This window comes from Sus scrofa, chromosome 3 (genome assembly GCF_000003025.6).
Source record: "Sus scrofa isolate TJ Tabasco breed Duroc chromosome 3, Sscrofa11.1, whole genome shotgun sequence".
Classification (NCBI taxonomy): Eukaryota; Metazoa; Chordata; class Mammalia; order Artiodactyla; family Suidae; genus Sus; species Sus scrofa.
The window spans coordinates 123,988,452-124,060,540 of record NC_010445.4 but is presented as its reverse complement, the minus strand read 5'-3'; the positions used below and the strand labels follow the sequence as shown (position 1 = coordinate 124,060,540).

General features: G+C 42.5%; 1 long non-coding RNA gene and 1 pseudogene across 1 annotated transcript; one reads left to right on the top strand and one right to left on the bottom strand.

Annotated features, from left to right (window-relative positions):
- On the top strand, positions 20,476-51,083 carry LOC102166974. The gene is made up of 3 exons (XR_302682.3): positions 20,476-20,955; positions 43,882-44,071; positions 44,644-51,083. It is a non-coding gene; the product is annotated as an uncharacterized LOC102166974 (long non-coding RNA).
- Positions 58,926-60,566, bottom strand: LOC100525868 (annotated as a pseudogene).

The following is a 72,089-nucleotide window of genomic DNA, read 5'->3' as shown; positions in this document are numbered from 1 at the left end:
TCCTGAGAGAGCAGGGCTCTGGAGCCAGAGAAATGTTACAGCCTCTGAGTGGCAGGACAAGAATTCCAACCTTGCGTTCCCGGGCTTACTTTTCAGAAACACAGATGAGCTGGCACAGTAAATATTTAATAGGACATGATGTTCGTTTACACCAATCAGGAGCTGCTGGGCTGCACAGAAGGAGGACGTCAATGACCGTCCTCTGGGCCAGTGGGAGTCAAGACGCTTATGCCTTCAGCTTTCTCGTTTCATGGGGTTTGGGGACCTTGGGAAAAGAACACGCAAAATAAACAGTAACAGCCATTACTGTGGCAGCTCTGCCCTGGGTATTCTCTTGTTCTGTTCTGCACAGGCGCACACCTGAAGGGCAGGCTGCCCCACATCTGGCTGCTGTGGGGAAAAGTTTCCCTTTTGCAGTGGAATGGTTTTTTCATATGTTTAAATGTAGAAAAAAGAATCTAAAAAATAACACTTTATGCAACATGAACAATTTCATGAAATTCAAATTTCAGTGACCGTAAGTAAACTACTGTAAGACAGCAAATGCCCACTCGTGTCCCGTTCATTGTCTATGGCTGTGTGGGGGCAAAACTCAGGAGCCGTGAGAGATACTCTGTGGTCCCTGGAACTAAAATATTTACTTTCTGATGCTTTACAGAAAAAGTAGGCAGATCTGGTGAGATTCATTTCTTCTCATTATTCAGTCCCACACATTGAGCATCTACATCAGGCTGGTAACAGGGAGTTGAGAAAGCCTTCAAGAAGTTCAATTCCATTGGCAAAACAAAACAAAAAAAGATAAGTAGGCAGATCGTGAAAGGACCTCATCCAGGTTGGGAGGCGATAAAGGCATGAACGAGTTTGGGGGGGCAGGTCAGGCAACTTGAGGTCAACCTGATGGCCACTGTGGCTCTTGCCTGCCTACCTGCCCACCTGCCCACCTGGCTGTGGGTGAATGCATTCTCTGATCAGCTGGTCCCCAGCACACCATCCTTTAGACATGATGTTTAGCTTGATGATGGAGGCCAAGGAGTTTCAAAGCTACTTGGCATGTGTTAGATCCAACGTGCCAAAGGCACAGCCGGTGAGCACCATCCTCGCTTTCTCCCAGATGTAGCTCCTACCTCTGGGTTTGGACGCACATTTGGGGGATGGCCTCCTGTCCATGGGGTTCTACACTCGCTGGTTCAGAAGTGGCTTTTGAAGATTCCCTAGCATCTGGCCTTGCAACTAGAACAGCTCCTCTTCACCTGCTCCATCTTGGCATTGTGGTCCTGGAGGAGACCAGCCCCGTGAATATCTCCTGTTTCTTCTTCTGGAGCTTCTCGGTCAGCTCTTCCCATGAGGTCTCCACTTAGACCCTGTGCCCCAGCTGAGCAATTTGCCAGCTGCTCCCTGCTCCCTGCGGGAAGGTGCCTGGGACTGAGAAACAGGGAGGAGCCAGTCTGGGGCTATGAGGCACTCGTCCTGGACACAACTTTTAAGCAGGCATCACAAAACCCTCAAAGACCATGATAAAGAAGATTAGAATGTGATGTTTTAAAATATCACAATTAATGTAAAAATCCATAATGAATAGAAGTTAGGATTATTCACAGTGCTATGCGGAGCTATGCTGGAATTTGAGCCAAAAGCAGAGAAGCTGGAAAAGGAAGGGTTGAGAAAAGCTTCAGCTAATAGCTGCTTTCTTTTTAAAAAGGTGAATTCCAGGGAAATCCAAGGACAGAGGTCATTCTAGAAGCCGTGCCCACGTGGAATTTTAGAAATAGCACTTACAGTTTGAGCTAGATGACAAGAGTTTTAGCTTTGGCTCTTCCCGGCCTTGTTGAGTGACTTTACAAGTCACATCTCTTCCCAGGGCCTCAGTTTCCCCATTGTAAAAGACAGAGGATGGATCAAGCGATATCACAGATTTATACTATGGAGCGTTTCTACACTGGATGGCCCTTAGAGTTGAATTACAAACACTGTCATAGGTCTCTACCCCTAGATCCATCCAAGTGTGAGGACAGGTATTGTGCAATCAACTTCTAGAGCAGTGCTGTTGTTTGTGGGTGTTGGGGACTGCCTGGAAGTCATTTCAGTTCTTGGGGCATCAGCTCACCCTTTCCAGAGAGGCAGTTTCTGAAAGCATTTAATCTGCATTAACTGTGAGGTGCTGGTAGAGGGGCTGGCCATTGAACAGCTGCAAGGTTGACAGACGTTTCTCAATGGGGAGCCATCACTCTGCTGGGACTTAAAGACATTGTGTACAAAGTACTTGTAACATCCTGTTACAATTGGAAATCCATGCCCTACGCCCAGCTGGCAAGCCTGGACCATTGAAAGGAGTGAGTTTAAAGATAGACTTCATTATGTGACTTCATTATATGTTGAAACAGGACGCTCTAGCTTCCAACATACTTTCTAAGAGCTTAATCTAAATTTTTTTTTATGACAGATAAGAATAGTCAAAATTATAGGGAATTATAGGAATAGGGAAAATTAGACAGGTTATATCTGTTTTTATTGTATAAGGACATTGCATTTACTATTTGAAAATTATGTTTTCAGATCGGCCTTCCTCTCTTGAATTCAGGTCCCTCAAGGGCCGGAAATGAACATGATTCATTTCTGTATTATCTTTGCTTATCGCAAAAGCTGGATCAAAACATATAGTCCCAAATATATTATTTGAAATGAAATCAAACTCATGTAATCATGGAGAATAAGCAACACTGGAAATCAAGTAGTTTATACAGGATGAATTTTACAAACAAGGAAATAAAAGCCAAGTTTTCATAGCAATTTAGTGGAAGAAATGAAGCCAGAGAATAATGCAATTTTTTTTTTTTCTTTCTAGGGCTGCACCCGTGGCATATGGAGGTTCCCAGGCTAGGGGTCGAATCGGAGCTGTAGCTGCCAGTCTTTGTCACAGTTACAGTAATATGGTATCCGAGCTGATCTGTGACCTACACCACAGCTCATGGCAATGCCGGATCCTTAACCCACTGAGCAAGGCCAGGGATCGAACCTGCAAGCTCATGGTTACTAGTCAGATTCATTTCTGCTGAGCCACAATGGGAACTTTAGAATAATGCACCTTACTTTTAGTTCCAAGTCCTGACCTTTGGAGCAAACAGACAATAGGCCTCACCTGGCCCCAGGTAAGAACTAATCTTAGGCTAGAAGTTCAACTGAAGATACTTCTGAAATGTTTGAAAATAAATTGAAGGATTCAGTATATAGAAGCAAGGAATGTTTTGCTTTTGCAATGAATATGCATGACTCTCTACCAAAAACAAAAACATTTAGACAGACAAAGGAGAGAGCCTCAATACACTGCTCACCATCTGTGTGACCTTACACAAGTGATTAAACCTTCTTGGGTCTACTTCTTCTCCAATAAAACAGCATCATGCCTAGGATTATATAATTCTGAAATTGTATGTTTATAAAATTTAAGTGGCTCAAAGGGTCAGAAAGCTATATGGTTCATGTTGAAGTATTAATCCTTAGGAGGGAGCAAGTAATATGTCCAAACGCTTTACGATTCTCATTCTTAAGGCTTTTTCTACAGCTTTCCTCTGATCCCAATATGAGGGGAGAGTGGGAGGCCACAGGAGCTTGCTGAGGCTTGCTGCTGTCAGCCAGAGGCAAAAGGAACTTTTTCTTTGGAAACAAATCGAAGAGTTTAAATCAAGGAAATTGCCTAAATTATGCAACATACTTTTCCAATCTCTCCATTCTGGTTGAAGTGATTCATAATTTCGGTTTCACCTTATCCTGCCTTGCCTTCTGGGTTGACAGCTTTAACTGTGGAAGAGTAAACAGGAACTTTGCTTTTAGGCCTGGTTCCTAAACTCAGACCTGTCACTTAATTCTGTAACCCTGGGCAAATCACCTAAATTAGCTGAAACTTAATTTTGTTATTCATAAACTGGAGAGACTCCCTACCCTAAGATAGAGGATGAATAATTTGGATTGATTTCTAAACTGACTAAGTGGTGCTGGATACTTGGTGAAGGTTAACCTACTTTCAAAAGCATTCTTCCTTGCTATTTAAAGAGTTTTTTACTTAGGTTATCACTCTGGTTTATTTGAAGATAAATTTTTGTCTCTCTCGTCCTTGCATACTTGCATCTATTCATTCCAACTTCTGTCTTTCTGGACATTTAGTCAATATAATTTGAGGCTAACTTCAAAGGAGTTACTTTGCTAGGTAATGTCCCTGGATCAGATGTAGGCAGGAGATTTGGTTGAGGGCAACTCCCCCACCTCCCTATTGTTGCTGATAATTAGAGATTGATTAGAGACGCCTATGTGGAAAGCAAAATTGTGTAAGCATGTTTTATCTTGTACATAATAGAAACATAGCTGTAAAGACATCAAATACTGGACTTACCAGGCATAAGAGGCAGCAGCAACTATCATGACTCTATTTAAAAGGTAACGGATAAACTTTGAAAGAGCTACAGGACAGAGGAAACTACAAAATACAGCATTACAGCTTTGTAAACAAGCCAACTAGAATATCTTGAAATGAAAAGCACAATAAGCATCATTTAAAAATCAAACACAGATTTGACATTGCAAGAAAAAGTCCTGAACTGAAAGAACTGAAGGGGGGAAAAAAAGACAGCTTGACCTCAAAAGTTGGCTATCGATACAACTGAATAGTTTCAGAAATGGAAAGAAAAATGTATTATTTCCATCATCTTTATCACTATGTCTCCAGTCACCTCCTCTGGCGATAAACTCAGACACAATAAGTACCTCTTCATCACTGGCGACTCGGCCAGGAAGGCAAGGGCAGAAGGCAAACTTTGAAACGTGAGCTGATTAAAAATACATGACTACATGAAAGCCAGTGTCTTATTTGAGCCTTTTGCCCTGTGAGAATGTACAGGAGAAGAAAGACTTTACTTTTCCAGAGTATCAGAAGTCTCATCCCCTCGTTTTATAGATTCATGGCTTCCTCAATCAGGGTCCCAAAGAAATTAAACTCCCGGGTTCTAAGGCATTAAGCTGGAGGTTCAGATCAATTAGTGGACTTGATTATGTGCTCCTTGCCCTCCAGTTTCTGATGCACTAAGCCTGGGGTGGCATTCCAACAGTTTGCATTTTTATTACATTTTCAAGGGATTCTGCTGGGTACCAGGTGACATTTTGAAGATGACCGTGGTAAAGCATGCATTGCATGTGAAGAACTAACTTCTCTCCTATGCATGGGGTGCCACATTCATAAATAATCCTTGGGAGAACTGGGAAGACAGCCTCTCAAATCATCTTCTGTGCTCTGTGGTCAGCGGAGCTATCCTGCTTCTGAGAGATGACGTGATTCTCAAGGACGCTCTCCTGTTCTCCAGACTCAGAAGTCAACTCTCCATTCAACATATCCATCAGATTTGTAATAGGCATCTTAAAACTCCCCCATATCCATAAATGATTTTTTTTAACCCTATCAAGGGTTCCAGTAGATCTCAGATTTATTTTCCCAGTTTTTTCCTTGCAGTTAAACTAGACTCTGTTCCTTCTCTCAAACTCCATACTAAATCAATGAGTCGTCCTGTCAAATACATAGAATCTGACCATTGCTCCTAATTGTTCTCTCTGCTTTGACCCAGGAGTCTCTTCTTATCCCACCGCCCAAAGCCTCCCATGGCTTTCTCTCCATCTCACTTAGAAGGAAGTACCAAGTCGTGACCATGAGTCACAGCAACTCCTCTCCTGGTGGATCCCTTCCAGCCCTGCTGATTTGTTTCTGACCCTTAAAGGGCACAAAGCTGTGTCCCTGCCTTGCGAGTCTGCACTTCCCAGAATTCACGTCCCTGGATCCCTCCCTCTAGTTGTCTCCCCAGCTCTCTCCATCACATCCTTCACATCATGGTTCCAATCACCTTCCCAGACCAGGAAACAGCAAATCTGCCCCTTGCCTATGTATATATATTTTCTTTCTGCTTTATTATTTTTCCCCCTATGCCATCCCTTCTCACACTCTATTTCCATTTGTTTATTGTTTGTTTGTCTCCTGCCACTGGAGTAAAGGTTTCATGGAAGTAAGGTTTCTTTCTTTCTTTTTTTTTTTTTTTTCTTAATAACCTAATCTTCAGCACCTGGAGCTGTTCCTCCACGTGGTAGGTTCTCAGTCGTTTGGGAAGAGATGAATTTTAAAGATGGAAAGACCCAGGTTAGGGGAAGGGAAGGGACTGTCTCTGGGACAGGATGGAGTTGAGTTTGAAAGGGAGACCACCTTTCTCAAATCCCACACCTGCATTCTCTCTATTAAACCTGTAGCAGGTTTGAGGCTCCTCTGCCTTCAAGAAAGAAGTGTGGCCTCTGCCTGAACTGAGAGAACTCAGGCTTAAAATAACTGTGGGTCGCGGCCTTCCCTGAACCTCCTTCCTTCCTGTAAGGATGGAGGTTGTTCCCACAGCCGCTCCCCAGAGGACGTTAGCAGTGTCGTGTGTATGGGAGGGTCCCTGGGAAGACGAAAGTTTGCATTCCTACGGGTGTGAGAGGAGCCCAGTCTCAGGGCCTCTCCCATGTGACCTGAGGAAGTGGCCTGGCTGATATTTCCAGAAGGGACTGGGTCACAGGAGTCACGTCACTGCTTGAATTTGTCTTCTGGGACATTGCTGGCAAGAAGCACCATTTGCATGCTTCACTCCCGGCCCAGGAATTCGCTAATTCCTGCCCAATGCTGTGTCCTGTTCTATCGCTGCCTTATTCACCCTTGGTAATTTGCTCATCCATTCAACAACTTATTTATTTTGTACCTCCTAGGTGCTCTACCCTAGGCCAGGTGGGGGCTCCTGACAAATCATGAGTAATATTTAATGATATCTGCCCCCAAAAGCTTTATACAAGCTGGTAACAATCCCACTGAGAGGTGACATTTGGAATTTTTACTGTAATGCAGAAGAGAATCAGAAGTTGGAGGGGAGACATGAGCTCCCAGAGATTCCAGTGTGATCTCACATCTCTTGCTTTACAGATGAGGAAACTGAAGCTCAGAGATGGTCCCCCTGAAGAGTGAGCTGATATTCAGGTCACAGTACAGCTGTACCCATGCGTGGTCCGAATAGAGCAACTCAAGAAATATTCTTTCTTTGCAGTTCCCAATGCAAAGACTGCCTGGTTTATCCTAATTATCTGCTATGTATTTCATAGCTAGGTACAGAACACTTCATACAGCAAATGAAAGTGGATGTTTATAATTGAATGATGGGTATTAAACAATGCCAGGGTTGGATCCTCAAAAGAGTTTGACAATCAATGCTGGCGGCAGGGTGGTTCTGCCAAATTTCTCTAAGATCTGCCAGCATCTTAGGATACAGACTACTCTAGAAGCCACATTCAGGCAACACACTCTCACTTGCTCTAGAGATGAGAAGGAGGACAAACCAGGCTCAGTACAGAAGGCCCATTTCACCAGCTGACAAACCAACAGATAAATAGCAGTCCATCAATAGATACTCTCGTGTGGCCTCCTCCCAACTCTCTTCGTCATGCTTCTTAAAAAACCTGCACTTTGCTCCCTTTCTTAAAGACAGCAGTGGATTTGGAGTTCCCTGGTGGCCTAATAGGTAAAGGATCCAGCACTGTCCCTGGTGTGGCTCAGGTTCAGTCCCTGATCTGGAAACTTTCCAAAAAAAGACATCAATAAACAAACAAGGAAAACAGAGCATTCAGACACACCAAGCACTTCTATGACCATCTCTCTGTTACAAACGAGGAAAGCACTCATGCCCCTTTTTGTTTCTGTCCTTTCTTCTCTGTTTGTCCAGGCAATAGCCTGGGCCACATACTCCTTTGCCTCCCCACTGACAGGCAGAGTGCTCGTCACAGAGAAGTCCCTTAACACATGGTGAACTGAGTGCTTTAATTATTTACCTTGTGATTTCTTTGAGATTAGGGCTTTAGATGATTCATCTTCAAATCCCAACCACTTATACTGGGGCCTGACATGCATATTTCCCTTCAGCAATAATCACCTAGGAGTCCAGCCTGGCAGGGGAGCCCAGAGAGTATAACGCCCACTCTGAAGAAGGTAGGCAGAGATTGCAGAAGTCACCTTACATTCTTCTCCTCCCTATACCCGTGCCTCTTGCAAGGTGACATCTCCTTTAAAGCACTAGTGCAGTTTTCTACTGTTTGCATCTTCCATTCCCAGGACAATTTTCCTCCAGCCTGCAGGGCACCCAGGTGTTTCTTATCTCAGGATTCTCCTGCAGGCTCCCGTAGAATTCCTGAAATCCTGTGAGATCTGGCTTCCTCTGGAAGAGTGGTTACAGCATCAGCATCTCAGCCTGATGTGTGGTCCTCTCAGCTGCTCTGATGCATAGAGCATCCCAGTCCATCCTTTCCCTACTTCTCCATCTGGACCCACACCTACTCCCCTTCACCCACTGGAAGCCACAAAGTCAACCATGCCAACTGCCTTCCTGGGAACACCCTGCACTCAACAAAATCCAAAATGGACTTGAAATGGCCCTGCCTCTATGACCTGCTCTGGCCAGTAGATGTTGGGACTTATAGTTCTCTTGTCACACAGTCAAGCGTTTATTTACATTACATCTATGGACCAGCTATCCAGGTGGGAAATAGGGGCTGATATCCTAAATTTGATGGATCAAGAGGACCACCTGGGGTATGTTAAGAAGGATTCAGAGGCCACCTGTTAGCTCAGCTGGAAACTGTGTTGTAATCAATCATGACTTCTCCATGACATCTGGGAGGACAGAGGGAAGGGGTGGCAGGGTGATGCCACAAAAAGGCAGTTCTAGGAACTTTGCTCTGAGAATTAGACTTCTCTGAGGGGCACTCAGGGGCATCTCATGTAATCTCCACACGGTACGTAGAACTGTACTCAGTCATGTGACGCTCTGCCTTCACCCTGGGCTGTGCGTCCTGCTGGATCTTCCAAGGATATCAGGGCAAGGGTAACTTTCAGTCAATCAATTGCAGATTTATGATATCCATATGCACACCTCCCCAGCGTGGATCTGCTTAACAGGTTCTGGGGTCAGCCTGGGTCTCCTCTCCTACCACCTTTCATAATCACCCATCTCCTGCATCAGATTCTGAACCTTGTCATTGGTGCCTTGTCCCTAAGTGTAAACATATTCCAGACTTAAAACCAAGGGGTAATTTGTGGAGTTCCCTGGTGGCTCAGTGGGTTAAGGATCGGGCATTGTCACTGCTGTTGCTCTGGTGACCGCTGTGGCATGGGTTCTATCCCTCGCCCAGGAACTTCTGCATGCCAGGAATGTGGCCAAAACAAAGGGATCATTTGTAAATGTATCTCTTCTAAGAGAACACAAAGCAAATAGAATGCCCATAAGAAACACCAGAATAAATCCCAATGGAATATAGGTAACAAACCCACGGGAAGCCTTGCTTTCTCTCTCTCTCTCCCTCTCTCTTCCCTTCCCCCCATCTCTCTTTTACTTTTTGCCAGATTGGGAATTATGTTTCAACAGCAATGCGTATTAACATTTTTACTTGAACTTTAAAAATATTGGTTTGAAGGTGTATATCTTCCAGATGTTGAGTGGCCTAAACACACAGATCCAAGGTTTTCATTAAAGTGTCTATTTCCACAGTATATATTAATGTAACTCTGTATCTGAAAACTATGTAATACACAGAAAAGGATAACACAACTATTTGAACTTATCAAGAACATTTTAGAGGGAGTTCCCGTTGTGGCGCAGTGGTTAACGAATCTGACTAGGAACCATGAGGTTGCAGGTTATCCCTGGCCTTGCTCAGTGGGTTGACGATCCGGCATTGCCATGAGCTGTGGTGTAGGTCTCAGACATGGCTCGGATCCTGCGTTGCTGTGGCTCTGGTGTAGGCTGGCAGCTACAGCTCCGATTCGACCCCTAGCCTGGGAACCTCCATATGCCGCGGGAGCGGCCCAAAGAAATGGCAAAAAAGACAAAAAAAAAAAAAAAGGAATATTTTAGAAATTGCTATCACAATGTTAAAAAGCGTGACAACATATGTAGCAGCCAGCCTCCTAACCCCCCAGTGATCCTGCCTCCTGGTATTCACACCCTGTGTAGCCTCCTCACTGTGATGTGTACGGTGGAGGTGACAGCATGTGACTTTTGAAGCCAGGCCATTCAAGACACTGTGGCTGCTTCATGCCCTCTCAAGCCACTTGATAATATCCACTACTAAGAGTTAACATTTTTCGAGCTCTTTGTGCACCTCGCGGGAGATGGGTAAGCTGCATCCAGGCAGAAGGAAGAGCATCCCAAACGCACCCACCTAAGCTTGACAGGAAGAGGCAAGTCAGGACAGACGTGAGGATGAACCCCCTAGGAAAGCTAAACTCTTGGTGTTTGCAAAGCAGGTGGAGAATCTGGCTGGAAAGGAAAGAAGGGAGGAGCACGTCCGTCTGTTCCAATAACAACCAACGCGGGTAGTGCTCGTGGGGGAAAGCCCCGCGGTGGGGGCCAGGCCCATTCAAACATCCCGGCCCGGAAACTGGTTGGTGAGACAGCAGACCTCCCCCAAGGAGCTGCATCTTGATGGCCAACTCCACGGACCTTAGAATCTAACCTGCCATGTTTGTGCGACAGGTTGCGACCTCACAAATTTGTGGCAGAGAGACCAGTTCTGCAGAGTGTGCTCAGAGGGAACAGCTATGCCTCCTGCGTGTCCTGCGTCCTTCACTCTCTTCACGCAGAAGGAGGAGGCGAGGGGGTCCCTGCATTCAAATAAAGCCCAGCTTTTACAATCTAGACCGAACCCGGGTGATGGATTGCCTAGGTATCCAATACATACAAACAAAACAAACATTGAAGCCAGCTACTCAGAAAAGTCATTAAGTTCCTTTGTGAAACAATCTGGTTCAGGGCAAATCAGCGACTAGGCGATTGCGCTCGATGACATCCTTGCAATTTTATGCCATAGGACGTGTTCAGGTCTTGGTAAAGCCCCGAACGAAACAGGCTTTCAAAGGGGAGCTACCTATTTTCTTGCCATTTTTATGGACATTTCTACAAAATTGGCAGCAACATTAATGTCATCCTTTGCTTTATTCTTACTGGAACTTTTCCAGGTGTATTTTTTTACCATAATAATGTAAGGTAGTATGCTGTGGATGCGGAATTAGGACTCAAGAGACATCACATGTACAGGTTTTTGCCCAACTGCAGGGAACTCTGCACCCAACGTCACGTAAACAGCCAGGGGCAGAGACAGAGTGTAAACCTATTTTAACCTCTAATCAAAGCCCTTCTTTTTTTCCACTGAGTCAGGTATCCTTCTACAGTTTTGTTCTGTTTTTTCCTCTCACAGTGAGGTTTTCTTGCCAAAGGAAGTGAGGGTGAGGTTTCAAGAGAAACGGCAGAACTGAAAAAGGTGTCTCTTCCTGCCCTCGTCCCCAGAGGAGAGGATTAAGGAGAGGGTGGGCACGAAGGGGGCGCAAGGAGGTGTATCCTGCAGGGTTGCTTGAGCTGGAAGGGAGGATTTTGTATGTAGAAGGCTGGGGCCAGAGAGACCTCTGGGGGTCCGTGGGGAGGATCCCAGTAAGACAGCTGCAAAAGCAGATGAGGCCATTGGAGACTCGGAATGTCTGTCTCGCGTTGGATTTTGACTGGACATTTGTTTTAGGTCATCCCTGGTGAAAAAGGACGCCACCTGTGTGTGACAAGGAATGAAAGGATGGAATGCCATGGCGAGGCGACATCTGTGCCTGGCATTTACAGGGGCCGTGGAAGGGTGTCGGGTTCCTGCTACAAATCCAGGCAGGCAGCTCCAGGGAGACATGCCTTTCCCGCCAAGGTCAGGTGCATCTTTCTCCCACAGGTTCAGGGAGGCCCAGGAGTCTGCTCCTCACAGGGCGTCAGTGGAGCTGCAGGTAGAACTGTCTGGACTTGCGGGTAACATAGTCACAGCAGAAATAAACCTCAATCTTGTAGAACATGTGGCAGCCATTTGTAAGAATCAACACCCCTGGCATTAGCGGGATTAAGTGTGATGATTTTTCACTTCCAGAAGGACACCAGTGATTACAAAGCTGGCTTAGTTTTTATTTTTATTTTTTTTAAGTTTTTTTTTTTTTTTTTTTTTTTCCCACCAAGCACCTTCTACCGTTAAGTTTCCTTACACATTCAGACATTTCCAGTAAACAGGGATTAGCCTCAGCTCACCAAGGGTGGCTAGCGGATAGTTTTAATGAACTGTGTCTTAAAGAGAAAGGGCTTAAGGGTAACAAGAAGACGATTTACACAGAGCACATGCCCAGTGCAGCCACAGCCCGGGGCTCTGCTGCGGCTCCCTGCTTCTGCCTCCTGTCCTTGTCCTTTTCCTCTCCGTCGACTTTCCCGTCTTTTTTTTTTTTTTTTTTTTTTTTTTGTCAAAGAAGCAATTTAGATTCACATAGTAAAACATTCACTTCTCAGTTTGGTTACTTCAATGTGTCAAAGAATATAAACATATACAGATAGAGAAGATAAACTTTAGCAATAATATAAAATAAATATTACATCCTGCCTGATTTAGAAGTTTCTATGGTATCTAACATAGATATGAATAGGAGTTCCTCGGTGGCTCAGCAGGTTAAGGTTCTGGCATTATCACTACTATGGCTCAGGTTTGAACCCTGGCCCAGGAATTTCTGCATGCTGTGGGCCCAGCCAGAAAAAAAAAAAAAAAAAAAAAAACTGTCTATAAATTTATATATGAATAACAATACTTGTGATGATTCATGTGTCAGCTTCACTGGGCCATGGGATGCCCAGATATCTGGTTAGACAGTCTCCTGGGTGTGTCTGCAAGGGTGTTTCTGGATAAGATCGGCGTTTAACAGGTGGACTGAGTAAAGTAGAGGGCCCTCCCCGGTATAGGCATCATCCAACTTGTTAGGCGCCTGAGAAAATGACAAGGAGAAGGAGTGGTGCCCTGGCATACTGCTGACTGCTGAGCTGGGACACTAATCCTCCCCCCGGGTGCTCCCCGGGCTCAGCCCTTCAGACTTGGGCCAGAAGCTACACCACTGGCTTTCCCACTCCAAGGCCTCGGAACTGCCTCACCAGCTTTCCTGAAGGCCCAGCTTGCAGACGGCTGACCATGGGGCTTCTTATCCTCTACAACTATTGGATTCAATAATCCATCATGGTAAGTCTTGTTGCATATGGTACAAAATATACATATGTGGTGAACCGAGTAATTGATCAAAAAATCAAAGCCGATCTGCATCCCATCCGTCCCATTTCTCTAGAGAACCCAGGCTGATGCATAGAGCTTCCATTTTTTGATCACTTCCTATGTTCCCCAAATAGGTTCCCCTTATTTAACCGCCACAGGAATCCATGTGAGAAGGACTATTTTGTCTACTTTACAGATGGATAAACCAGGCTGAGAGTCATCAGACGAGTTAAGTTTCAACAACACCAATAATTGTGTTCTCAATGACCACTCTACCCCATATGCCCCAAACTGTGGAATCAAAATCACTGTAAAAGCCTTGTAAAGCAACCTTCGGAGATCACAGTAAAAAGTTTGGTAGTTTTGAGAGCATTGGTGCCCTTTTGGTGATGGAACAAGTGGCAATTCATCTCGTAGATCCCAAGGGAGGGCGGGACAGTCCCCAGATGTCATTACCATCATCGTCTTCTGACCCGGCACGCCTGGAACAAGCACTGATTTAAAGGTTGTGTGCTTGTTAACTCACTTATTCTCTACAGAGTCTTACAAAGTAGATCCTATGAGTACCCCTATTTTACCGTAAGAAACTTGAAACACAGAGAAGCTAAATGTTTCCCAAGGTCAGGCAGCTAGTAAACGGCAGGTTCCAGATTTAAATCCAAGACTCTGGACCAGAGGCCATGGTTATTACTATTTTACTGCCTGAGAGACAGGAGGAGTGTGTTGACTGCAAGACATGGACTTACTGTCTCAAGATCTGAGGGTCGGGCTGGGTAGACAATTTACATGTAACATGTAATTTACATGCAACATGATTAGCATGGTTCCAAGAGTGCTTAGGAGTTTTTTTGCATGGAACCAAAGAAGTCACTCAGAACCTCTGTCCAGATTCCATAAGGCCAAGAATAGGATGGAGAATTCAATATTCTTAGTAACCTTAACACACACCAACAGAGGGAAGGGAGTGACTGCGCAAAAAAGAGATTGGGATTGGCGGTGGGCTCAACTGACCCCAAGTAGAACAAATCTTTTTTTTTTTTTTTGTCTTTTTTTGTCTTTTTTAGGGCTGCACCCATGGTATACAGAGGTTCCCCAGGCTAGGGGTCTAATTGGAGCTATAGCTGCCGGCCCAGGCCAGAGCCACAGCAACACGGGATCCAAGCCACAACTGCGAACTACACCACAACTCATGGCAACACCAGATCCTTAGCCTACTGAGCAAGGCCAGGGACTGAACCCACAACTTCACTGTTCCTAGTCAGATTCGTTTCTCTTGCACCACGACGGGAACTCCAGAACAAGTCTTAATCCATGGAGCCTGTCAATGTTCCCTTAGAGGATAAAATCCTACAGATGTAATGAAAGATTTTTAAATGATGAGATTATTTTAGATTATCTGAGTGGGCCCTAAAAACCATCATAAGTGTCCTTTTAGAGCAAGAGGCAGAGGGAAATCAGACACCAGGTGGGATAGCCAAGGACAGTGAACACAGGGACTGGAGTGATGGGGCTATAAGCCAAGGACTATTGGCAGCCCCACAGGGTGGAAGAAGCAGATAATGGATGGGAGACTTCCAGAGCCTCCAGAGAGATCTTGGCACTGCTGACATTGTGGTTTCAGCCCAACGAGACTGATTTTGAACTTCTGGCTTCCAGAACTATGAGAGAATACATTTCTGTTGTTTTAAGCCATAGTGTGGTAATTTGTTATAACAACCACGGGAAACTAATACAAGGTCTTAAACTGTGGCCTAGAGAGAGAACATCTAAGCCATAGGAGAGTGTTTGCCTCTGGTTAGGCCTTACCCCTACCTACAGCCCACCCTATCCTCTTTTGCACAGTCTGCAAAACCGGTACATTCACAGAGACACTGCGCTTCTCAGCCCTCACACTGCCTGGATCTAATGCAGATGTAGCTTCATCATACTCAGCATCTGCGGGTCTCACATCTTGACTTTATTGCTACTCCTGTATTAATCAAGCTTCTCCAGAGTAGAATTCCTTCTTGCCTGGGAGTGGTCCATCTTTTTTCCGTTATGGACTTCAACTAATTGGATGAGGCCCTCCCACATTAGGGAGGACAATCCGCTTTACTCAAAGTCAACTGATTTAAATATTAAATATTAATCATGTTCAAAAAACCACTCTCACAGAAACATCTAAAATAATGTTTTACCATTTATCTGCCTAGCCAAGTTGATGCATGAAATTAACTATCACAACTTCTTGCCTCCTCTCATTGGACTTGAAGATTTAACTTGGTTTCTTCAACTCAACCCTTAATCCATCTATCAGGTACCATACTTGAACCTATGGTCATCAGCCACAGTACCATCTCTGAAGAAACTGATGATCAAACAGATAATCAAAACATCTGTCTTTATGTAGGTCTCAGTTTATGTGGGCATTGGAGAGAAACAGGGTGAGTAGGGATAAGCACAGAGTCTGTAAATACAGAGGAAAAGGATGATTGGAAGCAATTTCTGGATAAGACAGTGATGGGGGCTATAGCGTAGACCCAAAGCAAGAGATCTAATGTTCTTAAGGGGAAAGACTGAACATATAGAATATGTGCTTATATAAACATTTTATATATACTATATAAAAGCATAACAGAGAAGCAAAATACAATGTATGATCTAACGTTCAGATCTAATGTTCTTAAGGGGAAAGACTAAACATATAGAATATATGTTTATATAGTTTATATATAAACATTTTATATAGTTTATATATAAAACATAACTGAGGGAAGAAAAATACAATGTATGAGAGCCATAAAAAGTGGATGCTGGAAAGACTCCTTAAGATATAATTTGCAGCACCAGGCCCCTGTATATGGTAGCTTGATGATTTGCCCCAAAGGTGAAGGGCCCTTGTGGACCTGTGTGTCAACATAACTGTAAGCTCCATAAACTTGATTTTTGTTTTTGTCTTTTTACTTTTTCTAGGGCTGCTCCCACCGCATATGGAGGTTCCCAGGCTAGGGGTCTAATTGGAGCTATAGCTGACGGCCTACACCACAGCCACAGCAACGTGGGATCTGAGCCACGTCTTCAACCTACACCACACCTCACGGCAATGCCAGATCCTTAACCCACTGAACAAGGCCAGGGATCGAAGCCACAACTTCATGGTTAGTAGATTCGTTAACCACTGAGCCACGACAGGAACTCCCACAAACTTGATTTGTAAGCAGAAATTCAAAGGAAGACAAGGCCGGTTCTGGCCAGGAGTCAAGGCCTCACAACAGAGCTGTTACTTGAGCTGGGCCTTGAGCAGTGGGTGGGTTTCGATGAGGAAGAGCCCTGAGGAGAGAAAGGGACGCTAAGTCAGACAGAAGTACGTGGGTGGGAAGTACGTGGGTGGGAAGCACGTGTTGTCCGACTGCTGTCCACCTGTCTCCACACTGAACGGAGACGATGAGGCTCTGACGAATATTCCCGAGAGTTCATTCCTGAAGGAGACACTGGATCCAACCGAATCCAGCCATCAGCTCAGGAATAAGGAGCATCTTGGGTTTCAGGAAAGTCCCTCTTATGGTAAAAACAGACACAGTCACAGGGAACAGTCCTTCGTGTCCCATTAGAGGAGGTGAGTGAGCATCTACACCATTCTTCACTAATTAGATGTAAGATTCGGGGTTTCACCCCAGGGTGATCGGGCTGGCATCACCTTCCTTACTTCAGCATCATTTCATTTTTCAAAATGAAATTGCCCCAAGTTCATATATTGAAGCCTAAACTCCCACTGTGACTATATTTGGATACAGGGCCTCTATGGAGGTAACTAAGGTTCAATATGGTCGTAAGAGTGAGGCCTTCATCCGATAGGACTGGCATCCTTATGAGAAGACGAAGGGACGCCCGAGTCCTTTCTTTCCCTATGTATGCAGAGGAATGACCTTGCGAGGACACAGCGAGAAGATCACCATATGCAAACCTAGGCAGAGAGCTGTCACCAGAAACCAAATTTCCCTGCAATTTGACCATGAACCTCCAGCATCCAGAAGTGTGAACAAATAAATGTCTGTTTAAGTCACCTGGCCTGCAGTATTCTGTTATGGGCACCTGAGCTGACTAAGGACCAGAGACCTCTGCCCTGGGCTACATCCCTGCCCCAAGGCAGCACAGAGTCAGGACACGGAGGAGGAGGCACCAGCATCCTCGAGAAGCTCTGTGGTCACATCCTCCCCAGGTCAGAACAGTCAGCAAAAGATGCTGAAATGGTGCCAGGCTCTTCCGTGCCAGAGCGATGATGCAGAAAGAGCAGAGGCCAGGAGACTGGCAGGAAACCCTCGGAGGAGAGGGGAACTGAAATTCCCACCATGAAATTCCCATGATGCACAGCAAAATTAGGCAGGCAGGATTCTGGTGCCACCTAAGCCACCGCGGAATTCCCAGGAAAGCTCCTTTACTCCCAGATTTTGCTCCTCAGCTCTCAGCTGCCTCAACGCTTCTTTGATGACTTTTCGATCTGGCACTTTTAGTTCTGCACAGTAGAGATGTTGGTTGTCACTTCCAGAAGTAAGAGGCAGGAGACAGTGTATTTCTAAATATGGGCTTCATGAAAGAAAAGAAACTCCCAAGCGGGAATTCCTAGGAGTGAAGAGATTGGGTGTTACCCTACAAAGTGAACGCAAACAGCTTTTCTGCTTTACAGTGTTTAGCATATTCTCCATTCCCGAATCCAAATCCTTAGAGACATACCTTTGGGCTAGGTTCATGATGCAAATGACTTTTAACCATGAAGGCATGAGCCATAATGGAACAGGCAAAACTACCACAGTCCAATGTCCAGTTCTCATCATTTTTGCCTGTAGAATAGGAACTCCTCATATATGAGCCTCACTTTTCTCCTCTTTCATAGTGCTCGTTCTACTAAGGTTTATGCCCTAAAGCACCGACCCTGGTTCCTGGCATATTTCATATCCTCCATAGGCATGAGTTTCCTCCGTTCCACTCAAGGGTTTTAGTGTCTTGTGCTGTACCCTGTGGCCACTCATTAACGCGAGTTCCCTCATACTTTCATATTTTTGCCATTACGTTTCTGGAGGGAACAGGCAGTTCTGATATTTCTCTCCCTGCCGTTGCGACCAAATATTATTTATTATTTAGATTTATAAGCCAAACCCTTTTGCAATAAAGTCATTTCGGGGCACACACACAAGGTTAAAAGCTTTAGGTCAAATACACAGAACTATAAAAATAAACAGCCAGAGTACACAGTAGAAATATTATTTAAAGAAAAGTGGTGACTTCAACATAGTGGCCCTTTCAGAGAAAGACATTTGAAAAGATACAAAGATGAATGAATCTCCTGGAGCTTTCCAGTTGTTTAATTAAGGAACTGGAAAAAATAACCCACCCCTCAGAATTTGCTTCAGAATTTCAGTTAAGCCAAACAGGGCAGACAGCCAGATCCTAAGCAGTGCAAATGTTCATTCATGTTTCTCAAAACAGAGGCATGAGAAAAAGGTCATACATCCCAGAAAGCCAGGGGCAAACATTCCTCAACACTACCTTGAGCCCGTCTTCTAGAGAGATGGTCAGACATCATCCACAGAGTAACTGACTTGAGAAGCCAACGGAGCCTTTCTGGTCCTTTCAGCTAGAATGGGTCACTCTCTCTGAGTTGCTTCCATTCGCTGTATACAGTACGCTCACAGAATTAAAAGACCTGATTTGACTTTCTGTTTACATGTCTGTGTCCTCCCCCGGCTCTGAGCTTCCTTCTATAGTGTTTCTCCGTGCAGTTCTTGGCTCATGTCACCTGCCATAAATATTTATTACCTCAGTGGACAAATGCAAACTGGATATGGACACTTTTCCACCGGAGATGCTTTCTGCAAAGCTAAAATTATTAGGTAGGATGTTTGTGTTTCAACACCCAGCGAAGCTTGGAAAACGGGAACCAGCTCAGGAGGATTGAAAGAAGCCCAAACTGTGGCTGTGAGCATTTTAACTCAACCAAGTGTCAGTGCTGCACTGGCCAGTCTAAAGGGAAAGTGCAGACCAGTATCTGAGAATGTTCCAGACGCAGCCCTAAGGAGCCTGGTGCCCTGAACCACTACATTAGGCTGGAACCCAAGCCCCACAGTGCTCCAGGTTCAGCTTTCCTCCCTCCACAGCTTCATTCTAAGTTCCAGGCTATTTTCTCAACAAAGGGTGATTCACAGCTCCTGCTGGGTGGAGGGCTGTAGAAGGGCACCACGGGGGGAGGGGGGGGCTCTCTCATTTGCAATCAGGGTGGATAACAGCCTACTTTCTGGGGCCTGGGTTTGACTTTACCCGTTCACTTACTAGCCTGCTAGTGATGGTTTTAGGTGAAGTCCCTCTGCGTCTCGGTTTCTACATGTGTAAAACAGGAAGAATATTACGTCCGTTCTCATAAGCTTGTTGTAAGCATCACACGGGGTAATAATACATGTCAAGTATTTAGATCAATGCTTGGTACAGAATGGATGCTCTCTAAGTATTTGCTCTGATTCTCTTTATCTCTGTATCTGCTTTTCTAAGAGTTTTCTTCTTCCTCCTCCTCTTCCACCCTTTCCTCTTCCTCCTTCTTCCCCTCCCCTTGCCTCTGACCTTCCCCTCCTTCTAATGACAGCATAAAAATAACATTATAATTCTGCTAAAGCTACCCTTCTTTTTTAGGATCTCTTTGGAGTCATTTGCTATGTAACACTGTGGTTTGATATTTGGGTCCCTCAAAATCCACCTGTTGAATCCTAGCCCTCAAAGGTGATGTATTGGAAGGTGGGGCTTTGGGAGCCCGCATGCTCGGGAAGAACACCTTATGAAAGGGGCTTCAGAGAGAGCCCTAGCCTCTTCCGCCGTGCGAAGTCACAGTGAGAAGGTGCCAACTAGGAACCAGGAAGACCACCCTCACCAGAAAGCAACCATGCCGGCGGCACCCTCGTCTTGGACTTCCAGCCTCCAGACTGTGAGCACGAAACCTCTGCTGTTTATAGGCTCCCAAGTCTATAGTAATCTGTCCTTACAAGCCTGAGTGGACTAAGGCACTACTCAATATTTATTTACTTCCTTATTTTTTCGACTCAGTATTTAATATGCAAAACTGCTTAATGATTTCGCTGCTATTATTTCTATTTTGTACATCAGGAAACAATCTCAGTGTAAAAAGGGAATAAAGGCCACAGTGCTGTGAACTGAAGTTTGGCACTGGCCCTCGGCCTCTGCATGGATTAAATCATGAGCCACTGCAGCTGCTGACCCGCAGCGCCCCCTGAGCAGATCTCAGGGGGGAGACCAGGAGGGAGGCACTCTGTGCCCTGAGAAAACTAGAAGAATAGGTCTTCAGATAGTTTCGATAGGGATGGAGTCGGCACAGGTAGTTGTTGACATCCCAATAAAGGATCACAGACAGAGAGGGAAACCCAGGGGACATTGGCAGGTCGCTGTCAGTTAATAACTGCTCAAGAAAGCTCTCGGAACAGGCAGCTTTGCTCCACTAGTGGAGGCAGGAGAATCGCCTCAGGTCCTTGAGACGGGGATGGGGTGAGACCTGCTTTCAGATTCAGACCAAGGGCAGGAATTACTGACTACTAAGGAGGAGCTACTGCTCAAAGAACGAGGAAGAGGCGGTCTTTTCCAACCCCAACTCCCCTTGGAGGATAAAACTGCAGCCCGCTGGATGCTGGGGGCCAAGCCTCCTTGCCTGTCCGCTTGTACCTCTCACAAGCGTCCTATCCTAACAAATCTCTTTCTTGCCTATTACTTTGCCTCACTGAATTCCTTCTGTGATGAGACACAAAGAACCTGAGCCTCAGGAAGTGCAGACACCAGGTGAGTGACTCTAATTTCAAACTGTGGGTTCAAGTCCCAATCTGAGTTCCGGTTAGGTTCAGGCCATTGGTGTTGTCAGTTTCAGTTAGATTATTTTTAGGAGAAGATTTTATGAGCCCAATTCTTGCATCTCCTCATATCTAGAAAAGCACTGAAATCCTTCTTGGTGAGGTGTGTGTGCTCCTCCTGACTAGTAGTCACCTTCCTGAGACCAGCAGCAGGCTTGTAAAACCTGTGCCTGACGGCAGGCAGGCACTTTCCCTTCACCTTTATCATACACACTGATATTCCCCCCTGCCTCTTTGGGGCAGTATTTCACAGTCATCCGAGAAAGCAGCCACCTCCAAGGGTGAGAGGTTAGCCCTGAGGGCTGTGGAAACTCAGGACACTGGCCCTGGTGCAGAGCTGAGGTGCATATCAAAGGAATGATTTCAGTGAGCTCAGACCTCTGGTTTCTGATACCTGGCCTTTGCTGCAAAAACTCCTATATATCTGCACACAGCTGTTTCCCGCCCCCCCCACCCCCCCGTGGTTTCTCAGTGCTACTTGGATGCTTTTTTTTGCCTTTTTTTTTTTTTTTTGTCTTTTTAGGGCCACACCCTCAGAATGTGGAGGTTCCCAGGCTAGTAGACATATGGAGGTTCCCAGGCTAGAATCAGAGCTGTAGGCATTGGCCTATGCCACAGCCACAGCAACGCCGGATCTTTAATCTACTGAGCAAGCCCAGGGATTGAACCCGAAACCTCATGGATGCTACTCGGGTTTGTTGACCACTGAGCCACTGAGCTACTTGAGATGCTGTCTCCTGGGCTTGTTCTAATTTGGCCCCAAATAAAATTTAACTGTCACCTTTCAGGTTGTGCATTTTTTTAAGTTGGCAGTGTCAATAAAGAGGAGAAATGGAACATGGGCTTGAGCTTTCTGCTGCAGTTCACTGCCACTGCCATCTCTGGAGACTGGCCACTACAACACTTGAGTGTTGATTCTCAGCCAGTGACAGGCAAACCCGTCCCTCGATCTGATCAACTGTCCCTGTTGATCTGAGAACTAGAAGCCTTCAGCTCAGGTGTCCAGGCCTGTCTTGTAAACTTCTCACCTGCATTGCCCAGAGTGTCACCAGATAGACCTTGGTTGACTTTGCTACAAGAGAATACTGCACAGTAAGATGTGTCCTCTCAGAAATCTTTAGAGCAAAAGCCAGCTGTAGTATAAATTCAGTATAAATGAGGTGCAGAGGAAAGACTCCAACCCATCAAGGAATCTCACTGTGCTTGGGACCTACACAGCATGAAAATTAGGCAGATACTGTGGGGTTTTGTGTCTCCAAATGTAAAATGAGGGACCTGGATTCATGAGATGTAAGTACTTTTTCTGGTTTAACTTTTGAGACGTGGTTATCAGTTCATTCCTTCATTCTAGATCAGTGTTGTCTAGTAGAACTTTCTGCAAGAAAGGCTGTGTTCAATATTTACAATCTTCAGTATGATAGCTACTAGCCACAGTTGAAATTCAGCTAGTGCAACTAAAGAACTGAAGTGGGTTTTTTTGTTTGTTTGTTTGTCTTTTTAGGGCCGCACCCACAGCATATGGAGGTCCCCAGGCTAGGGATCAAATTGGAGCTGACGGCCTACACGACAGCCATAGCAGCAGGGGATCCGAGCCTCATCTGCAACCTACACCACAGTTCACGGCAACACCGGGTCCCTAACCCACTGAGCAAGGCCAGGGATAGAACCTGTGTCCTCATGGGTGCTAGTCGGGTTCATTAACTGCTGAGCCACGACAGGAACTCCAGAACTGAAGTTTTAATATTTAATTTTAATTAATTAAATTTAACTAGCCACATGGAATTAGTGGTGACCAAAATAAATAGCACACTAGTTTAGACAGTTGCTGAGATCTGAAAAGATTCTCTCTTCAGGACATTGAGTTCAACATGAGTGATAGTCTTTTCTCAAAAAATCATGATGTGGCTGATAGATCAACCAAGCATAATTGTGCTGTTCAGCACATCCAGGGCTCTTTCTGCTCTCGTCTCTTAACTCCTTTCAAGAATCTAAGACTTGGCCCTTATTTTACTTCCTCCACCAAGAGTTGATTTTTCCCCCTGTCTTTCCAAGAACAGAGTTGTTAATTAATTAATGCATGTGTTCATCCATCTACTGGAGTTTAGCGGATCTTCATCAGGGTAGGAATTCTGGGATGACAGTATACTGCTACAGTTGTAGCATCTAGAAGAAGACCTGACACTTAGTAGGAGCTTAACAATTTTGTCAGATTATTTAACTCAACACACCTCACTGAAGATTTACTCTAGGCTAGGCATCTGTATTAGGCACTAAGGAGGTGACTTTAAAAAAGACATAAACGCAGAGTTCTCTGGTGGTGCAGCAGGTTAAGGATCCTCAGTTGTCTCTGCTGCGGCGTGGGTTCAATCCCTGGCCCTGAAATTTCCTCATGCAGTGGGCACAGACCAAAAGGAAAAGAGATGGGTGGAGCTTAGAGTCTGGTGAGGGATGTGGACATGTAAACAGCTGATTCCAACTGATGTTTCGAGTGCCATCATAGCGATAAATAAAAGGTGATTTGAGAGCAAAGCAGGATGTCTGGCACATTCTAAGTGTTACACATATCATACTGGACTTGGGATTACTTCTTTACCTATACTTATGCCCTAGGCAGTGAGCTTGGTGAGACCCAGGACCATCTCTAGTGTGGTGTTGTTGTTGCAAACCCAGCAGCTGGCACAGCAAATGCCATGGAGAAGGATGACTGATATTTTCGAATGGGTGTGGAGTGAAAGAACTAAAATAGTTACCTAGGGACACTAAAGGTATGGACAAGTTCCATGAAACTTTAGAAGAATGAGATACTACTTTTCATTGGCAGAATATAGTGCATTGGGTAATATCCCCCCAAATAATACACCTGGATTCTAATGCCTGCACACTGTGAATATTACCTCTTAACGATATTACCTCTTAACATTTACCCTTGTAAATGTTACCTCGCTTGGAAATAGGGTCTTTGCAGATGTAATGAAGAATCTTGCCAGAGGGAACTTCGTGGGGATTAAACAGCTAGGCTGAGTTCAATCACAGCTATTTTTGTAAGACAGAAACATAGAGGAAAAGACACCTAGAAGAGGAGGAGGTGATGTGACCGAGGAGGTGGAGATTGGAGCAGTGGAGCCAGGGGGTGCTTCCCTTCATGTGTCAATTTAGCTGGGACACAGCACTCAGACATTTGATCAAATGCTGTTTTACAGGAGTTCCCTGGTGGCCTAGTGGTTATTTGATCAAATGTCACTGTTGTGGTTCAGGTTCAATCTCTGGCCCAGAACTTGAAGTAAAGCAGATTTCCCTCTGCAATGTGGGTGGGCCTTACCCAATCACTTGAATCCTGAATAGTACACAAGATGGACCTGCTCCGGGTAGGAGAGAATTCTGCCAGCCTAGGGCCTTCAGACTCAACTGCAACTCCTCCCTGGGTTTCCAGCCTTCTCGTCTATTCCTGCCGATTTAGATTGGCCATTCATTGTAATCATATAAGCCGATTACTTAAAAGAGGTGTCTTTATTTCTCACTCTCTCTTCTTCTCTGTCTGTATAGATGTAAGTAGATAGATATCTATACAGAGATACAGAGAGAGAAGGGATAGAGGCATAGGTACAGAGATCGCCATCCTCTTGGTTCTGTTCCTCCGGAAAAGCCTGACCAATAGAGGCCATCAGGCAAGGAAGGCTGACAGCCGCCAGCAGCTAGATGAGGTAAGGAATGGAATCTTTCCTAGCTCCTCTGGAGGGAGGTCAGCTCTGCTGAGACTTTGATTTCGGAGGTTTTGCCTCCAGAAAACAAGTTTCTAAAGTTTTAAGTTTGTGGCGATTTGTTAGAGCAGCCACAGGAAATGAAGACAGAGCGCTTGGATGGACAAGATAAATAAGTAGCATTTGAACCCTGTTTTGGAGATTGGGGGTTTGTACAGGTGCATATGCATGTGGGATGGAGCAAGGTAATGGCAGGGAGCAGACAGCATGTGCAAAAGCAGAGAAACCACCTAGGACTCTGGTCGGGCTGCAGTGAGTCATTTACAAAGTCTACGAAGGCCAGTAGTAGATGATGGGTTTGGGAAAGAAGTTTTGGAAGTCTTGTCCTGAGAAGTGAATGCATGCCAAATATTCACAGATTTTATATTGTCTTCTATTTTGACACTCTGAAAATCTACTCTTTTTAGCAAAGAAGAGCTATGCTAGAATCAATCCTTATGGACTTGATTCAATTGTCTATTGGTTGATGAGGTGTCATCTGGTGGGAGGGAGGTCAAGAAGCTTCTAACCATTGTGCAATGTGTTGAGTTTCTCTGCATTCTCACAAGCATTTGATATTTGAACTGCTTTAATAGGAATGTAGTGATATCTCTTTGGATTCTAACTCACATTTCCATAATGGTGAGTGATACTGAACATATTTTTATGTGCTATTTGCTATCCATATATCTTCTTTGGTGAAATACCTGTTTGTGTCTTTTGCTCATAGTTTAATGGGATTTTTTTTTCACTGTTTCATTTTGAGAGTTCTTTATATATTCTAGATACAAATCCTTTATGAGCGATGCAGTTTACAACATCTACCCTTTTTGAAGAGATGAAAGATAAGCACATCAGGAGTTCCTGTCGTGGCGCAGTGGTTAACGAATCCGACTAGGAACCATGAGGTTGCGGGTTCGGTCCCTGCCCTTGCTCAGTGAGTTAACGATCCGGCGTTGCCGTGAGCTGTGGTGTAGGTCACAGACGCGGCTCGGATCTTGCGTTGCTATGGCTCTGGCATAGGCTGGTGGCCACAGCTCCGATTCGACCCCTAGCCTGGGAACCTCCATATGCCGCGGGAGCGGCCCAAAGAAATAGCAAAAAGACAAAAATAAATAAATAAATAAATAAAATTAAAAAAAAAAAAAAGATAAGCACATCAAATTCCATCTGTTATCTGCCTATCTATTCTTATCAGGAAAATGCCGTTTTTTTTTTCTCAGAGTGTTAGTGCTTTAAACTATTAACTAGCACACGGGGATGCTTAGATTTGAGTTTTCACACGTTGGTCAGTGGGTTTGGAGCGGAAACCAAACAACATCATTTGTTTGTTTGTTTGTTTTTATTACTCAAATGAATTTATCACATCTGTAGTTGTATAATGATCATAATAATCTGATTTCACAGGATTTCTATCCCACAGCCCAAGCACATCCCCTCACCACCCAAACTGTCTCCTCCAGAGACCATAAGTGTTTCAATGTCTGTGAGTCAGCATCTGTTCTGCAAAGAAGTTCAGTCTATCCTTTTTTCAGATTCTACATGTCAGTGAAAGCATTTGATGTTGGTGTCTCATTATATGGCTGAGTTCACTTAGCATGATAGTTCCTAGGTCCATGCATGTTGCTAAAAATGCTGGTATTTCATTATTTTTAATGGTTGAGTAATATTCCATTGTGCATATGTACCACACCTTCTGGATCCACTCCTCAGTCGATGGACATTTAAGTTGTTTCCATGTTTTGGCTATTGCAAATGGTGCTGCAATAAACATTGGAGTACATGTATCTTTGCGAGTTGTGGTTTTCTCTGGATAGATGCCCAGGAGTGGGATTGCTGGATCAAATGGTAGTTCTACTTTGAGCTTTCTGAGGAATCTCCATACTGCTTTCCACAGTGGTTGCACCAATTTACAATCCCACCAACAGTGTACGAGGGTTCCTTTTTCTCCACACTCTCTCCAGCACTTATTGTTTGTAGACTTTTTGATGATGGCCATTCTGGCTGGTTTAAGGTGGTACTCCATCATGGTTTTGATTTGCATTTCTCTAATAATGAGTGATGTTGAACATCTTTTCATGTGTGTCTTGGCCATCTGTATGTCTTCTTTGGAGAATTGTCTGTTTAGATCTTCTGCCCATTTTTTGATGGGGTTGTTTGTTTTTTTGGTATGGAGCTACAGAAAGTGTTTATAACTTTTGGAGATTAATCCCTTGTCAGTTGATTCACTTGCAAAGATTTTCTCCCATTCTGAGGGTTGTCTTTTCATGTTGTTTAAGGTTTCCTTTGCTGTGCAGAAACTTTGAAGTTCGATTAGGTCCCATTTGTTTATTTTCATTTTTATTGTCAATCCTCTAAGAGGTGGATCTGAGAAGATGTTGCTGTGGTTTATGTAAGAGAGTGTTTGGCCTATGTTTTCCTCTAAGAGTTTTGTAGTATTTGGTCTAATGTCTTGGTCTTTAATCCATTTTGAGTTTATTTTTGTGTATGGTGTTAGGGAGTGTTCTAATTTCATTCTTTTCCATGTGGCTGTCCAGTTTTCCCAGCACCACTTATTGAACAGGCTGTCCTTTCTCCATTGTATATCCTTGCCTCCTTTGTCATAGACTAGTTGGCTATAGGTGCGTGGGTTTAATTCTGGGCTTTCTATCCTGTTCCACTGATCTATATTGCTGTCTTTGTGCCAGTACCATGTGGTTTTGATGATTGTTGCTTTGTAGTAAAGTCTGAAGTCTGGGAGACTGATTCCTCCAGCTCCGTTTTTCTTTTTCATGATGTCTTTGGCTATTCTGGGTCTTTTGTGCTTCCAAACAAACTTTAAAATATTTTGTTCAAGTTCTGTGAAAAATGTCCTTGGTAATTTGATAGGGATTGCATTGAATCTGTAGATTGCCTTAGGTAGTATAGTCATTTTGATAATATTAAATCTTCCAATCCACAAGCAAGGTATATCTTTCCATGTATTGTGTCATCTTTGATTTTTTTCATCAGTGTCTTATAGTTTTCAGAGTATAGGTCTTTTGTTTCTTTAGGTAGGTTTACTCCTAGGTATTTTATTCTTTTGGATGCGATGGTAAACGGGATTGCTTCCCTAATTTCTTTTTCTGCTCTTTCATTGTTAGTGTATAGAAATGCCGTTGATTTCTGTATTACTTTTGTATCCTGAGACATTGCCAAATTCATGGATGAGCTTTAACAGTTTCTGGTAGAGTCTTTAGGATTCTCTAGGTGTAGTATCATGTTATTTGCAAATAGCGATAGTTTTACTTCTTCCTTTCCAGTTTGGATTCCTTTTATTTCTTTTTCTTCTCTGATTGCTGTGGCTAGGACTTCCAAATCTATGTTGAAGAATAGTGGCAAGAGCAGATATCCTTGTCTTGTTCCTGATCTCAGCGGGATTTCTTTCAGCTTTTCACCATTGAGCATGATGTTCGCTGTGGGTTTGTTGTATATGAGCTTTATCATGTTGAGGTAGGTTCCCGTTATGCCCACTTCTGAAGGGTTTTTATCAGAAATGGGTGTTGGATTTTGTCAAAGGTTTTTTCCATGTCTATTGAGAGGATCATATGGTTTTTATTCTTCAGTTTGTTAATGTGGTGTTCACACTGATGGGTTTGTGGATGTTGAAGAATCCTTGCATCCCTGGGATAAATCCCACTTGATCATGATGTATAATCCTTTTAATGTATTGTTGGATGCAGTTTGCTAGTATTTTGTTGAGGATTTTTGCATCAATGTTCATCAGTGAAGTTGGCCTGTAGTCTTCTTTTTTAGTGGTATCTTTGTCTGGCTTTGGTATCAGGGTGATGGTGACCTCCTAGAATGAGTTTGGGAGTATCCCTTCCTCTGCAATTTTTTGAAATAGTTTCAGAAGGAGAGGTGTTAGCTCTTCTCTAAATGTGTGATAGAATTTGCCTGTGAAGCCATCTGGTCCTGGACTTTTGTTTGTTGGAAGTTTTTTAATTACAGTTTCAATTTCAGTGCTTGTGATTGGTCCATTCGTCTTTTTTATTTCATCTTGGTTTAGACTTGGAAGATTGTACTTTTCTAAGAATTTGTCCATTTCTTCTAGGTTTTCCATTTTATTGGCGTATAGTTGCATATAGTAGTCTCTTATGATCCTTTGTATTTCTGTGTGTCCGTTGTTCTCCTTTTTCATTTCTAATTTTATTGATTTGAGTCCTCTCTCTTTTTTGCTTGATAAGTCTGGCTAGTGGTTTATCAATTTTGTTGATCTTTTCAAAGAACCAGCTTTTTGTTTCATTGATCTTTTCTATGGTTTTCTTTGTCTCTATTTCATTGATTTCTGCTCTGATCTTTATGTTTCTTTCCTTCTACTAACTTTAGGTCTTGTCTGTTCTCTCTCGAGCTGATTTAGATGTAAAGTTAGCTTGTTTATTTGAGCTTTTTCTTGTTTCCTAAGGTGGGCTTGTATTGCTATAAACTTTCCTCTTCGAACGGCTTTTGCTGCATCCCATAGGTTTTGGAGTGTCGTATCTTCGTTGTCATTTGCTACCAGGTGTTTTTTAATTTCCTCTTTGATTTCTTCAGTGATCCATTGGTTGTTTAGTAGCATGTTGTTTAGTCTCCACGTGTTTGTGTTTTTTTTGCAGTCTTTTCCTGTTGTTGATTTCCAGTTGTATAGTATTGTGGTCAGAAAAGATGCTTGATATGATTTCAATTTTCTTAATGTTACCGAGGTTGGATTTGTAGCCCAGGATATGAACAATCTTAGAGAATGATCCATCTGCACTTGAAGAATGTGTATTCTGTTGCTTTTGGATGAAATGTCCTATAAACATCTACTAAGTCCATCTGGTTTGATGCATCATTCAGGGCCTGTGTTTCCTTATTGATTTTCTGTCTGGTTGATCTGTCCATTGCTGTAAGTGGGGTGTTAAAGTCTCCCACTATGATTGTGTTATTGTCGATTTCTCCTTTTAAGGTTGTTAGCAGTTGCCTTATATATTGTGGTGAACCTGTATTGGGTGTGTAGATATTTAAAATTGTTATATCATCTTCTTGGATTTATCCTTTGATCATTATGTAATGTCCTTCCTTGTCCCTTAATATATTCTTCATTTTAAAGTCTATTTTGTCTGATATGAGTATTGCTACTCCAGCTTTCTTTTGATCCCCGTTTGCATGGAATATTTTCTTCCATCCTCTCACTTTCAATTTGTATGTGTCCATAGAAGTGAAGTGGGTCTCTTGAAGACAGCATATATATGGGTCTTGTTTTTGTATCCATTCAGCCAGTCTATGTCTTTTGGTTGGGGCGTTTAGTCCATTCACATTTAAGGTAATTATTGATATATATGTTCTTATTGCCATTTTATTAATTTCTTTGGATTTGTTTTTGCTGCTCTTTTTCCTTTCCTTCTTCACTTGTTCTTTTCTGCCTAGAGAAGTTCCTTTAGTATTTGTTGTAAGACTGGTTTAGTGTTGCTGAATTCTCTCAACTTTTGCTTATCTGTGAAGGTTTTGATTTCTCCTTCAAATATGAATGAGAGCCTTGCTGGGTAGAGTAATCTTGGAGCTTTTTTCCTTTCATCACGTTAAGTATATCATGCCACTCCCTTCTGGCCTGCAGAGTTTCAGCTGAAAATTCTGCCGATAGCCTTATTGGGGTTCCCTTGTATGTTATTTGTTTCTTTTACCTAGCTGCTTTCAAGATTTTCTCTTTGTCTTTAATTTTGGTCAGTTTGATTAATATGTGTCTCAGGGCGTTCCTCCTTGGGTTTATTTTGTATGGTACTCATTGTGCTTCCTGGATTTGAGCGAGTGATTCCCTCCTCATGTTAGGAAAGTTTTCAGCTATTATCTCTTGGAATATTTTTTCTGTCTCCTCTCTCTCTTCTCCTTCTGGCACTCCTATAATACAGATGTTGTTGCATTTAATGCTATGCCAGAGTTCTCTGAGACTCTCTTCATTTGTTTTCAATCTTTTTTCTCTTTTCTGTTCTGCATCTGTAATTTCTACTAATCTGTCCTCCACCTCGCTGATTCGTTCTTCTGCCTATGCATTCTGCTGTTGGCTGCTTCTAGTGAATTTTTTATTTCAGTTATTGTATTTTGCATCTCTTCTTGTTTAAGTTTTATATCTGTATCTCTTCGGTCAGTGTTTCCTGTAAGTTATTATCTTCACCTCCAGTTTATTTCCAATGTCTTGCATCATCTTCAGCATCAACAGTCTAAAGTCTTTTTCCTGGAAGCTAAGAATCTCCTCATCACTTAGCTGATTTTCTGGGGTTTTTCCTTTCTCCCTCATCTGAGTTATAGTTCTCTGTCTTTTCATTTTTATAGGTTTTTGGTGTGGTGACCTTTTTAGAGATAATAGAGTTGTAGCCTCTCTTCCTTCTGGTGTCTGCCCTCCTTGTGTCAGAAGTTGCTGTGGAGGGGCTGATGCCTGCCCCCTGGTAGAAGGAGCCGATTCTAATCCCTCTGGTGGGTGGGGCTTAATCTCTGGATGGGATTAGAGGAAGCTGTGTGCCTGAGGGGTCTTTATGTAGCCTGTTTACTGAGGGGCAGGGCTGTGATCCCACCTGGATTGTTGTTTGCCCTGGGGCTTCTCAGCAGCTGACTGACAGGTGGGGCCATATTTTCCCAAAATGGCCACCTCCAGAGAATGGCAAGGCTGCTGAATATTCCTGAGAGCTTTGCTTTCAATGTCCTTCCCTCACAACAAGCCACATTCACCCCTGTTTTCCCAGGATGTCCTCCAAGAACTGCAGTCAGGTTCGACCCAGCTTCCTATGGAGACTTCACTCTGCCCTGGGACCCAGTGCACATGAAAGTCCGTGTGTGCCTTTTAAGAATGGGGTCTCCATTTCCCCCAGTCCCGTGGAGCTCCTGTGCACAAGCCCCAGTGGCCTTCAGTGCCAGATGCTCCGGGGCTCTTTCTCCCTGTGCCAGATCCCCACATGTGAGAGTTTGATGTGGGGCTCAGAACTCTCATTCCTGTAGGTGAGTCTCTGTGAACCAATTAGTTTCTAGTCTGTGGAGCTTCCCACCCAGGAGGTATGGGGTTGTTTATATCATGAAATCTCCCCTCCTACCTCTTGATGTGTCCTCCTCTTTTTCTTTTGGAGGAGGATATCTTTTTTAAGGTTTCCGGTCCATTTGGGTGAAGAGCGCTCAGTCTTTAGTTGTGAATTTTGTTGTTTTTAGGAGATAAGTTGAGCTCCAGTCCTTCTATTCAAGCCATCTTAATCCTGTCTCCCAAACATCATTATTCCATTTTTAAAAAGTGCATGAAGGCGGCCCCTTTTGCCTCCACAGGTACCCAGTCAAGGATTACCAAACAGTTGGAGATGACCTTTGATCCTTATGGTCCATTGCATTTTTGGAGAATTAACATAAGTGAAAGAACTGTAACAAATATATCTCCATCAGTCAGATACACGATCCCCTTGGTATTCTTTCACACTTGTTTTTTTTTAGTGTATCTAAATTCTCCCTTAACAAAACAAACCCATCTGTAGTGACATAAGCCTCAGTGATGTATTAAAAGCAGGACATAAAAGGTGGTTTCCAGCACTTTCAGTGCTTTGTTAGGACAATTGAAAACTATGCTATTTGGGAAGTTGAACACTGTGTTTCCTCCCACTGACTTTTGGGGTAAACATCTTGTAATTCTTAAACTAGCCCTCAGATGGGGAGGTGGCGACCAGGACAGCCTGTGTTAGGATGACGGAAACAGAAAACTGGCCTGTTTGGTGATGGGATAAAGTCACACAGGAATTGTGACCATTTTGAGCAACAGGAATTCTGTTTTCACCTGGAGCTCTATGCAGGAAGTCATGGTCCCTTTTTAAAATGATGACATATTTCAAACACAGAAAAGTGCAGAAAATAATATAACAGGAGCCCATTTACCCACAGGGTCGCCATGAACACACGCCATTGTGTGAAGGGGAAAAAGACTTGCTTTCTTTCAGCCAGAAGCAAACGGCAGCAGGGGACGAGGTTTGGCACGCTGTGCTCCGGCTTGGCCACCGTGAATAAGCTCCTCCTAAACAGCCATGGCTGGAGGGAAGCTCGGCTAAAATTAATCAGGAGTTAACAGGTTGCCATGTTTGCTTCAGAATTTGTTTTTAGTGCCCAAACCTAAGAACTGTGGCCTCTGTCTGACCATACTTACCTCCCTGCTTCCTCATCCCCACAGGTAGCTGCTATCCTCAGATTTGCTGTGTGTCACTTCCATAAAATAATACTTCTCTTGGACACTGTTTCTGTTTACACAAATAATCTTACTCCGCATTTTTTTTTTTGCCACACTATAACCACTTTCTTCGTTGACACTACCTACTATGAAATTCATTGAGAGAGAGAGAAGCAAAATGACTAATAATAATGGTAGCATGTATTTATAGCAGTGAGAATAATAAGAATAGTTAATGGTTACATATTTCCTACCTGCTGGGTGCCATTCCAAGACTTTTATGCATATTAGTGCCTGTAGCTCGGCCTTTCTGGTGACTTGAAGACTCTATCTTAGGTAAGCGTGTATATGTGTGTCTCTAGGTATGTGCATGTGTTTAACTCAATGCCCTCTGAGTACTGTTTTAATCAAAGAATGCATGTTATTTCATCACTTCAGAAAAATCTTCAGCCTCTAGCTCTTCAAATCTTGCTTCCCCATCATTCTTTCTTTCCATGGTAGTAGATGAACACTTGATCTTCTTATTCTGGTAGTAGATGAACACTTGATCTTCTTATTCCATCCTGACTTAGGGACCATTTCTATCCCTGGTAGTAGATGAACACTTGATCTTCTTATTCCATCCTGTCTTAGGGACCATTTCTGTCCCTGGTAGTAGATGAACATTTGATCTTATTCCATCCTGACTTAGGGACCATTTCTGTCCCTGGTAGTAGATGAACACTTGATCTTCTTATTCCATCCTGTCTTAGGGACCATTTCTGTCCCTGGTAGTAGATGAACATTTGATCTTCTTATTCCATCCTGACTTAGGGACCATTTCTGTCTCCCAGGTCCTGTCATCCCTTGTTTAATTCTGGAAACGTTAATCAAATAGATTTCTCATTGCACTAATTCCTTATTCTGATGAGTTTAATCTGTTTCATCTGCCCCATGCATTTTTAATTTTGAGAACAATGCTTCCATTTCCAGAAGTTCTATTCTTCTCTCTGACCAATCTGTTTTTTGTTTCAAAATGTCTTTTTTTTTTTTTTCCTGTCTTTCTTTTTCTTACTGTGTTGATTTCTTCATTTTGTCTTTAGGTTTTTTTTAACTTGTGTCCTTAGGTTTTAATGATCCTCATGGTGTGTCTGCTTCATTCTGCTTGGGACAGACAGTTTCCTCATGCACTTTGTAATTTTTGATTATGAACTCAAATTAAGAGGGCCTCCTCCCCGCCACTCCTGTGAGTCCTATGGAAAATCCTATGTGGTCTGTGTTGTTGAAGTGTCTTCAGAGCCTTTCATATTTATTTCTGCCTGGTGACTCAGGTAGGATAAATTTAGAGTCCAAACTCACGTGAACTGCTGGCAGAGACAGATAAGCTTTCCTGCTGGCTTTTAGGGCAGAGGGAAGATTTATTTCCTTATTCACTTTTCACTGATGGCATAAAATCTGGGGGCATTAGTAGTGGTTTTATTTGCAACTTCTGACTTAGTTGGACCCAGGATCTCATCTCTGGGCTTCGTATGAGTGTCAGCACAAGATCTTGTGTTTCTGAACTTAGCAAACCCACCAAGGTCAGCTGCACCATGCAGTCACATGTTGCAACGTCTAGTTTTCAAGTCCTTATTAATGTAAGGAGTCAAAGATGATTTTTATTCTTCTGGGTTTTTTTTTTTTAAGTTTTTAGTGAAGAAATGATTCTTATTCTTTCTACTTTTTTTTTTTTCTCTTGCATCATATGGCATCTTACTGAAACAGGGATTCGTAAAAACAGGTTTAAAATCTCTGTATTGCCTTAGCGCACTAAAAAAATGCAGTTAGAAAAAAATGCAGCTGTCAAGGAGAATTTGTCCAGGTGACACTCAGGTTAGCGACAGAACTGCAGCATTACATGGCTATTTTCCATGTTAACAAGCAAAACAGGCAGCCAGGATTAGGGAGGGTCAATCTGAGTAAGAAAAGCTCCACAGAAATAACTTAGGTGGTAGAATTGTTATCTTGAGCAGAATTATAGACAAATACTAGGAGCATTTGAGATGAGTAAAAAGTCAGTAAAGACTCTGGAAATACTCTAGAAATAAGATCAAAGAGCTAGACATTACAAGCAACTTAGGCAAGAGGCTTCTAGGCCATGGAAAACGGCTTCTCTTGGCCATATTGGATAATGAGCCCCACCTGTACCCAACACTGGTGTTTTGAAGTCTGTGCCCCTCGCCCCCAAAACCCATTCTCTACAGACTCCAGACTCCATTTTTCACAAAGATTTTTGGTTTATTTACAAAATTATAAATAAGAAAAAGACTCCCCTGTTATTCTTAAAAAGGAAGTCTAGATCAGTGAGCCCCTGACCAACCAAGATCATTTAGACTCTGCTTCCTAGAGCTGAACAAATCAGTTAAGAAATCCACTTACTGAATACTTTCCTTAAAAAGAGGGTGTATTATTTTTCTATTGCAGCTGCAACAAATTACCACAAACAGTGCCTTAAAACAATGCTAATGTATTAACCTACTGTTTTGCAGGTCAGAAGGGCAACACCAGATTCCCAGGCTGAAATTAAGGTGTTTTAGAGCTGCGTTCCTTTCTGGAGCTCTAGAGGAGAATCCATTTTCTGGCTTATCGAGGTTGCTGGCAGATTTCAGTTCCTTACTGAAAGCCAATTGTTGTTCCCAACACGTCTAGAATCACAGGCCTTAGCTCATGGCCCCCTTCCTCTACCTTTAAAGTTAGTAGTAATGGGAGCCTGGGTCTCTCTCACTTCACATCTCTCCTGTCTCTCTCTCTGGTGTGACTGCCCTCTGCCTGGCTCTTCTGCCTTCTTTTCCACTTAAAGCACCCATGTGAATAGATTGGGCCCCCCTGGGTAATCCAGGGGACCTTCCCTCTTGTAAAGTAACCTTCATTCCATTTAGCAAATTCCTTTTATCATGTTATGCATCATAGCCAAAGGTTTCACGGATGAGGCTATGGGCACTGGGGCAAGGGGTGGAGGTGGGGGTTCACTGTTCTGGCTACCACAGTGGCACAATCTGGTGAGAAGACATGTTATAAAGCATGACATCAATTGTACTAGCAATTTGTCAAGAGACAGAAAATCCAATTTTTAAACTCTTTGTTTCTAACTGTTCACCTGGGAGCCAGGGATGTGCTTCCTATAATTAAACACATTCTAATGATACATATTTTATAGAAATGTCTGCATATCACATTCTGGGAGGGTAAGAAACAAGGAGGTAAAAATGACAAATAGCAAGGAATCTACAAGTGAAAGGAAAACGTGGTAGGCTGATCACATTGCTGCTCAGGGCTAAGTCTCTGAACAGTACAATTCTTTCAAGTGAAGGAAGACTGACTTATGGATCAAATAAGGTCATGCCATGGAAGAGAGTAGCGAGGGGAAAGGAGAGAGACAGTGAAAGTACCAACAGGAAGACTGAATTTCTGGATGTGGTTGATTCCGAGGCAAATTTCAACCCTACCTTTCCATGGAATGGTTGAATGGATCGATTTATTCTATCCATGTACTATCTATCTATCTACCTATCCATCTATCTGTCTGTTCATCCAGCCAGCCAGCCAGCCACCTTTGTACTTAGGTATTTATCTAGCCATCATCTATCCACTCATCCATCCATCTATGTATTGATCTGTCTATCATCTATCCAACCATCCACTCATTCACCTGTCTTCTGTCATTCATGTTTGGTTTGGTATGGGTTGTTTGAACATAGGAGATTCTGACTAATAGGTCATTAAGTTGAACCCTTGTATTTTACATGTAGAGAAGCTGGACTTCAGGGAGGAAAAAGGATTTAAGCCTGATTTATGATATTTTCTGAGAGCTACCATGTGCTGCCTGACTATCTCCATCTCTGCCTGGGCATTAACCATGCCCCCCCCCAACATTTTAATCTTACTTTCCCATGTTGACTGAACGTCCCATGGGAGGAAAAATCATTGCAAAAAGGCTGTTTTCCTTCTAGGGATTTTTGTTTCTGAATGTTAAATGTCACAGTGTTATTTGCTTCTAAAATAAGAGACAAGGAAGGTTCTGCACAGTGACAGGCCAGCGGGGCCACTTTAATGGGCAGAGTGGCACACACAGGTCCCCACTGGGTGAAAAGAATTCAGCATAAGAAAGATGGGCTTGGGAGAGTTGTCACATTACTCTGCTGATCACTAGCTGCGTGATCTTGGGTGAACTATTTAAATTCTCATATTTTCAATATCCACATAAGGAGAAGAGGAATAATAATCAAATTTATTTTGCAAAGTTATCACGGCGACTTTGTATATTGTGTATAACATATATTTTCTACATGTAAAAATGGAATAAATGGGAATTGTTATTGAAATTCCACATGAAAGGAATATTTGGGACCCCTTCAGAGGAAGGATATCTTTACTAATTAAGAGACGATATTAAAATCTTCTCTTGGAAATGAGGACATAGAATCTGGCTATATTATCTCACCTACTGCCTGAGCATTGAAATCATATTCATTTTTCAAAAGGAAGATACTGGAAATACATGGAGAACCTTTGAAGGCACCTGCTGGTTTCATATCTTTTTACTACTTAATTTGCAAGCACTCTGGAGACAGTTTCTCAACTTCTATAATATCGAGTTTATGGAGTTCCCGTCGTGGCGCAGTGGTTAACGAATCCGACTAGGAACCATGAGGTTGCGGGTTCGGTCCCTGCCCTTGCTCAGTGGGTTAACGATCCGGCATTGCCATGAGCTGTGGTGTAGGTTGCAGACGCGGCTCGGATCCTGCATTGCTGTGGCTCTGGCATAGGCCAGTGTCTACAGCTCCGATTCGACCCCTAGCCTGGGAACCTCTATATGCCGGGGGAGCGGCCCAAGAAATAGCAAAAAGACAAAAATAAATAAATAAATAAATAAAATCGAGTTTACTCACTCTGCATCACCTGATTTACTGTTTTGTTAGGATTGAGGTTGGATCTCATCCTTATACCATTCAATTGGAATCATCAAACCATCGAAAGATACTAAAGAGTAACATGATACATCACTTTTTTCTTTTCAGGGCTACACCTGCGGCATATGGAAGTTCTTGGTCTAGGGGTCAAATCGAAGCTCCACTTGCCGGCCTAGGCCACTGCCGTAGCCACAGCGACACCAGATCCAAGCTGCCTCTGTGACCTACACCGCAGTTGGTGGCAATTCTGGATCCTTAACCCATTGAGTGAGGCTAGGGATCAAACCCACATCCTCACGGAGACTGTGTCCGTCAGGTCCTTAACCTGCTGAGCCACAACGGGAACTCTGATACTTACTTTTGAAGCCAGCCTTTTCCTCTGCAGTGAACAATTTTTGGAGGTACCACATAATTAATAATCACGTATATGATGTCCAGGAAAATAATTTTAAAAGTAGAAAAAGCAGTGACCCACTTGCCAAAGGACATTGTAAACCAGCCACAAGGGAAATCTCCTCTGATCAGTTAATTTAGATTCAGAATCCCTGGTCTGGAATGACGATTGCCTTCATGGACGGATCACAACACCCTCTATACGCCTCGAGACTTTCATAAACTCTATCCCTCTCTCAGAAATGCACGATGTATAAAGTGAAAATAGATGCATTAAAAAATTTCTTTTCCTCAGGCCATCACTTCCTAACTTTTAACACCCTCCAGAAAAACAGTTTCACTGACTACTCCTTGGGAAAGTCTAGGCTAGAGAAGTGTCATCTGTCTAAGCATATTTTAGAGTTAAAAGTGGAAGAATCCTATTAACCACATTCTGTTAGAAATATAAACCACATGGAGGGTAAAATGGAGTCCACTTCAGCAAAGCAAAGAACATATTTATTTTGAGATTATGGGAATAGACATAAACTCAAAACCTGACAAGTTGTGGGCTAATGACCCTGGGTGTATTTTTGCAAATTATATCACCGTCACAGAAATAGGCCTAAATGAGGGAGCACTATTATGATTCAGTGAAAAGCTAGAATAACAGGCCATCACTGAGGTAAAGTAATGGTATTACTTGAACTCCTTGGTAATCACAGGGCGAATAACAGCAACATTGGGGAAACATCTTTTTTTTTCCCCTGAAGCTAACGATAATAAAATATAATAAACTGAATATTGGGGAAATTGGAGCAGAACACAGCACTCACATTGCTAAGGGCTCTGCAAATTTGCTCAACTGGGTCGGGAAGCAGGAGACCAGGACATCGAGAGCAATGAAAACGCACATTACACTTTACCCACTGTGTTCAGATACAGACCCTTAAGAAAATAGTCAAAGAAAAGTGGTAGGCAAAGATGTTTCTTGCATTGAGAACTGGTTTGAGTCCACAGGCTTTTACTTGACCACCTGAAAATGTAGTTCTTCACTTTTATTTCTGGAAATATTTGCCGGATGGCAAACATTGAGGGAGTCAGGGAAGAGTTAACTATGAAATCTTCAGTTTCGAAGTTATAGGGTGATCATATGAAATCATGAAAACTGTTTTCCAAACATGGAAGAGCTAAATATTGATGCAGAAAAAGGCGTTTCCGTTTTGATTATAAGTTGAAGAAGGAAAAGACAGAAATTTGGGAAAAGGAAATGTGTCACAGCTGGGGGTTTGAAGATTTATTTATTTAAAGTTTTATCTGAGTTCCTTGGTGGCTCAGCAGGTTAATGATCCAGCTGTGGCTTGGGTTTGATCCCTGGCCTGGGAACTTCCTCATGCCACAGGTGTGACCAAATAATAATAACAATAAAGTTTTATTTAATAGTCTCTGTTAGCATTTTTATAGAAAATTCTAAAATTAAAGTACAACTATGTATAAATTTAACTATATAATTGATTAGCTACATATTTATTGGTGTCTACCTATTCTGAGTTCTTAAAATCTAGAGTTCCCACTATGGTACAGTGGGTTAAGGATCCAGCACGGTCACAGCTGTGGTGTAGATCGAAGCTTTGGCTCAGATTCGATGCCTATCCTGGGAACGTCCATGTGCTGTGGGTGCAGCTAAAAAGAAAAAAATCCTGACACATGAATAGGACAAGCCACAGTTTGAAAGGGCATCATTCTCACGTGCTTATTTTCATAAATTCTTTATGCGCATATCTATATTTATTTCATTTTTGTAAGCAGTAGCCTATCTTTTTCGTTGTTCTTTTTTTGGGGGGGGGCCTCACCCATGGCACACAAAAATTCCTAGGCCAGGGATCAAACTGGCACCACAGCAGCACCTGAGGCCTTTGCAGTGAAAACACCAGATAATTAATCCGCCGTGCCATAAGGGATCTCCAAAGCCTATCTTTCCCTTAACCATTTCATTATCAGGGTCCTGAATTCATTTATCCGCCAGTGTTAATGAACTAGAACTTACTAAATGTCCGCTGTTACCAGGACAAAAGAAGAAAATAATAGCTACCATAAGAAAACTCAGGTCTATGTTATTTGATGCATGTTTTCACTGCTAGGATGGGTAACGTGAACAATTTACTTCCATGGAAAGGATTCATAGTAAAAAACGGTATGATAAGTTTCTTGTTGGTGCGGTATGTCCCCTAAGCCACCACGTGGGGTTTGGGGATAAGAACTGGACCGTGGACAGAAACCTTGGTTCTTAGGTTTACCTTGGCACCTACCATCAGCTTCCTTTCTTGTCTCCTGCATTCACCCTCCGATCCTTCCGTTCCTCAGCCTTAGTGTCTCTGTGCCCTGTGTGAAGCAGGATGCTGCTTAGTGAAGTACAGGAGTGAGGGACCTCGTTCCTGTCCTCAAGAGCCTCCTATTCCAACAAGGGAGATGGGAAAGTTTAAAGGAAAAGCTCTGGCATAGCTGTGCCTATCGAGAGTTTGAAAAGTTTGTAGGAAAAACAACTAAGTAGGCTTCAGTTTCCTTGAAAGTCTGACGAGCACATCCAGTTGTTCCTGAGGAGGAAGGAGAAGAATCTAGCTCACATGCACCATTACTGTGCAAGTGCAATGAACACCCTCACAGTCCTAAACCGTAGTTTACAAGGCTGTTCACCATCGAACTGACCTATTGGGACGATCTAAGGTCTTTTCGGTCTTAGCCTGCTCCTCCGGGAACTTTGAGCTGTTCACATTCTCTCCGCATGGCATGCTCTTCACGTCTCTGTGCCTGGCACGAGCTGTTTCCTCTGCCTGGGAACACTTTCCTCCCATTTCCAACATGAACCCCACCGCTTCTCCCTGCTCCGTCCTCCACCTGAGAAGCTGCAACCATGTTGCAGACCCAGTTCAAATCCTGCCATAACGCCTCCTCGGGCTCCTGATGTAGGCAGTGATTTCTTTCTCTCTGCATCCCTGGTGCTTTTCCCCCACTTCTAGCAGAGAACTTGTCAAAGCCATGTGTCCGCTCCGTCGCCATAAACTTCCCGAGGGTAGAGATCTTGCCCTCCTCATTCCTTCCTCACCAGCACCTGGCAGCAGGGTATCTTGGTCCGTGTGGTTATACAAACGAATGTACAGACCCAGACGTAGAGAACAGATCTGTGGCTGCCAAGGGGGAGGGAGGAGGGAGTGGGATGGACTGGGAGATCGGGCGTAGTAGATGCAAACTACACCCTTCAGAATGGAGACGCAATGACGTCCTACTGAACAGCTCAGGGAACTATATCCAGTCTCTTGGAGTAGACTCGACGGAAGGTTAATATAAGAAAGGGAATGTATATATATATATGCATGGCTGGGCCACTTTGCTGTACAGCAGAAATTGGCACAACATTGTAAATCAACTCTGCTTTAGTAAAAATAAATATAGAAAAGAATACATGATTCAATGAAAAAAAAAAAAAAAAACCAAGAGAATGAATGAGCGATCGAATGAATGAGTCAGTAAATGATTGAAGAGGGACGGAGGAAATGAGGAAATGACTGAGAGCCGAATTATTGTCTATTTATTTAATAATGGATAAATGAATGCATTATTGAGTAAGGGAATCCGTAAATGGTGATTTATCTAAGAGAGCTCACTGCAGTTTCCACATCAAAGAGATCATTTACTCCTTTCCTCATATGACTCCAGAATTTTATTGGGCCCATACGCTTGTCTCTCTTACAGCCACTTCCCTCATTATCCTCCTGCAAATAGGGGTTTTGCCTAAAGGATTAGGAACATCTCACCTCTTAACGATTCTAGACAATCTGCGGTGGCAATACGGAACAAAGTTAGAGGTTTGCCAACACGTCACCAACCTTATTTTGTGACTAATTTGACAAATTAAACACAGCCCCTTGTAAAAAAGCTCATTTTTTGTTTTTTCAATTCGGCTCCCGGCTATTGGCAACAGAGAAGTGATTTTTATAATACATCTTAGCTCACAAATTATAGTCTCTCAGAGTAAACAGGTTTTAGCTGACTTTATAAAAGACATTGACTAAGAAGAAAATGATTTTTGTCTTTTTGATAAACTCTATGGAAATAAATACCGGATGGTAGTATTTTATTTGTATCAGTAAAAGCACGAACTTGTTAGCTTCCGAAATGGCATGGCATTGACATTATGGCCACAGGAGATTCAGTACCTCATCTTTGTGATACAAAACTGCACGCCGTTTTAATTGTGAAAATTGTACTGAAGGATAATTATTTGGCATTTAGAACACTTTTTTTTTTTTTTCCATGCAGCCAGGGGCTTCTAATGAGAATTGTCAAATAAACAGATCATTAGGTTAGGATTAAGGCTGTCAACACAGACAAACTACTAAGTGAATGATGTTTGATGGAATGGGACCCACGTCTTTTGCAACGGTTAACAAATATTGAATTTGTAAGGTTGCACTGTGGCCTCATTTTTCATGTTACTGAGTAATAGGATGAGGCCTAAGTGGATATAAGGTTTACAGAATTGAAGACATTTGAGAAATTGCAAAAAAAAAAAAAAAAAAAAAACCTTCATAAAATGCTTTAACTTGGGAGGAGGTAAGCTCAGACATTATACTTTTAGTTTCCTTTTGTAAGAATTACCTCTTTTAGCAACACAACACATCTTTTAAATCTTTAACATGTATTTTTAAAAATCTGGAAAACAGAGGTAAATTATCCACTTTTTGATTACTCAAATCTTGCTAATGCTAGCATTTAGTGTTTTATTTTTCACATTTCTTTTCCAGTGTATCAGTTTTACTTTAAATATATTTTCTTCCCTCTTATGTCAGTTTGTGTATTGATCCATTTTGTTTAGCAAATGTATTTCTAAATAGTTTCATAGACTTCAGTTATTGCAATAACCCAAGGACTATATCAATATATACTGAAATTTGGTCTTCATTTACTATGTTTCCAACATTAAGTTATTAAAAACATCACTGAATTGATTACTTAGTTGTATAAAGCTTTTTCCATATTTTGGATTATGTTCTTAGGATTAATCCCCAAAAGGGAACATCCGAGTCCAAATTTTAGTACTTTAAAGCACTTGTTATATATTTTCAAACTCTATAGAAAGAAACTGGATATATTATAAATACTGAAATATCTCTTTCTCCTCAAGAAGTCTTGTCTCTTACATTTAATAATAGAAGCAGGAGTTCCCGTCATGGCTCAGCAGTTAATGAACTCAACTAGGACCCATGAAGATTTGGGTTTGATCTCTGGCCTCACTCCGTGCTTTAAGGGTCCGGTGTTGCTGTGAGCTGTGGTGTAGGTTGCCAACACGGCTCAGATACTGCATTGCTGTGGCTGTGGTGAAGGCTGGCAGCTGTAGCTCCAATTTGATCCCTAGCCTGGGAACTTCCATATGCCATGGGTGTGGCGCTAAAAAGGGTGTGGCGGGGGAGAAGAAGCAAATGTGATAAATTGCTAAAGACTTTTTTTTCTGTGTTACTACTCTGTTCAAAGCAGTTTATATGGCATTTCAAAAGCTCTACTGTAGAAAAATCGTGACATGGCAATTTTGGACGACCTTTCCCCCAGAAGTGGTCACATTGAGGACGATATGGATCGTTTTTTCTTTCCTTATCCTGCAGAGGATGGAACTGGTTCCAAAGCAAGGACCTCCCTGGAATGAGAGATCAACTAGGTGTGAAAAAGCATCCCAAAGCCTCTGGACTCACTGCCAATGCAATTAGCTGCTACAAAATTTGGGTAGGGAGTGTCGTGTTTCTGGAAGTGTCCAGAGGGAGCTTGGATGAGCAATTCTTGGAAAGATTTTTAAAGGTTAGTTGGTTAGTCCAACCAGATGTAATGTGAACTCATTCTTTGTTCAAAAATTGATTCTACAACATGCTGACACCACACTGTCAATCTTGTACAAAGCTCAAGTGACCCATTAAATAATTTGAAAACTAGTACATTTCCAAAGAGACCATCAACTGAATTTTAATTAATTTATTTCATCCTCATCCTCCATTAAGAATGAGTAAAATTAACAGCATAGTAGCTTGATTTTTTTGTTTCTTTTGCTAGCTTGAGTTTAATTTAGTCCCTCCTCGGGTCTCTTTACTGTCTCATATGGAGCATGCAAATGAGTGAGATCAGAAGAGACAGCAGGTGCAGAGGCAAACATCTGCATGAGCTGCATACAGGGTTAGGAATTGGGGTGCAAATGCAAAATAAGTTGGGAGCTCAAGGAAGTGTTCCTGAGACAAGGCGAGTTATCCAAGACCGTTCTAACAAAGCCACTCCTTGTTTATTAATCTGGGAAGTGAACCCCATTATCCCCTCACTTCCTTGGCCAACACACTGTCTCGTTTTTTTATTGACTCACCTTCTTATTCTGCCCCTCACAGCTTGCCCCAAGAACTTGCTGGACTCTCATGCCATACGAGAGACCCTCAAAGGACACTGGATATTTACCTTGAAGAAAAGAAAACTCTGCTGGGAGAGAGGGGTGGTTAAGAAACACTAACCCATTTGATAATTTTGTGAGTACAGGGGAGCTGAGCTATTGCTGTGTATTCCTATGGAGAAATAAATAGTAATAGAAATTACCGAAGCACATTCTAATGGAAAGGGCTAGCCAGATAGAGAATATGCCTCTGAAGAGGTAATGAGGTTGAAGTGACTATTGTAACTTTCTGGAAATGAACTAGATGTTGTGTAGTAAATAGGGGGAAGTAGGTCAATTCGATCCATTAGATTTTATAAAATTATATGATGCAGAAGCAAAGAGAGAGCTATTGAATTTTAGCTGCTATTATGGAAGGCTAGGACTGGACTACAATGATTGACCCACAATCACAGTAATTGTTCAGGTGGACTTTGTAAATGAGCTGAAATCATTCTTTTGAAAATAACTCTTCAAAGTGAGAAGATTTCTCCAATCCACATTTTCTAGTCTGCTTGGCTGTCCCCTCTGGGCTCAGTCAAAGAAACCCATGCAGTGGAAGTATGTTTAGCAATTGGGCCTGTTCCCAGGTTGCGAGACATTTAGCAAAAATCCAGAGTTATTATTAGATCTAAATGGAGGCTTTTGTCAAAAGGCCTCTTGAACTGTTAGGAAATCAGAGTGCAAATTGATAATGACACACAACACATCCCTGCCCTGGCAGCTCCCCGAAGGCTGCTGAGATACCCCAGAAAGAACTTGCATGGCCTCATGCCAACAGCGTGTTGCTCAACCCTCGTCCTTCTCCTAAGTCGGCTTGACAACTGCATTCTTCTCTTCCTTGTAAGAGGCAGAAGGAGATGGATTAAAGAGGATGTTTGAACTGAGACTATTAATTTCCTTGCAGTGTGTATTCAAGTCAGATCCCTTTAGAAGAGCCTTTTGTGGTTTCATAAAATTACAACTTTGGCTATTCGGCTGCCTTTTCCAAAGTACAAATTTGGCTTCTAAAGAAAACACACTTCATAGGAAAAAAGGAAAGAAATGAGTACGTAGTTATCTTTAAATATATTCATTTTATATAATCGTTCTGTTACGCAAAGAAACAATTACAGTATTAACTACTTATTAATAAAAGAAATCATAAAACATAGTGTCTTCATAAACCCTTTCAGGTTTTCATGAGTTTTATTTGAAAGAAGTTAATAAAACAGATTTTTTTTTTTTCCCTTAGAGTTTATGAATGGAAAAATACTTTTTTAAACTATCGGGCTTAAAAATGAATGTTCCTCCTCTTTCTAAGACTGTGGCAATACTTTTTACCTTTTCAAGGGACAGGTGAGCAGTCATTTCATGGGTGAAGGGTGTGTGTGCGATGTCTTGCAGAGACATTGCAGCATGGATTCCTTCCCCTCCTCTTTCTAGCCCCGGCCTCTCTGGCTTCCTCTAACTGTGCCTTACACTGGAGTGCACAGGGATGCGGCTCACTTAGCATCTACGTTATTTCGATTCTTCTTGCCAGCCCCTGTTTCTCTGGGCCAAGCTCTAGCCCAGCACCTCACACGTGGCAGGAAGTCTGTTTTATTGAATGAATCCCTAAATGTGATGCCTGGAAGAGGAGAGATTCTTTTCTCTGCTCTGCGGGTTAGACAAACTTTGGTTGGTTGGAACTCATAGAAAACAAAACCCAATTTAGCTACCACTCCCTGGAGAAAGGCAGCTTGAGATTTAGGAGTCACCTCCAGGGCTTGGGGATGAAGTTCAGACACTAAAGCGTCGGGGAGGGGACAGAACACACTGTGATTTTTCTTTTCAAGGGCCCCACGTAGCATCTGCAACCCCACCTCTGGTCCTGATGCTGTGTGACTTTGACCAAGCGCTGGTCCCCACTAGGTTTTCTCTTCTCGGGGGACCTCAGTGGTTCTCAATCAGGGCTATGCTTGAGAACCACCACTGGAGATTTTTAAAACACCTATGCCTGGGGCCCACCTCGGACCAATACATTCAGAAACCTAATGGCTGTGGACCTGCTGTGTATTTTTTAAAAATTTGCAGGTGATTCCAAAGTGAAGCTGGGTTTAAACTTTGGTGTCTCTCCTTTAATATGATGAGGATGACCTGGGATCTCGTAAAAATGCAGATTCTGATTCAGCAGCTTTTGGGTGGAGCCTGCATGTCTGCATCTGAAGCCAGGGCTCAGGTGATGCTGGCTGTCTCTGGTGCACCTGGACAAGGACCCAGAGCCTGGAGCTTGTAAAACCTGGGGACTTTAAGGCCTCACCTCAGGCCCACTGAATCGCATCCTGCATTTGAAATATTCCTCGGTGATTTTTAATATTTCAAAGTTGTATTTGAGAAACAACTAAATAATCCATGAGAAACCTCCCCTGCCTCCACTTTAGACAGCCTCTGCTTACTTTCACCTGTTTTTCCTTCCTGTGCCCCTGTGCTCACCATAACCCAGCAGCTGAGGCTCTTTGTACTTGCCCAGATGTGTCCTGCGTGGCCTGACACTGCCTTTCCAACATGACATGGCCATGCCCTTTATATGGACTAGATCCTTCCCCTTTACCCACTCCTTTCCTACCCAACCTTCAAGATTTGGGGATGAAGTCCTCCAGGGAAGCTGATGTAACTATTTCCACCCACCACCCGACTCTAACTTGGCTCCCCTGTGCTTTCTTACACTGAAAGAAAATTACCCATATATGTGCTTCGCTCCCCACCGAGGATGTACAATTAATTCTGAATTGTCAAAAACTGAGTTTTGAGGGTTTTTTTCTGATTGATCAAGGTGCTGGCACAGAGTATGCACTTGTACTTTTCCGTGTGGGTTCTGATTAGGATGGAGATCTTAACAGATCTTCCACATCAAGCTCTTCTTCCTGCCCAGAGTCTTGGCAACACACCATGTGGCTAGAGAAACGCCAAGTGGATTTCCCAGCTCAGCCTGGCACTAAATCTCACTTTTTTTGTCTTGAGGACATGTTGGGACCCCTGTAAACTCTCCAAGGCTTGAGACCCCTGTGCCCCAGAGGAAAGTGGCTTTGGTGGGCTTTCCTCTGGGACGGGAATAGATAGATGAGTGAGAAAGGCATCCACTTGCTTGATTTCTGTGCTCCTTGTATTTCTGACATTTATCAAAGCTGACATCGCTTGCCAAAGGCCAAGGGAGGAAGGATGAAACAGATCATTTTCATTTGCCTGGTGTTCTCTTAGCTGTTTCCCAGGCTGACTGAGAACAATTTGCATCCTGTCCAGGCCCCATAATTTCTGGTTGTTAAAGAAAGACACATGGGTATTGCCAAAGCATCCTGAGACCTTGACTCAGTGTAGTGCGACTTGAAGGATATGGGAAATGTGGGAGGGCCACTTACTTTGATTTTCTTCGTGTGGCCCACACTGCACGTTTCCTGGAAGAGGACACTGAGCCTGCATTTGCTCTCAATCTAATGTTGGATTCAAATTATGAATATCTATCAAATTCAGTGAATATCTATCAAATTCAGTGAATATCTATCAATTCAGTGTCCTCTGTGTGGCAGACTCTTTGCTGATGTTGGGGAGGGTGACTGTGATGCATCACAGATTTTACCTTCAAGGCGATGCTGGATGTAGATACAAAGGACCATGCTGCTAAGCGTTTTCTTGAGGAATACGGTGCCGTAAGAATACAGAAGAAAAGGCAATTAACTCTACCTCCTATGCTGCCAAAAAAGATAACAGGGGGGTAGTATGTCAAGGGAAATGTCTTCCAAGACATTTTATTCAAACTTAAAGTTTCTTTTCCTGTGTAACTAATAACCCTGAAACTTAGTGGCTAAAATAACAGCAATTGTGGATTATAAGAGACAGTCTTGCTGTGTATGGATGGCTTTTACTGATTTACGTAAGAGTAGGGACAGGTAACGATTATACTGACAAAAATAAGATTAAAAATAACCCTAAAGTATGAACTGAGGCATCATGCGTGTCCATCAGCGAAATGTACTTGTGCTTAAAGAGAGTTTGACTGCTGTTGTTCACTTGAATTTCTCCTGGTCAGTGGGTCCACCTGGCGCACAGATGGGAGTTGGAGAAAAGTTAGGGTGTGGTCAAAAACCAGGGAGTTGCAAGATGCTGGCCTTGGCCTCAGTGGCCTGAATTAATCCACAACTCAATGCATATTCAAGGCAAATTTTGGAGAGCATTTTGGAGGGAGAGTAGCAAGGTCCTGGCTGCAACAGAATTGGCAATGGACTGTGGAGAGTGGAACAAAGGAATGAAACGGGTGAGGATTTCAAAGCTAACTGGCAGCAGATTTGAGTCTGGACTTGGTAACTAACCTTGACTAAATCACGTTATTAATATAATTTTGCCAAGACAAAGGGCACACATTAAAAAAAAAAAAAGAAAGAAAAACATAAGTCATAACCGCACACACCCTCATGAAATTTCAAACACCGGAATAAAGAAGAGATTCTGAAAACATCCTAGGAATAAAAAGTAACAGGGATCAGATTTCTCATCAGGAATACAAGACGCTGGGACACAATGGAGTAATGTGTTCACGGTTCTGAGGGAAAATATTTTCAATGAAGAATGCCACAGTCAGCTCTGGTGGACGCTTGTGGTTTCCTACTCGATAACCGTCTTTTTCTTCCTATCGTTAGGCGCGTCTGCACTTTTGTTAAGGTATTTTTTTGAGCAGGAATACACTAAGGGGGAAAGGACCCTTCCACATCCCTGGAGGCTGAATTATCAGTCTACACCAATCATGGTAAAATCATGCCTCTTCACTATGGACTATTCGAGGCGTGGGATTATAATACGATTCTAATCAAGACCTGCTTCTAAAAGAGATGGTTTTCCTGATAAAAAGAGCTATTCGGGAAGGGTTCTTTGTTCCAGCAGCCCATCTTCCTGCCTCAAACTCAGTTATTTGAGGATATTATGCTTGGATCGGTGTCATCCATCTTGTGACCATGAGGTAATAAGCTAGCATACTACGGATGGCCAAGCAGAATAATGGAAAGAGCTTGGGTCATTGATAACATTGTTTAGTCACTGCTCCAAGCCTGGTACCACCTACCTCCAGGTTTCCTGTTATTGGAGATAATTAAGGATCTTTATTGCTTATGCTATTTTGAATATGGTTTGTCACTTGCAGCAGAATGCATCGCAAATGAGACAGGTGCCAAATTATCTATCAGGATGTAAAGACATTTTCATTTTCAGGCTTGGCAGTAGTCATTCACATCCCAAGCTCTCCTTTTCAGGGATGTACCTGGAGATTTAGTTCAGTAAATGGAGGAAGGCAATCAGGAAAGGAAATAGAACCCACCCCAAAGGAGCAGGAAGGGAAGTGCTGACGTGATAGTGGGCAGCCTGGAAGCAACAAACCAAACTGGAAAAAAAAAAAAAAAGAGAGAGAGAGGGAGAGAAAGGGTTGGAAGAATAGACCAGGGAGGGAGAAAGAGAAGGAGGTTCGCAGAGGAAAAATATGTGGTGGACTCAATGGATAGAAAGTATGATTGCACTTGGGCCACACTAGATGTATGATTATATTATAAAGGGAAATGAATACAGAAATAAAACCGAAAGGCAAGAAGAAGCCTGGGTATGTGCACCTTGGGGAGGAAAGATAGGGAGTAAATAAGAAAAACCTAGTTCAAATATGAAATGAACCATGTTGTTGCATGTGAATAAATGAGGTCAATTAAGGAAGGAGAGAACATGCAACCTTTTTAAGTAGGAATATTCGCCTCTGAAAATTCCATAAATCTTGGCTCAGATCCACCCAAACTTAACTATGAACACTATTTATAGAGTTTTTAAAAATACATAGCTGCAATATAATTATGTAACTGTAAGTAGGTACAATTAGCCTTTAGACAAAGAAAGGAAGATTTGGTTATGGTTGTCTGACAATAGATGTGAAATACTGTTATTGATTCCATAAAAGTAAAGCTGACATAAAGCAGGAATTCACAATGGGATATACAACTTCATAAAGCACTAGTATCCTTAATTTACAATCTGGTAATAGCTATCAGATATTGGCGGGCATTGGTGCAATAAGAAAAAACATGGTTAAATATGTTATTTAAAGTTAAAAGTAACCAATACTGTAACTAAGAATACAATACCAAACCTCTGGAGATTTGGTGAAAGAGAAGAGTCAACAAGTAAAGTCATCGTCCTTTGTATTAGAATAGTTCATGCCTTCCTCTGGTCTCTTACTTGTCTTTCAAACACCACATCAGATTGTCACCTCTTCTAGGCAACATTCCCAGGCACCTGTCACCCTTGCTCCCAAGGCTACAATAGTTATAACTCTGCGTCCCCTCCATGGCATTCATTCATTCATTCATTCATCCATTCAGCAATGCCTCTTAGGGAGTTCCCGTCATGGCTCCGTGGCTAACGAATCCGACTAGGAACCATGAGGTTGTGGGTTTGATCCCTGTCCTTGCTCAGCGGGTTAAGGATCCGGTGTTGCCGTGAGCTGTGGTGTAGGTCGCCGTCATGACTCGGATCCCAAGTTGCTGTGGCTGTGGTGTAGGCCAGAGGCTACAGCTCCGATTAGACCCCTAGCCTGGGAACCTCCATCATGCCGCAGGTGCGGCCCTAGAAAAAGGCAAAACCAAACCAAAACAAACAAACAAAAACAATGCCTCTTAAAGTTGTATTCGTTTCCAGGCTCTGCTGCAAATGCTAAAATAAAACTGTAAAAAATCAAGACACATACGGGTGCTCTTCTCATGGAACTGACACTTGACAGGGAGGGGCACTTAAGAATTAAAGATTCGATCACACAATTAAATAAGGAATTACAATTGCTATAGAGGCTATGAAAGAGACGCGTAGCGGGGCAGGGAGAGTATAGATGCATAGCAGTATATCTCGTTTGGGGAATCCAGGAAGGCTTCCATGAAGTGATGATGTATAGGCTGCTCTCTGAAGGATGATAGACATTAACAAGATGAAGGGGTGGAGGTTTGGAGGAAAAGGCAGGGTACAAGGAGCCGGGTGCCAAGCAGGAAGGAGTAGGTCTTGCTGCAATAAAACTGTGAGGGCTCTTTGGTGTTGGAATAATATGGAGAATGGGGAGCAGGGAAGCTCCTGGTCCCTGTGGGGGAGGAAATCAGGGACTGCGTCTTATCGAACCCTGAGGCCATGTTATAGGCTTTGTCTTTCTCATAAGAGAATGTAGAAGCCACTAAAGAGTAACTTTAATGCAATACATCTGTGACTAGTTCGATGGTGAGCAAGTTGCAGCTTGCAGGTCAAGTCCAGCCCACCACCGGCTTTTATTAGAACACAGCCATGCTCTTTTGCAGCTTACTTAGGGCAGATTTTACACTGTAACAGCTGAGTAGAGTAGCCGCAATGGAGACTGTATGTGTTATAAGCCTGAAATACTTGCAATTTTGCCCTTTACAGAAATGCGCCACTGGAATTGATCAGCTTACAAACAATGCAGAGACCTATTTGTGCTTTCCATTTGTACACTCATTTTCTTTCCCCATTGTTAGACTGCGAGCTCCTTTTGGAACAAGGACTATAGCCTAATACATTACTGTTCAGTGAACACCTGATTGAGTCAATCCTGCTCATTTACCTCCTAGAGGACCTACTCCAGCTGTGAATGTATCTGATTTGGAAATTAAGATCAAGAGAGTTTGAGGAACTGTCTCCAAAACATCCAGAAAGTTAATATCCATGTTGGGTCTTCCATTCAGGCCTCTTGATTCCCATTCCTGTCCTCTTTGTTCTTACTTTAATGCAGCTGTCCAAATTAGTCTAAAAATAAGCAATAATTTGGGTATCACTAGAACCAGGAAACTGGAGACATATACCTACTTATAGAGTCATACTTTCAGAGTCATGATGACTCATCTAGGAGAAAAACATACCCAGATCTGTGTTTAAATCTGTATTATCATCATGCCTATAAAGCAGACGTTTGTGCATTATCTTAGCAAGCCGAGCTCAATGAAACAGCCTCGGAAGTTTGGAGATTCTGTGAGGAGTCCTACAAGGAGGTCAAAGAGGCAGAAGGCTCCGTATTGCTGTTCCATATGCCTGGTTGCCCTTCCTATTAAGGGGCTGGAAATATAATTAGGAGACAAGCACCACAGATGCTGCCGTTTACAATAACCAGAAGAAACCGCTGAAACGGGTAAGACATGAAAGGATAATTTTGCTTATACAAAATAGCAGACTGCAAACGAAAACCAAGAAAAACAAACAGGCAGATGGAAAGAGTGGAGACGGCATTGGCACAGCTGTGAGCAGGATTTAGACACCCAGATGCAATATAATCCGGGGGGAGGGGTGAGAGAGGAGGAGAGTCTGAAAAAAAAAAAAGGTCCAGAAACAGAAAAGACACTGGAGAAGAGTGAGTGGCTGGGCTTTCCACCTGCAGGTTAAGCTTCTTCACACCCACCCCCTCCTACCCTGGCTCCCGAAAGTCATTTCCTGGGGGCTGGGAGGAGTGAACCCAAGGCCAGAGCAGATAAACAGGCATCCTTCCCAACAGAGAAGGCGGCAGTAAAATCAAACGCTATGATTGTGGAAGAACGACACAGCCATTACCCAGAAGAGGGTGAATAGTGGTGTTTTGTTTTATTATTAGCAGCATTATTTAAATAACAACACACGTGCAGGGCTAGATGGAGCCAGGGGCGTAGGGAAGAGCAAGAGAGGGTTACCCTGCGCATGTGCATGGGGTTTCTACTCTGCACTAACCACGGATCCGTTCTGTTAATTCCCTTTGACCAACAAAGGCAAAAAACTAAGCGATGCATTGTTTGTCTTATTTTTAGGGTTTAGGAAACTGAAGATCTAAGGGGAGGAGTCACGATTTATTTAAACTTTGGTCTTTTGTTGTTGTTGTGGCAAACTTTTTTTTTTTTTCCCCACCCCACGGCATATGGAAGTTCCTGGGCCAGGGACTGAATCCAAACCCAGCTGTGATGACCTACGCCAAAGCTGCAGCAACTGCCAGATCCTTTAACCCACTGTGCTGTGCTGGGGATCGAACCTGCACCTCTGCGTCCACGGAGCTGCTGCACTCAGGTTCTTCTTTTCTTTTTTTTTTTTTTTAATGACTTTTATTTTTTCTATTATAGTTGGTTTACAGTGTTCTTTCAATTTTCTACTGTACAGTATTCTTTTCTTTTTTTTAAGGGCCGCACTTGCGGCATATGGAAGTTGCCAGGCTAGGGGTCGAATCAGAGCTACAGCTTCTGGCCTACACCACACCACAGCAACTCGGGATCCAAGCTGCATCTGCGACCTACCCCACAGCTCACCGCAACGCCAGATCCCCGACTCGCTGAGCAAGGCCAGGGATCGAACCTGCATCCTCATGGATGCTAGTCCGATTTGTTTCCACTGCGCCACAACCGGAACTCTTGCACTCAGATTCTTAACACACTGTGCCGCAGTGGGAGCTCCTGAACTTGGGTCTTTATGATGTGCCAGCGGGTCTTCTCCAACCGCTGAAGTTCAAACAAGTCAGGGCCATCAGAAGAAACACTTCTGTTTTATAAAACCAAACTGGACCCCGAAAGGGAGCAGTGACGGGCTCCTTATCAAATGGTGACTCAGAAGAGAACGTTCTGGTGGCCAGCAGAGACTGGGAATGAGCATCCTACTCCGCCCACCCTGGAGCACTGTCTTCACTTCTCCCCCAGTGTGTACTCAGCCTTTATGCTTTTTCCTCCCCCTCTAATGTGTGAGCACTTGGAGAACAATATCGAACATTATTCATCCTCATCTCCCCAGGCCCGGGATAAGGCTGAGCCCTCCTTAGGCACTGCCCACCTCCGGGAGGCCCCGCCCATGTGGCCTGAGATGGGTGGTCAGTGAGTGATGGCAAAGGAGGGTCCTGCTCCAACCAGCCTCCACGTGGCTCCCAGTCCCAGTTCACACCTCCCACGTCTACATTCTCAGGGCGCCCTCTTCCCCGGGACCTCAACACACCGCCTTCTCATCACCGTCCTGGGTACAAGGCTTGTATTTATCCCCGGAGCTATTCATGCCCAGGAATGGTTTTCCTCTTAGCTTCTTTGAAGTGACCTGATCAAGTGAAGTGAACACATACTTGGAACAGAATAATGTGCTTCCTTTTCTAAATAAGATCTCCTTATTTACAAAATGTAGCTCATAAAACATCTTTCACAGATAATCAATACTAAGGTTTTTTGTTTTTTTTTTTTTCCCGTCATCGATTGCTTGATTCTCTGTCCAGGGCTCCTGGTCAACATGATTGGGCCGGGCTCCTTCAGCGGGGGCGTGACTGCCTTCTGGTGGCAATGGGACCTCTCAGCCTGTTGCCTCAGGAAATAAGGCAGAGGTCCCATATTTTGGAGGATATATCTCTTCGTGGGAAGAGAAAAATCGTTGCTCTGCATTCCAGCTCCTGGGCCATTTGCACCAGCTATTTTGGGGAAGGGGAAAGCCAGGCTCCCAACCATTTCCCCAGAGAAAAGACACCAATGTCAATGTCAGCCATTAGGAAACATCATTAAAGCAGATGAGAAACGGGCTGTGGACGTTTTTATGAGCCCAGAATACTCTGCTTGGAGATTTTATGGCGACCACAGGAAGCCGGGGAGACAATGACATCCACACCCTTTTCTAGAGTCTGGTGAAGAGCCTTTTTTTTTTCTTGTGCTCAACAGAGTGTGTTTTTTGAAAGGGAAAGTTCCTGTTGGGGGCCACATCCAGCTAAGCCTTATTCAGAGAATTTGTTGATCTGTTAGAGATGGGATTCTCCAGGCCAAGTAGCTGTGGGCTCAGTGCCCAAATCCTTCCAGAACTGCAAAGAAGATTCTTCTTTTTGATTCCAGGATCCTCTGGGAACTAGTCTTTGGAGATTGCTGTTCAGTTGAAATCTCTATGTTTGCAACACCCATCTGTCATCTCTATATCTTTGTTTTCTTCCTTTTTTCACATGGCAAAATGAAGTTCAGAAAGGTTGGGAAACTTGCATAGACACATCAATGGTAAGCAGTGGAGTCAGAATCTTTGACTCCGCCTTTTCTTCTGTTCCATCATGTTGCCTCTCTACCAGGCCCAGAGATGCAGATTTAAGGCAGGGATAGGAAAAGGGCTGCACAAATAAAACTGTCCCCAAGTGAGGTCTCCAGGGTCTATGTTTAGGTCTACTAGCTCAGCACAAATATTTTGCTCTGAAAATCAGGAGTTGTGTTTTTAAGGCATTGATCTACACAGTGAAATAAGAGGGAAGTTCTAAACAGTTTGCTTTCTGCCATCATAGTATCGCAATGGTGTCTTTTCCCTGGAGTTCTAGGAGAGGGAAGAGACAAATTATCCAGAATATTCCTGAAATGCAGAGCTTTCCTTTTTATATTGACATCTTGTGGCTGTCCTGTGTTACTGCAGTCTGCATTGCCTCATGAGCCGAACATTTAATTTTAGTAACATTTATTTTACTCTTCCATGCATGAATTGAACTAGGCATTTCCAAGCACCTGGTAGGTACCAGGCACTGTGCTAGGCACTTGAGAATATTAGGATAGACTTACAGAAGAACCATGGGAAAGACCAAAAGACAATACTACAGCAGCTCACTACTGATGAATACAAGAACTATAACTCAGGGAGCACCCGCCCTGCAGGGTATCAGGCACTCAGTAATAACTATCTGGTCTGTAATCATCATCTCACCATCTCTTCACAAGGACCCGACCTGGTGACTACACTCATTCACATTTCAGATTTGAGGAAACTAAAGTGAGATGAGATTATTCAAATTATCCAAGTTTAAAAAAAGCTTGTAAGTGGTGAACTTAGGTTTTTGAAAGCTGATTATTCCTATCTCAAAGTCAGAATTACACTCTTCTGTGTGCAGATCACAAGTACTGATTAATTCCAATGATGAGGTGACATTGGAGAAGGACTTAGAGAATGGCCATGTTTCTTCTGTGAACCCATGAAAATTTAACCCATGATAATATTAGCTTATCGAACTTTCCAGATGTCAACCTGTTAAATTCTATTCAGCTTAGCGTAATTGCCCCACCAAAGGAAAAACAAAACAAAACAAAACAAAAAAAACACCTCTGGTAATATCGTCATGCATATAATTTAGCTAGATTTCCTGCACAAACTGATAGATACCTGCATTTACAAGCCATTGGAAGTACTATATTGTAGCCTGCTTATTTTATCTAATACATTAGATTTCTATTGCTATCTACCTAATTACCACAAACTTTGTGGCTCAACCTTTTATCTCATTGTTATCTAGATCAGCAGTCCAGGCAGGCTTGATGGGCTCTGTGCTCAGGGTCTCAAGGTGACTGTGGGGCTGAGTTTGGGGCTGGACTCTCTGCCTGAGACTCTGCTTCCAAGCTGACTCAGGTTGTCGGCAGAAGTCAATTTTTTGTAGTTGTAGGACTGAGACCCCCTTTTCCTTGCTGGGTGCTGGCCAGAGACCACTGTTCATACCCAGAGGCTACTCTCAGGTCCTCGTCAGTGGCCCCTCCATCTCAGCCATGGAGACCTCCCCCGGCTCTCAACTCCCTGCCTTCCCCTTCTGCATCAATTGGCAGAAATCGCTTTGTTTTAAAGGGTCCTTAAATTAGGTTCATTCAGTTAGGCCCCTGGATAATCTCTCCTATGTTAAGCTCAACTGATTAGTAACCTCCATTACATCACAAAATCCCTTTTGCTGTATAATCTTACATACCATGGGTGTGCCAACTGGGGACCAACGTCATGGGTCATTTTATAATCCTTCCTACTGCATTTAACAATTATTCTTTCTACATATATTTTTTGGAGGTCTCCTCACAGCTCCAAAGCTATGACAGTGAATTAAACAGACGAGCCCCTGATTCATGCAGCTGATAGACTGATGTTCTGGAAAGAGAGATAATTTGCATTTCCTAAAATACCTTGTGCTTTTTCATTATTTATGGCTGCCTCATCTCATTATATAAATGTACCACAAATTAAATAAATAATTCCAATTACTGGACAATTTATTTTTTCTTTTGTTTTTTGCTACGCCTGTGGCATGTGGAAGTTCCCCAGGCCAGGGATGGAACCCAGGCCACAGTGGTGACAATGCCAAATCCTTAACCCACTGGGCCACACAGAAACGCCTCTGTTTTTAATTTATGGTATATGTGCTACCAAAGCGAGCACCTCTGTGTTTAATTTATAAACAACCCTGAAATGGACATTATTTTACCAGACAGATGCCTGCAGATGGAAGATATGAGCCAAAGTGTTTGACTTCTTTATTTATTTATTTAAGGGCCACACCTGTGGCATACGCAAGTTCCCAGGCTACGAGCTGAATCTGATCTGCAGCTGCCAGCCTAAAAACCACAACCACAGCAACACTGCATCCAAACCATATCTGTGACCTACACTGAAGCTTGTGGCGTTGCTGGATCCTTAACCCACTGAGTGAGGCCAGGGATTGAACCTGCATCCTCATGGGCACTATATTGGGCTTTCAACCCTCTGAGCCACAAGGAGAATTCCTGAAGTGTATGATTTTGATACCTGTTACTAAATTGCTTCCTGGAACGCCTGAACCAATAAACATTCCTGCCCACATTGCTATTTTTTGTTTCATCTTTGCAAATGTTTCTAGTGAAACTGAACATTTTATACACACACACACACACACACACACACACATGTAGAGAGAGAGAATATTTGTAACTCTTTTATGTTTTTCCTGTTCACACTCTTTGCCAATTTTTCACTAGATTTCATTTGTTTTCTATATGATTTTATTAGAGTTCTTTAAATATTAAGGTATTAACTTTGCTGTCATATACACTGCAGTTTTATCTCAGTTCATTGCCTTTTAATTTTATTTATGACATCTTTTAATGGAAGAGATTTTTAAGATGCAACATTTATTTATGTTTTTCTTTATGATTGTGCTTTTTGGTAAAGCCTTTTTCACTCCTTTATGTAAGCATGCGCTTGTGTTTTCTTTTCTTTTTCTTTCTTTTTTTTTATTTTTTGCTTGGTAGGGCCACAGTTGTGGCATATCGAGGTTCCCGGGCTAGGAGGTGAATCGGAGCTGTAGCTGCTGGCCTACACCACAGCCACAGCAATGCAAGATCTGAGCCACGTCTGCAACGCTGGATCCTTAACCCACTGAGCGAGGCCAGGGATCGAACCTGTGCCCTCATGGATACTATTCAGATTCGTTAACCACTGAGCCACGACAGAAGTTCATGCACATGTCTTTTCTTTGCTTTTTCTTTCTCAAAGCCTTTACTTTTTGAGACATGACAAAAAAATCTTACAGGTACACATGGAAAATACATGCTCACAGTTGAAAGTAAAGACATCTAATCAGGAAGCTTTCACTCCTGTCAACTGATGCTGAAGCTGAAGTTCTGAGTAGGACATGCTGCAGGGCATCAAGGAATGGTAGTTAGTATTCCTCTCCCTTTCCCTCAACAGAATCCATACCAACCTCCTCATAATCCTTCTCAAGGGCAGCCATGTCTTCACAGGCCTCAGAAAACTCTCCTTCCTCCATGCCCTCACCCACATACCAGTGAGCAGAGGCACGCTTGGCATACATCAGGTCAAACTTGTGGTCCAGGTGAGCCCAGGCCTCAGCAGTGGCTGCAGTGATGCTCAGCATGCACACAGCCCGCTGTACTTTGGCCAGGTCTCCGCCAGAGACCACAGTGGGGGGGCTGGTAATTAATGCCAACCTTGAAGCCAGTGGGGCACCAGTCCACAAACTGGATGCTGCGCTTGGTCTTGATGGTGGCGATGGCGGCATTGACGTCTTTGGGAACCACGTCACCATGGTACAACAGGCAGCAGGCCATGGATTTACCATGGCGAGGGTTGCATTTCACCATCTGGTTGGCTGGTTTGAAGCCAGCATTAGCGACCTCTGCTACAGAAAGCTGTTCCTGGTAGGCTTCTCAGCAGAGATGACAGGGGCATGTGTGGCCAGAGGGAAGTGGATGCGGGGGTAGGGCACCAGGTTGGTCTGGAATTCTGTGAGATCCACATTCAAAGCCCCATCAAACCTCAGGGAAGCAGCGATGGAGGACACAATCTGGCTGATAAGACGGTTCGGATTAGTGCAGGTTGGGCGCTCAATATCGAGGTTTCTACGACAGGTGTCAGAGACGGCCTCGTTGCCTACCATGAAGGCACAACCTGAGTGCTCCAGGGTGGTGTGGGTGGTGAGGATGGAGTTGTAGGGCTCAACTACAGCTGTGGAAACCTGGAGGGGCTGGGTAAATGGAGAGCTCCAGCTTGGAGCATGGAGAGCACCAGCTTGGATGTATTTTCTATTGAGTTTGTTTTTATTACAGAAATATTTAACTTGGCCCTAAATTAGGGATTTTTACCTTCTTTTTCAAAAGTGTAACCAATTGATCTCCCATTATTTCATGAATAAACCAAACATTTCTATGTGTCCAAAATATTTCCAAATACTTTGCTCTCTCCTGGACTTTTTATTTTTTTAATTAATTTATTTTCTGTGTCTTTTTGTCTTTTGTAGGGCCGCACCTGTGGCAAACGGAGGTTCCCAGGCTAGGGGTCTAATCGGAGCTACAGCTGCTGGCCTACACCACAGCCATAGCAACACGGAATCCGAGCCACATCTGCGACCTACACCACAGCTCACAGCAATGCCAGATCCTTAACCCACTGAGCAGGGCCAGGGATCAAACCCGCATCCTCATGGATGCTAGTTGGGTTTGCTAACCACTGAGTCATGAGGGGAACTCTCCCGCGTTTTTTTGAATTGAAGTATAGTTCATTTACGAATTCTGACGACTTCAACTTCAAGAAGGGCTCTGGGATATTCCCCAGTTCCTCTTCCCCCACATTCCACTCCATGCCTCCCCCCACCACCCCCATGTTCCCAAACACGTGGAGAGTGGGTTTAGGGATTTTCGTATTCTCATATTGTTATCATCACCTTCCCGCAGAATATCATCATTTTCTATCGAGGTCCTTGTATTTGAAAAACATAAATTACATGCAGGCTCAGACCATATCCTACTGATGTATAAACCCATGGACTATAATTACAGAAAAACCCAATAAAAACATGTGTACAAATGTATACTCTCGAATAGCTGTTGAAGTTTCTATAACACTTCTGCCAAAATTCATCATCTTTGTCCAACTCTTCCTTCAGTATAACTTCTAATTTCATGCCCCCTGCTTTAATCATGGCCCTTAAAAGCAATCTGAACTCTGCTTGAAAGGATGGACTAATTCTTTGGGGAAATTTTGTATCGCAAGTGAAGCAAAGAGAGCATGGATTTTGTAAAGCCTTCCTCTCCTATTGCTAATTTTGGAGTCTCAAAACTCAAAGGAGCAGGTCATTTCTTTCTTCCAGGCTAGGGTAGCTTTATTACTGAGTCCACATGTGCTAACACTTTCTGGAGCCTGGTGACTGCAGTTCCTGGGAGACGTGAAGGAGCTTTCATTGAACCTGCTCTGCTTGGCTCTGCAGACCTCTTTGAAATTAACTTCACGTGTTATCCAGGCCACCCTAGGTTGCTATGGAAACCAACATGTCAGATCAGCAAAAAACAAGATAAAGATTTGGAAGAAGTCACTGATGCTGCAGCTTCCTTTTCAGTATCTCTGTAATTCTCTCTTTGTGTAGGCGCATTGTTTATGAGTGTGTGTGTGCGTGTCTGAAAGTGAGTTTGGTGTCAAAAACCACACTGTCCGTTTTCCACTGAGTGTACATGCTGTGTTGGGAATCTCCAGCTGATTTGGTACTACTTGGGGGGGCTTCTTCTGATAGACACCCCAGCCTGGGGATCCCAAAGACAGCAATACCTTTCTCATTACAGTCGAAATGGACTTCAGAGAAGAAATAGTTTTGTGAGGAGAAATAACCCACCATCAGTCCCGAGGATTAAGCCACATTCCACAGAAAGGAAAATAAAAAAACGGCGGTCGGGTCAGTGTTTTGCCAATGTCTCCGCTGTTAATACCGGGCTCCAGTCCTGAGCCAGGGAAAACGTGTCACTCAGCCTTGGAGGAGGATCTCGTAAAAGCCCCCGTTTCAGTTTGGTCAGAGAACCCACCCAGGCAGCACAGTGGGAAATCTTTCCAATATTAGAAGTTCCAGCTGGATGCTGCAGTTGCTTTGGGCTCTAATTTGGAATGAGGTAGACTAAGGAGAAAAGCCTCATGGCTGGTTTATACTCACTCGGGCTTTATTCGCTAGGAGGGTGGGACGGAGATCTGGGATTGCTGGTGTTGTTGCAGCTTTATATACACACTGGGGTCGGAGACTGATGTGGCAACTTCTGGTTACTCAGTATGTGGGGCGGTGTGTTGAGGTGGGTGAGGTCTGGAACTCAAAGCCCTTAGGAGAGAAAGAAACTGTTCTGAGCATTGATGGCCTACCAGGTACTGTCCCCAAATGTTTCAAACCCATCATATGAAAACCCACTTAGATCTCACATCAAGCCTGCAGGCTGCATATTACCTACGTTTTACAGTTACATAATCAAAGATACCAGGTAAAGTGCCCATTTAGCGAGTCAGAGGCCAGCATGAGATTGGACCCCAAGTCTTCAGGGAATCCCGAACACTGATTTTCTTTCCACTTCCCATGATAGCACATGATACAGGAACACTTACAATTATAAAAGTGCCCTGTAGTTGCACATTACTGTTCTTGCCCAGCCACTCCCTTCTATACACAAATGATTTTGGAGAGCATGGCTGGAGAGAAAGGGTTAGTAACGCCATGAAAACCCGTCTCTCCTATTGGGAAACTGAGCACCCAGTTTAGGATGAGTCAGAAAAGAAAATTAAAATTTAATTTCCTTTTCCCTCCCTCCCTTCTTTCCTTCCTCCCTTTCAGTAATTCAGCCAGTGATTTCAGATTTATTCCATGTCAGCCTCTGTACTAGGCACAGGGCTAGAGCGATGTGTCCAGCACACTGAACTCCATTCCTTCTGGGACTGGATGGCATTTCCAGGACGGATTCGGCTTCAGAGGCTTCCTGGACATAATCCGCTTTGTTAGTGGCCTTACTCTCTTGGGAGCTCACCTTTGCAAAAGAGCATTACGATTTTCTTTTAGACTCATCTTTCTAGATACATTGTGACTGAAAGGTATCTTTCATTTCACGCATATTTACTGAGTGCTCACTTTATGGCAGACACCCTCAGGCACTCCCAGGGAGCAGAGATCTCTGCTCTTGCGAAGTACCTCATATTGTCCAATGTTCTCATCAGGGCAATAACTGCCGTAATTATCATGTACTGGGACTCTCTCTAAACATCGTGTGTATATTAACGTGAGTATTTCTTCAGTGAATAAGTGATCGTGATCTTGATACCATTACCATTTTACAGATGAGGAAACAGAGGTCCTGGGAGCGAAGCGCATACTCGTGGATGTAAATGAAGGAATATGCATATGAATGAATAAAGTAGAAAATTCGAGAGATTCAAATTCGAGTCCCTTTGAAGTTGAAACCCTCACAATGTGCTGCTCCTGGAAGTCAGTGGTTTGTAATTCTAGAAGATTCCTATGGTGGTCTTCACCTAACACTGATAATTCTGACCTATTTCTTTCTCTGACCATCTTTTTGTTGAGGACACTACCCAGAAGATTATTTTTCAGGAACAATGCCTCAGAGAGGCTGAGAAACAGTTCAGATAGAGTCAGACGTGGGGCAAGCCCATCATCAATATCTCATACACACAACTTTCAAAACTCAAGACCAGTGAAGGTTTCTCAGATGTAATAATAATGCATTGTGTTATAGATCGATGATATGTGAAGTTATAAAATATTCATAAAACATTTCCTCCCAGTGATTGGAAATTCTAAGCCATCACTCTGTCTTTGCTCCTTTAAGTAGGATTTCCTGTTGGTGATGTAAGCAGATCTTCCTGGCTAGCGAACATAATTCCTCCCACGGTGGATTTGCTAAACACATGATGTGTTGGTATGTCTATCTTTTACTAGAAAGAGTAATGTACTGGACATTGGGTCCAAGCACTTGTTGATGTTCCTTTTGCCCCAAATCCTTTACACAAGGGTATACTTACTGTTGATGACATACTTAGAACAAAAGGAAAATGACCCTAAATTCGACATGGTGGTGATACCGGCATTTTATTTTTCCATCACATGATACCATTACGTTTGTTGTAGTCATGCAAGGCACATATTTCTACAAAGTCCTACCATAGTCCAATTGGATTTGTTATTAAGAGGATTTTTCTAGGTGGATTACGCATTGCAAAAAAAAAAAGCAACAAAAATTGCACAATTTTATTTAAAAATATTGGTGCTACTTTATCAATTTACCCCTTTTTAAACTGATTGTCTGTAAACTATAAATCTCTAATAAAAAACAAATTAGTAAATTCAGATAGAAAGTAAAAATTCAGTGTGTTGCTTGAAATCAGAAAATAGCTTTTATAACTAATAAGAAAATAAGTACAAAGTCTGAGATCATGACCTCTCATATTTACTGATACTGTGGAAACAGTTTTCCACTTGTGACTAGGTGGGTGGCTAGAGATGCAAAACTTGGAAAATATTTTCTAAGGTACTCAGCTGCAGAAATGACCTTCAGAATTATTGGTAGCCACACTCTAGAAGGAAAACATTCCTTTAATCTTTATCCGTAGAATAGTTGTGCCTGTGAGCTTGTAAATGGAAACTAAAAGTATTTATAACTTTATATATTGTCTATAAGAACAATTTTTGTTATTGTATAAAGCAAGTTCTTTCTTTTTCATAACATATTTTTCCTTTCTTTACTGAACTATCACCTTCAGTGTGATTTGGACAAGGACATTTTCTGTCCCATCTTCTGCAATATTTTCATTCGCTATAGAGACATGAAGTGGAGAATGTACTTATAAAATCACAAAGCTGGAAAGAGGCATGATGAACTCAGAATTCTAACTAAAATACGGTTTAATGATAACCATTTGGTAGACTCACAATTCTAGAGGCATAAATCACAAATCTACAGAACAGTGATAGAAATCTAAAACCTAGCTAATGGGAGAAAATTACATTTTCATTACATTAATATATCAAAACAGTATATCAATATGACAAATACATCAATGGAATATTTGCTTTGGTCGTATTTCTGGGAAGTATTTAATGACATGGAAATGTGCTTTTACCAGAATAAGTGATAAAATATAGACTACAAAACTGAATACCTATGTGTGTGTACCATATAGTGTATGATACCAATTTGCTAATTTTGATAAGCAAATCCACTGAAAACCTATAAAACAGAAAGATTAAACTTAACCATAGTTATTTTAAGATTATGAGTTGTTTATAAACACTCTATTGTATAAAAACACTAATTCTACACTATGTTGTATTCCCTAAATGTTATTGTTAATTTTAATAGTGTAGAGCTAATACTTTTATTTCTGGAGAATGTGGCCTGCCATGCCATTTGAAGATACTGCTAATTTGCATATATATTTGCATGTATAAATTTATCTACCTATTCTTTTTCAGATTCTTTTCCAAAATAGGTTATTACAATATATTGAGTACAATTTCCCATGTTTACCTATTTTATATACAGTAGCGTTATATGTTAATTCTAAACTCCTAATTTATCAGCTTCCACCCCTGGCCTCGATTCTAGTTTCCGATGTCACTTTTGCTACTTTCTCTTTCTAATAAAGATTGTAATTCAGTACCGCATTCCAGTTAAGATTGTATAAAATATTAAAAATTAGTTTTTGTCTTTTATGAACAATTTAGGCACATCTTAGAAACAAAAAATACCACTAAAGCATAGAAATATAGAAGAAACCAGTAAAACTAGAATTCATAACTTTAGGAGAAATAAAAATATTACAACCTTTTCCCGAGTATAATCATTACATATGTACGTGTGTATAGTTTTACAAACTAATTTTTTCACTAAACACTTGTAAGTAACTTTTTATGTTACTGTATGTTCATCTATATTGATTTTTCATGGCTGGCTATTTCCTTGTACAGTTGTACCACAAAGATTAGCAAATTTCATGAAGCAGAATGTTAAGACTTCATGATCTTAGAGGATGAGGAGGGGGAAATGGCCCCTGGATACAGCGGATGGGTGTGATTTTCTGGCCATTGACCAGTCAAGGGAGAGTACAGAATATGAAAGGCCACTTTGCCTCTGTTTCCTTTCCTACATTTTCTCTTTAGCCTTTTGGCCCTAGCTCAGGCCTCTGCAATCTTGATATTTTGGATCTGAGGTCAGTGCTAGACCTGGGCCCAGAGGTTGTGTATGTGGCAGTGGATAGACATTTTTCTGGGGAGTTTTTATGACTTAGGAATTTTCAAATATATAATATTGTCAACTATATAGACATTAAGTATCAGTTAAAGAATAAAAATCTTTCTAGAATCCAGAATATCATAGACCAATTTTCTAAATCCTAATTTAACAAATTTCCATGGGAACTTTGGAAAGACTGATTTAGGAACTCTTTTCTAGCCTTTTGTTTGTTTGTTTGTTTTTTTGTTTTTTTTTGAGGGCTGCACCTGCAACATATGGAAGTTCGCTGGCTAGGGGTCTAATTGGAGTTGCAGCTGCCAGCCTACACCACAGCCATGGCAATGTGGACATACATACAAATGACCAATATGCACGTGAAAAATGCTTAACACCACTAATTATTAGAGAAATGCAAATCAAAACTTCAAGGAGGTACCACCTCACACCAGTCAGAACAGCCATGATTAAAAAGCCTATAAATAACAAATGCTGGAGGGGGCATGAAGAAAAGGGAGCCCTCCTACACTGTTGGTAGAAATGTAAATTGGTGCAGCCACTATGGAGAAGAGCTTGAAGGTTCCTCAGAAAAAATTAAAACAGAGTTGCCATATGACCCAGCAATCCTACTGCTGGGCATATATCTGGACAAAACTATAATTTTAAAAGACACATGCACCCCTATGTTCATAGCAGCACTAGTCACAGTAGCCAAGACATGGAAGTAACCTAAATATCAACTGACAGGTGAATGGATAAAGAAAATGTGGTATATATATATATATATATATATATAGAGAGAGAGAGAGAGAGAGAGAGAGAGAGAGTGGTGTATATAGATAGATAGATAGATAGATAGATAGATAGATAGATAGAGAGAGAGAGAGAGAGAGACAGGTGAATAGATAAAGAAGATGTGATATATATATATATATATATATATATATATATGGAATACTACCTAGCCCTAAAAAGAATGAAATAATGCCATTTTCAGCAACACAGATAGGCCTAGAGATTATCATACTAAATGAAATAAGTCAGAAAGAGAAAGACAAATACCATATGATACCACTAATACGTGGAATCTAAAATATGACGCAAATGAATTTATCTACAAAACAGAAACAGAGTCACAGACCTAGACAACAGACTTGTAATTGCCAAGGGGGTGGAGGAGTGGGGCAGGGATGGATTAGAAGTTTGGGATTAGCAGATGGAAACTATGATACATAGAATGAAGAGATAACAAGGTCCTGCTGTATAGCACAAGGAACTCTATTCACTATCTTGTGATAAACTATAATGGAAAATAAAATGAAAAAGAATATATATATATATATGTATAACTGAATCACTTTGTTGTGCAGCAGAAATTAACACAACACTGTAAATCAACTATACTTTAATAAAATGAATTTTTTTAAAATGGTCATTGATGATGATGATGTGACTGAGTGAAGATTACAATACTAGTGGTTATAGAGAACAAAAATAATGTAGTGATATTGACCCAATATAGTCATTCACATTATTTTCTCCTCCTGCTGAAAAAAGGAAAATTCAGTCCCTCCAGATTTTTTCAACCAGAATGATCCAGCATTCAGTCCTAGAATTCAGCTCTTCATATTGTTCTATGAATTTCTCTAGGCTATCTATAGACTCTTTCACTTTCCTACAGGTATTCATGGGGATCCACCTGGTACATCAACTACACACATGATATATTCTTTTATATCATGGCCACAGCAGCAGTAGGAACAGCAGCAAATTTTATCAAAAGCCAGATGTTTTGGCTCTTGCTAGAACATTATATTCCCTTCTGAGGAAGTGACTACACAAGATTAGAGAGCAAGCCTTAGATTTATTCTGATCAGTTAAAAGCTTTGTTTTGATGCTTCCATTAGTACAATGCCACTTGATACTAGGAATAGGATGGAAGAGAAACAAGTTGAAAAGTGAACCATTATAGTTTGAGAGTTTAAGCTATAGGTCAACTTATTGCATCACCTTGAAATTGCACAATGACCCTATAAGTAAGTGGTACTATATCCATTTTTATAGATTTCAAGACAAAGGTCCAAAGACATGCAACTTGCCAATGCAATGATACAATGGAGAGAGGATTTGAACCCACATTTCTCAGACTCCAAAGCCATGCTTTGTTCCACTACCTTTAATGATCTTGAAAACTGAGTGATAGTTTCAGAGACTGTAATTGTCAGAGTTATCAATGACATTTTTTTCAAACTCAGTGATCATGTGGTTTCAGTGTGAGGAGGCATATCAATTACAGCTAAGTGTGGTTTGCACAGGGGTCAAGGTTATTGATAACCTCATCAATAAAGAGCATGAATTTAATTCTACCCAACCCAATGTGACTCGATTCAATTCAAGCTAAAATTACTTTTTTTTTTTTTTTTGAGTACCAATTATCTGGTCAATCATCTGCTGGGTCTCTGTACTGGAACAGAAAAGAAGCACAGGTGTGGACTTTATCTTTCAGAATCTTGTAGTCTAGCTAGTGATACAGCTATAAACTAGAACAATTAATAGGCAATTTCATGTTAACCTGTGAATTGATGACAGCAGCAAAAGCATACACTATGAATCAGATAACTCAGGTATTGGATGCAGGTTTTGATACTTCCTAGCTGTATGATGTAGAGCATTTTCTCATGAGCAAGAAGAGAGTAAAAAATCTTTTTAACAGTTTTTTTCTTGAGCGTCAAAAGAAACGCTACTTTAGAAGTCCCTTTTGATTCCATATGAGCCATGGAGCTCTGGTTCTTTCGAAGGATCTTCAAATAATTAATTTTATCAGTGTATTTAGTTAGGGGCTGAGACACCTCAGAGGACAGAAGGAACCAAGACCTTGATTCCTAAGGTTTGAAGGCAGAAAATGGGTCTGCTGGGCTGAATCAGTTCTGTATAATTCATAAATCCCCAGAAAGGAGAACTGGTGTCTGGACAAGTGTAGATGACGAGACACATAATTTTTGATCCGGGTATCTTGGCAGCATGAATTGGAAGATTTGTGTATCTTTGAGCTGAGGCAGTTTCGGTCTGGGGCACATGCGACAGAAGGTCTCATGGAAAGAGGGAGTGTTTCCCTATCACCTTGAGAAGCCACACAGACTTGGATCATTTAGGGCTTAAGGACTCCATCTAATAGCAGAAAAGAGGTGGCTGGGTAATGTTAGTGGCAGAAGTGGCAGGGAGAGAAATCTCAGAATTAGAAACTCTGTATTCTTAACTTTATTATTATTTTTTTTTCCATCAGCATCAGACTCTGTTAGGAGAGACTGCATTAGACGCGTGGTTCCACCACTGGCTATGGGTCAGCAGGAGGTTTCGTCTCGAGCATCATCTGATGCATACCCTCTAGTCCATAGCATCAAATGAGCAGATGGCATCTTTGTCCTTGTCTCATGCTGATCTCTCTGAGACCCACAAAAATCTTGGGGTAAGGAACTTCATAAAAAGTTTGGGAATTTTGCTAGAAAATAGGTTGTGACTTAGAAAGATCACAATTTTTTAAGGTTTAGGTGCATAAGGCTGTATTTTCACTCAGAGGCTACCGAAACCTGAAATATCTTGGAGACTTAGAAAAATGATCTAGCACTGAGTTGATTATTTTAAAAATTATTATTTGAACGCAGGTGTAAGACATTCCTTAAGGGGTTTTCCTCAGGTGGAAAAAACAATGTAACGTTTTCTTTGTCATAGGAGAGCTTGGTGGATACATTGTCTTCACAAGGTATTAGTTGTTTACAGAAAACACTGCAGTAATAAATTATCATCTCTGTATATGTATAATTTGAAAGCCACATGGCACAGGTGAGGACCACCCTGGCGTGGCTGCAGAGAGTCTTGACAGTACATTTAAAGCAGATCATACAGGGCGGCTTGGAAGGTGACCTCTGAGAAACCCGACTCAGACGGTGGTCAAAACTCAGGTGTTCCTTTCAGGTGTTGACCATGAAGTCTACACTGGAGTTGCAGGAAGCAGGGAATGCCTCACTTTATTGTCTGTTTACCCTCTGTGTACACTAGGCTCAGAGTTAAGCACCTCTCATGTCATAAATGTGCCAGACCCCACCTAGTTCCTTTAGCCGGTGCACCAGACTCTTCTTAACAGCAGATAAGGAGGAGTCACGTATACTGATGAACTCTTCTCTGCAGAGAGACACACCCTCTCTCTCTCTCTCCTTCTCATGCTCTCTTTTTATCATACTCTATCTTCTGTGCTCCTATCCCCACTGGGTGGCTAACTCCTGATTCTTATTTTCTCTTTTGGGGTCTCTTCTGTCATTATATGAGTTTGTTATTTGGTCTTCTTAGTGTGATATTGATTTTCTCAAATTATGAGTCTTCTCTCCTTTCCTTGCTTTTCTGCCTCAGAAATGCTGCAAGAGGATAGTCTTCCCCAAGGCTGATTCTGGGAGCAAAGCCCTGAATTGGGCTGTGAGCTCAGAGACATACAATATGCCCTGAGGGGCTGGAATTCACAGTATCAGGTGTAGTGCTAAAGTATCTTTGTAAGTGTATATATATATATATATATATATAAAATATATATATATAAATATATATAAATATATATATATATTTTTAGGGCTGCACCCACAGCATATGGAGGTTCCCAGGCTAGGGGTGAATAGGAGCTACAGATGCTGGCCTATACCACAGCCACAGCAACATGGGATCTGAGCCTTGTCTTTGACCTACACCACAGCTCATGGCAATGCCAGATCCTTAACCCACTGAACGAGGCCAGGGATAGAACCCATATCCTCATGGATACTACTCAGGTTTGGTATTACTGCACCATGATGGGAACTCCTCTTTGGAAGTATCTTTGCATGGTAAAGTTCATCCATTAATTAAGGTTTTTGGAAGGGGGATACTTTTCTTTCCTCCTAGTGAAAGAAATTGGAAGTCAGAGCCTCCCCTCCTCCACACCCCTGATCCCGTCCTCAAAATCTACACAAGTGAACTCAAGCACAGGCAGGATGTGCGTGTGTGTGCATGTTCACATCCACTTCTTCGTCCAGGCTCCCAGGACACTGCATGAAGCCATTATCACCTTCATTCTATAGGAGAGGCTGAGTCCTGAGGGGCTCAGTGAGCAATTCATGGTCGCCAGCTGCAGACAGTTTTGTGCCTGTTACCGCGACCTTCTTAAGCCTCCTTGCTTCTGGCGGTTGAGATGTTATGAAACAGGAAAGTGCCCACTGAAGTTTTGAACTCATTGAGAGGCTTATCAACATAATACAAAGAGACCTAATTAATAAAGGTATCCTCAAAAATGATATCGGTTAGTTTCTATTTCACTCATAAAATACATTTTCTTCATACCTGCTGAGTGCTAGGCTAATGCTGAGTGTTGGCTAAATGATGCCCTAAAAGATTTTACATTCTCCTAAGATGAGATAGATAGTGAGTACAAAGATTAATAAAGATGAAGGAAAGAGTGATAAGTGCTTTGCAGAATCACCTAGGGTGGTGTGGTAGGGATTGCCTAAGAAGGGGGCGTCTTACCACAGGAGAACAGAGTAGACATCTCTTAGAATAGAACAATGAAGTCAAAACCTGGAGGCAATAATCCAGCTCAAATCATGGTACCCACCACACATTTCCTTCCAATGGGATGCCTGCTGAAAAGAGCACAGTCATAGTGGAGGGTCTAGTTCCTTGGTGTAAGCTCATGCTACAGTCAGTAAATGGACCTCAGTGCCCTAATTCAGGAATTCCTGTCGTGGCACAGTGGAAATGAATCCGACTAGGAACCATGTAGCTGTGGGTTCAATTCCTGGCCTCGCTCAGTGGGTTAAGGATCCAGCACTGTCATGAGCTGTGTAGGTCACAGATGCGTCTTGGATCTGGTGATGCTGTGGCTGTGGTGTAGACTGGAAGCTGTAGCTCCCATTAGACCCTTAGCCTGGGAACCTTCATATGCTGTGAGTGTGGCCCTAAAAAGCAAAAGCAAAAAAAAAAAAAAAGCCCCAATTCAAAGTTGAAGGACTGAAAAATAGGGCTCTATTGCCTACCTCCTAGGAGGGTTGTGAAATCGGAATATGAAGCTAATCAAAACTATTTGCATATTGAATCAGTTACATCACTGTTATTCATTACA